Source organism: Henckelia pumila, chromosome 3 (genome assembly GCF_033568475.1).
Source record: "Henckelia pumila isolate YLH828 chromosome 3, ASM3356847v2, whole genome shotgun sequence".
NCBI lineage: Eukaryota > Viridiplantae > Streptophyta > Magnoliopsida > Lamiales > Gesneriaceae > Henckelia > Henckelia pumila.
Window position 1 is genome coordinate 178,211,756 of NC_133122.1, and position 72,089 is coordinate 178,283,844.

Genomic DNA, 72,089 nt, shown 5'->3' on the forward strand with positions numbered 1-72,089 from the left:
AGAGGTACGTACACATTGACTGAGATTGCCAGTGAGTATACATGTTTATATGTTGCATTTATTTGGCATTATTATATGGCATGATATATGATTTACCGCTTTCTATATTCATATGTCATGTGCATATACACGTTGAGCCTATACCTTGTTATACCTGATTATAGAGTCGCTCAGCTCTATACTCGATAGTCTGTCACTGAGAGTACCGCGAAGGTGGGGACATGTATTTCTGACTACTCTGGTGTACTAGACGAGTGTGGTGCACCCAAAGGTTGATCCGTGCGGTGGCAGCACTCATGTGGCGGTGTTACTGAGCATGACTTTTCAGATGACCATTTATCAGTCATCATGTTGCATGCATTATATACATATGTTTACTCATGTTTATGTACTGGGCGTTAGCGCTCACGTCCTAGTTGTTATCTTGGACACCCTATTCCACGGGGCAGGTCGCAGGATGGACGGAGCTGGTAGTTCAAGGCAAGACTAGGGAGCACGAGCCTTGAGGAGTTTATTATACAGCAGGATTCGATATAGCTGTATAATGTTTACTTTTAAGTTTTTCGATATGGTTGTATCACTACAGTATTAAGCCTGAATATATTTTACTAAGCTGATATGTAATTTATGGATTATGTTTCCGCACGTTTTTACTCTGTTTAAGAATTTTGCTGTATTTAGTTTAATGCATGCTATTAGTTGCCAGTTAGTAGATGATTCCATGCAGGGTCACTACATTTTTGGTATCAGAGCATGCATAGATTTTGGGAATTAGTACTTGGGATTTAGTTTAGTCTTGAGTAATTCTTGCGCATTTGGGATTTTAATGTGCAATTCTTTTCAGGATATGGCTGACGAGAGTCACGGTAGTGTTGGCCAGGGAGGTGGTCATCATCGTCATCATCGCCATCGTGATGATCAGTATCGTCCTCATGAGGGTAGACGTCGCTACACTATTAATAAGTTCATGCAAGTAGGACCGAAACCCTTGGTGGGAGGCGAGAATCCTGAACAAGCAAAATGTTGGATGTCCAAACTCGAGAGTGCTTTTCGAGCTTTCGATTGCACTGAGGAGCAGAAATTGGAAGTTCTAGAATTCGTTCTAGAGGATCGAGCACGTTTTTGGTGGGATTCCAAGGCTGCTCAGGCACGTACTGAGAGAGGACAGGTGACTTGGGGAGATTTCTGTCAGCAGTTTCAGAAACTGTATTTTCCTCCAGCTGTTTGTCAGGCACGATCGATGGAGTTGCTTGCTCTGAGGAAAGGATCAATGACTATTGATCAATATCAGCAACGATTTCTTGATCTGCTACCTTTCAGTCCTCATATCAGTGACAGTGATGCGTCCAAGTATGATATCTTTCTGCAAGGCTTGAATCAAGATATCTACTCACAAGTTGTCGTCTGTGATGATCCAACATCTTATGAGACTTTGGTGAACCGTTGCCGTCTTGTGGAGACCAGCAACAGGCGGGCACAGTTGATGATGCCAGGATAGCCTAGTGGATCTTTTGAGCCTAGAGCTCAATCTGTTGTGCAATCTGGACCTATGTCTTCTTCTACTCCTACTACTTCGTCTGGTTCTCGTGGTTCACGAGAAACATTCCGTTTCGGGAAGAAGAAGAAGAAAGAGGAATTTTGCAGCCACTGTGGAGGGAAACATCCTGCAGCTTCATGTCGGAAGGCTACTGGTGCTTGTTATATTTGTGGTGAGCAGGGACATCTGCGGAGAGATTGTTCTCAGCGTATGGGTTCTGCTGGTGGATCGGGATCACAGGTTGGATCTCAGGCTTCTACTTTTCCACGTCAGCAGCCAGCACCACAGAGTTCTTCTGGTTACCGTCCACACACACAAGGGTAGTTGTTTGTTCTGTCTCAAGACCAGGCTACTGAGGGAAGCGATCGCATGTTGGCAGGTACCTTTTTGTTATGTGGTATTCCTGCACTTATTTTAATTGATACTGGAGCATCGCATTTCTTTATTTCTAGCCGTTTTGTTAAGAGACATATATTACCTTATGTATCATTAGATATGGATTTAGTTGTATCTACTCCGCTGGAGTATGAGGTAGTGACTAAGCGTCTAGTGATGGGTTGCCTTCTAGAGTTTGAGGGTCACGTGTTATCGGCTAATCTGATGATATTAGCGATGACAGATTTTGATTGTATTTTGGGAATAGATATGTTGACTTTGTATCACGCTACTGTGGATTGTTATCACCGTTTGGTACAGTTTCATCCTGCTGAGGGTGATAGCTGGTACTTTTATGGAGAGGGTGCGCGACCTCCGATGCCACTTGTTTCGGCTTTGAAGGCATGTCATGTCTTAGAGTTAGGTGGGGAGGGCTACCTCATCTATGCAGTTGATATGTCCACGAGTAGTCCGGGTATCGATCAGTTACCGGTTGTCAGCGAGTTTCTTGATGTATTCCCTGATGAGATTCCTGGTTTTCCTTCAGTTCGAAAGGTTGAATTTGTTATTGATCTAGTACCAGGAACTACGCCTATTTCCCGAGCACCTTATCATCTAGCACCGTCAGAGATGAGGGAATTGAAACAGAAGTTGCAGGATCTACTAGATAAGGGATATATCCGTTCGAGTGTTTCTCTATGGGGAGCACCTGTTTTATTTGTCAAGAAGAATGATGGATCGATGCGATTATGTATTGACTACAGGCAGTTGAATCGTGTCACCATCAAGAATAAGTATCCTTTGCCGCGGATTGATGATCTGTTCGATCAATTACAGGGTACTTCTGTTTACTCCAAGATAGATCTGAGATCGAGATACCACCAGATGCGGGTACGAGACTCAGATATTTCTACGACTGCTTTTAGGACCAGATACGGGCATTATGAATTTCTGGTGATGCCATTCGGTTTGACGAATGCACCGGCAGTCTTTATGAATCTGATGAATCAGGTATTTCGAGAATATCTGGATAGATTTGTCATCGTCTTCATTGATGATATTCTTGTTTATTCTCATGACGAGGATGAGCATGCACAACATCTGAGAATTGTTTTACAGACGTTACGAGATAAGCAGCTGTATGCGAAGTTGAGCAAGTGTGAATTCTGACTTGATCGGGTAGTGTTTCTCGGTCATGTGATTTCTAGTGAAGGAATATCTGTTGATCCAAGTAAGATAGAGGCAGTGCTGAACTGGTCTCGTACGACGACGGTTGCTGAGATTCGTAGTTTCTTGGGTCTAGCGGGTTATTACCGTCGGTTCATCGAGAATTTTTCACGGTTGGCCAGGCCTTTGACACAGCTTACATGGAAAGATGTTACCTTCATTTGGTCCTCGGATTGTGAGGAGTCATTTCACGAGCTGCGTAGACGTCTTACTACTGCACCTGTGTTAGCTCTACCTTCTGGATCAGGAGGTTATGTTGTCTATACCGATGCCTCTGGTCAGGGGTTAGGATGTGTTCTTACACAGCATGGACATGTTATTACCTATGATTCTCGACATTTGAAGATGCATGAGAATAATTATCCAGTACATGATCTCGAGTTAGCCGCCATTGTATTTGCACTCAAGATTTGGAGGCATTATCTTTATGGCGAGAAATTTGAGATATTCACGGATCACAAGTGTTTGAAGTATTTATTCACTCAGGCGGAGTTGAATATGCGACAGAGATGTTGGATGGATCTTCTGAAGGATTATGATTGTGAAATCAAATATCATCCAGGTTCTGCTAATCTTACTGCTGATGCCTTGAGTCGGCAGGTGAGACTGTCTGCACTTCAAACTAATGAAATATCTCATATGATACACGAGTGTTGTTCATTGATTTTTACGCTCAAGCACAGGAAAGGGAGAAATGGGATTCGATTGTAAACTATTCTATCTGAGCCAGCATTGTATTCTCGGATCAGAGATGCTCAGATATCTGATGTTAAGACTCATCTTTTGGCACGTCTAGCCAATGGGGTTAATACATCTGGATTCCATTTTCAGGCAGATGGATTATTGTGCTTATCTAATCGAGTGGTTGTACCTGATGTTGCGGAACTCAGGAACGATATTCTTTCTCAAGCTCACAGTAGTCGATTATCAGTTCATCCTGGAAGCATGAAAATGTATAAGGACTTGCGAAATAGATTCTGGTGGAAAGGGATGAAGAGGAGTGCGTATCAATTTGTTTCGAGATGTTTGGTTTGTCAACATGTCAAGACTGAACATCGATGACCAGGTGGATTACTGCAGAATCTTGAGATTCCCGAATGGAAGTGGGAGCACGTGACTATGGATTTTGTCACCCATTTTCCTATGACTTCACGTCAGTGTGATGCTATCTGGGTCGCTGTTGACCATTTGAAGAAATCAGCACACTTTATTCCTTACAACTGGGAGTATTCTTATGATCGCATGGCACGATTATATATCCAAGAGATAGTGCGATTACATGGGATTTCAGTGAGTGGTTGAGTCGATGCTACCCGCAGGGTAGTGTCATGCGGGTGATGTGGCGGTTCATGATTGGTTAAAATCAGTGGGCCCTACGTGGGACCCTCTAATTTTGACCAATCATGGGATTACACGTCACCCGTAGGGTAGTGCCCTTCGGGCGGCATGTACTAAACCCCAGTGAGCATAGTTAGTGATAGAGATCCGCGATTTACCTCACGTTTTTGGGGTAGTTTTCAGCAGGCATTGGGTACCACTCTGAGTTTGAGCACTGCATATCATCCGGAGACTGACGGGCAGTCAGAGCGAACTATTCGTACGCTGGAGGATATGCTACGTTCTTCTGTCATGGATTTTAGATTATCTTGGCAGGATCAGTTACCTTTGATCGAATTTGCCTACAATAACAGTTATCATCGTAGTATTGATATGACACCTTTCGAGGCATTGTATGGTCGACAGTGTCGTACTCCGTTATTCTGGGATGAAATCGGGGAACGACAAGTCGAGGGTCCTGAATTGGTGCGTCAAATTGTAGACAAGGTAGATTTGATCAAGCGGAGGATCAAAGCTGCTCAAGATCGGCAAGCCAGTTACGCTAATATTCACCGCAGGCCACTTCAGTTTGAGCCTGGTGAATATGTGTTCCTACGAGTGTCACCTTTTAGGAAGGTGATGAGATTCGGTGTGAAAGGTAAGTTGTCACCTCGTTTCATTGGACCTTTCCAGATACTGGAGAAGATTGGAGATGTTGCTTATCGTTTGGCGTTACCGCCATCTCTTTCCAGTATACATAATATTTTTCATGTGTCGTTACTTCGATAGTACATAGCTAATGAATCACATGTAATTCAATCTACTGATGTTCAGCTAAAGTCAGATCTGTCGTATGTTGAACGACCACTCCGTATTTTAGACAAGAAGGAGAAAGTTCTTCAAAACAAGACTATACCACTTGTGATGGTACAGTGGCAGCGCCGAGGCGTTGAAAAGAAACTTGGGAAACCGAGAGCTATATGCGGGCTGAATATCCTGAGTTGTTTGCTTTGTACTTTTGATTACCATGTAAAGATGTAATTACAGTTGTTGTAATAAAACATGGTTTGATGTTTCATATCGTTATCTTGATTTGTCTTTAGATTTTATTTCGCGGACGAAATATCTAAAGGTGGGGAGAATGTAGTAACCCAGATTTTATTTTAAGATAATAATATGTTAAACATGATTAAGGGTTGGTGATTAACCAATTCTGGGGTTTAATCGGACTTCAGAATCAAGAATTAGATTTTCATTTTTCTGAGCCAGTTCGGATGGTCCGAAGAGAACTTCGGACGGCCCGAACTCAGCAACTCGGGGGCTCCAAAGATGGCTTGTTGACTTCGGAGTTAAGCCAAGTTCGGCGATCCGAACTAAGGATCGGACGGCCCGAACTGCATCATGCCATGCAAGCAGGATTACTCAGCCATGGATTTTGACAAGTGTCGTACGTAGAGAAGTTCGGACGATCCGAACCTGAGTTCGGAGGCTCCGAACCCGATGTGGCTTGCATGCATGCATTGAGTTGGATCGGACGATCCGAAACCCCAGTTCGGAGGGCCCGAACTTGTCCGAAAATTTTTCTATAAAAAGGGGCCTTCAGATTCATTTCTGATTACGAATTCCCGAGTTTTCTTATCCAGTTATATAGTGTGATTTATACACTTGAGGGCCCTATCGGTTATAATTGAGGTTCTGGAATAACCAAGGTGTGGTTATAGTCATCCGGGACTAGCGACTCCAAAGGGCTATCTACGAACGAAGGTATGTTCCGGGAATCTATTTATGTTTTGGGAGTACTTATTAGCTTAGTTAAGGCTTATAGAACTTGTGTAGTGATACGGTGAACTTTTGAATATAGGCTTGGAACCTAGGATCTACTATACTTGAACTAGCCTAGAGGTACGTATACATTGACTGAGATTGCCAGTGAGTATACATGTTTATATGTTGTATTTATTTGACATTATTATATGGCATGATATATGATTTACCGTTTTTTATATTCATATGTCATGTGCATATACACGTTGAACCTATACCTTGTTATACCTGATTATAGAGCCGCTCAGCTCTATACTCGATAGTCTGTCACTGAGATTACCGCGACGGCGGGGACATGTATGTCTGACTACTCTGGTGTACTAGACGAGTGTGATTGCACCCAGAGGTTGATCCGTGCGATGGCAGCACTCATGTGGCGCCGTTACTGAGCATGACTTTTCAGATGACCATTTACCAGTTATCATGTTGCATGCATTATATGCATATGTTTACTCATTTTTATGTACTGAGCGTTAGCGCTCACGTCCTAGTTGTTATTTTGGACACCTTATTCCACGGGGCAGGTCGCAGGATAGACGGAGCTGGTAGTTCAAGGCAGGACTAGGGAGCAGGAGCCTTGAGGAGTTTATTATACAGGAGGATTCGATATAGCTGTATAATGTTTACTTTTAAGTTTTTCGATATGGTTGTATCACTACAGTATTAAGCCTGGATATATTTTACTAAGCTGATATGTAATTTATGGATTATGTTTCCGCACGTTTTTACTCTGTTTAAGAATTTTGTTTTATTAAGTTTAATGCATGCTATTAGTTGCCAGTTAGTAGGTGATTCCATGCAGGGTCACTACAATTCTCGAACCATATCTTCGTCCGTCGTTAGCCCGTTGATGTCGATAACCTAGTTTCTACTCGAACTTTGATGTTATTCCAGAAGCACCTCACTATTATCTTCGGGTCCTCTTATTTATAGACTGATCGAGAAGGGAATCAGTGAAACTGTGACTTAAAGTGAAGCCCAAAGCCCCTATTTATAGGCGAAGTTCGGAAGCTCCGAACTTGTAGTGACCCTGCATGGAATCACCTACTAACTGGCAACTACTAGTATGCATTAAACTTAATACAGCAAAATAACTTAACAGAGTAAAATATGCGGAAACAAAACCATAATTTACATATCAGCTTAGTAACATAATCCAGGATTAAATCTGTAGTGATACAACCAAATCGAAAATCTTAAACAGTAAACATTAAATAGCTATATCGAATCCTGTTGTATAATAAAATCCTCAAGGCTCCTGCTCCCTAGTCCTGCCTTGAACTACCAGCTCCGTCCATCCTGCGACCTGCCCCATGGAATAGGGTGTCCAAGATAACAACTAGGACGTGAGCGCTAATGCCCAGTACATAGACATGAGTAAACATATGTATATAATGCATGCAACATGATGACTGGTACAGGGTCATCTGAAAAATCATGCTCAGAACCGGCGCCACATGAGTGCTGCCACCGCACGGATCAACCTCTGGGTGCAACCACACTCGTCTAGTACACCAGAGTAGACAGACATAAATGCCCCCGCCGTCGCGGTACTCTCTGTGACAGACTATCGAGTATAGCGCTGAGCGGCTCTATAGTCAGGTATAACAAGGTATAGGCTCAACGTGTATATGCACATGACATATGAGTATAGAAAGTGATAAATCATACATCATGCCATATAATAATGCCAGATAAATGCAACATATAAACATGTATACTCGCTGGCAATCTCAGTCAATGTGTACGTACCTCTAGGCTAGTTCAAGTAAAGTAGGATCCTAGGTTCCAATCCTATATTCAAAAGTTCACCGTATCACTACATAAATTCTATAAGCCTTAACTAAGCTAATAAGTACTCCCAAAACTTAAATAGATTCCCGGACCATACCTTCGTCCGTCGATAGCCCTTTGAAGTCGTTAGTCCCGGATGACTATAACCACTCCTTGGTTATTCCAGAACCTCTATTATAACCGATAGGGCCCTCAAGTGTATATCTCACACTATATAACTGAAGAAATAAACTCGGGAATTCGTATTTAAAAATGAAATCGAACGAGCCCTATTTATAGGAAAATTTCCAGACGAGTTCGGATCCTCCGAAGCTGAGTTCGGATCGTCCGTTCCAACTCACTGTCTGCATGCGAGACACGTCGAGTTTGGACTGTCCGAATGTCTCTTCGGGTCATCCGAAGTGACCTAAATCCGACACTTGTCAAAACACCATGCTGAGTAATCCTTCTTGCTTGGCTCAAGGGAGTTCGGGCCGTCCGAAGTCCTCTTCGGATCGTCCGAACGTGCCTTTACTCCGAAGTCAACAAGCTCACCTTTGGTGCCCCCGGTGATCAAGTTCGGGCCGTCCAAAGTCCTCTTCGGATCGTCCGAACTGGCTTAGATAATGAAATTTCGTTTCTTGCTTTTGAAGTCCGATTAAATCCCGGAATTGGTTAATTACCAATCCTTAATCATGTTTAACATATTATTATCTTAAAATGAGTTCTGGGTTACTACATTCTCCCCACCTTTAGATATTTCGTCCGCGAAATAACATCTAAAGACAAAATCAAGATAACAATATGAAACATTCAAACCATGTTTTATTACAACAACTGTAATTACATATTACATGGTAAATCAAAAGTACAAAGCAAACAACTCAGGATATTCCGCTTGCATACGACTTTCAGTTTCCCAAGTTGCTTCTTCAACGCCTCGGCGCTGCCATTGTACCATCACAAGTGGTATAGTCTTGTTCCGAAGAACTTTCTCCTTCTTGTCTAGGATACGGATTGGTCGTTCAACAAAAGACAGATCTGGCTCTAGCTGAATATTAGTGTACTGAATCTGAAACGACCCTAACCTCTAAGCTTTAATTAAATAATAAAGAAAGTACTGATTTTTAAAAAAATTTGTCATGACTTGTTTGAAAAGTAAACAAGCCATCCTTTCCCGACCAGCAATTCAAATAAAAGAAAGAAACGACGACTAAAGGTCTCAAATGCGATAATCACAAACATGCAAGCACGAAGTAACCACCTCCGGGTTACAACATAAAGTAAACCAAGAAATAAACTTCAACATAAGCTCAAATGCGCTAATCATAAACATGCAATGACTGAGTAACCACCTCCGGGTTACAACATAAAGTAAACCAAGAAATAAACTTCAACATAAGCTCAAATGCGCTAATCATAAACATGCAATGACTGAGTAACCACCTCCGGGTTACAACATAAAGTAAACCAAGAAATAAACTTCAACATAAGCTCAAATGCGCTAATCATAAACATGCAATGACTGAGTAACCACCTCCGGGTTACAACATAAAGTAAACCAAGAAATAAACTTCAACATAAGCACAGGGAAACACATTCTGGCTAAAGACCTCAAATACTTCAACTTTCAAACACTTTAATACATATCAGAGTTAGTATGCGGAAAACTTAAACATGCAACAGCGACGGTCATTGGGCTTCGCACTACCAGTGGCCTCAACCCAGTGGATCCTGCCCCTCCGTCGCCTCAACATAAAACTCATCACCTGCAATCAAACAAGCGTAGTGAGTCTAAAGACTCAACAAGCATAAACAATTGAATATCAAGGTTTAAAAATACATGATGCTTTACTCAAACTATGATACTTAGTATACTTTGAACTTTAACTGAAAATATGCATGAAACTAGAAGGTATAATAACATGCACTGATAAACTCATGCTATGGGAGACTTTCAACTTTCATAACTTTCAACTGAACCTCATGCATTACTGACTGACTGACATAAACGTAAGACGAGTCAACCGTTACTTTGAAACTTTAACTTTTCTTTTCTTTTCTTTTCCTTTTTCCTCTAGAAATCAGATCCTTGAATTGTGACCCTCTGTTTCGATCATGATCATGGCTGCAGTGCACTATGCCGGCAAGACGACGAGATTTTTCCCGACGAACTTAACCCCTCTATGGCAAGGAAACCGAGATTTCTCCCGATCCCACATTGCCCCTCTGTTGGCAAGAGCATCGAGATTTCTCCCGACCCCACATTGCCCTTCATGGGTAGGGTAAACAAGATGTCTCCTGCTCCCTCCCTAAACCTCTATAACTTTTGGTAAGTAGACCGAGGCATCCCCCGACCTAGCAATACCCCTCTTTGTCACAACCAAATCACCTCTTTCAAAAACATTTTCTTTCCTTTCTTTTCTTTCTTTATGACTCGACTCACACTCTTTAGCATGCAAGATATGAAAAGACTTTCTTTAAACTTTGCTTTACTCAAGAATAAGACATATGCACGCGAATATGCAACTTTAGAGAAATGAGACTCAACTCAATAATAATATGGATGCAAGGTGGGTGAGTGGCTGCCCCTAGGTGCTAACCCAACCTTAACTCAAATCCTCACATTCAAAGTCAAAGCCCGAGCAATTGCACCGAAAATCTCTTAACTCTAGCACCCCTTGACCAAAACCAAATCTGCTCGAACCCACACTCTCCAAAAAAAAAACTACCAACTAACCAATGGACCAATTTGAAACTTCATTTGAAAGCCCAAGCAAAAAGACCAAAAACAAAAATTGGACAGCCCACTTTTGTCCTAAAATTCTGCACCGACACCTTAACTTCAAAAATCCATATCTTATTGAAAAATTAACCGAAACGAGCCCATTTTATACCGACATGACCACAACATCATGAACTTGACCTAGGACAAGCCCTAACCATGCCCAGACCTCGGAAAAATCCTCCCATGCCCCGGAACAGTAACTGCCCTGCTCAAGGAGGTTACTCTAAACTTCACTTCTACCCCAATGTTTCAATCCCAAGCCCTTTTTCCTTTACTCTACCCCATACCAATCCATCAAACACCATTATAGACATGACTTAGGACTTTTCACAACCACCTAGGCAGCCCCTTACCACACTCCAACTCCACAATACAAAAACATCCAATTTATGCACCAAAATGCCTCCAACTTTTGAGCAAACAATGCAACCCTTTGAAAATCAACAAAATGCTTCAACCACACTTCAAATACCACTCTAACCTCATGAAAAATTTGAAAATCAATAGGGCATAACTTCTGAAATTTTTGAAATCAACATATGCCATCAAAACTCCTCATTCCTTCAATCATAAATCATCATGCAACTCTTAAAAATTTATAGCACTACAATTTTCAAAAATTTCACATGAACCCTACTGAAAATGGACATAAATTCGAACCTCACGTGCATCAAATAACAAGCATTTCGAAATTATAAAAGAATTTAGGAGCAAGATCATAAATGAGAGCCCAAAGAAAGCTTATAGTTGCCTTCCACCTAAAATACCAAAAATTTCGAAATCAAAGGGAGGAGTGGGCTGGAACTTCAAGCTAGGACCAAGCAAAGACTCCTAAGATGGTGCTCCGGTGGTGGCGGCGGTCGGAAGTGGCGGCGGCGGCGGCTAGAAGGTGAAGGAGGAGAAACCGATTTTGGGAGGGGAAATGGGAATGAATGAGAGAGTGAAGGGGCGGCTAAGGCTCTCCTTTAGGGGCTAGGGTTTGTGTTATAATTTAAACTTTAATATGTGTATATGTGTGTAGTATGTACATGTGTGTGTATGTATAGGTGTAAGTAATTAAAAGTAGGTGGGAGTGCTTTTAAAAGTACAACTTTAAAGTACTACAACTTTTGTCTACTAACTTATACTAATAAAATTTCTAAGTTTAAAAACCCCTAATCAAAAGTATTAAATTGGGTTTTACTAATCCGGGTTTATGAAAATTCTTACTTTCGAAAAAGTCAAAGAATAAGCCCAATATTGCAATACTAAGGAAAATGATTTCTGATACCCAAAAATTTCTAACTTTTGAATCCCCTCCTAAATTTTTCCTCCTTCCTTTCTACTAAACTTTTTAAAATAAACTCTTGGAATTTACCGCCGAAATCCACCATCGCCGGACACAGGAACCGGAAATCACTGTCTCAAAAATCTCAATAATAAATAACTTAAAATATTTGAGCAACTTGAACTTTAAAGGAAATTTAAACAATTAATTCTAAGCACTTAAAATCATAAATAAATATTTATAAAAAGAATTTTAGGCACTATCTTAGGAATTAAAATCAACACTTTAAATATTCTGATGTCACGGCAATAAATGGAATATTTAAATAATAGCAGAGCGATTAAAATAATTTAAACAAACTAGACGAACGTTTAAAAGTAATTTAAATAAATACACGAGCAGAAATAAAAACCTTAAAATGATTTGGACAGATAAAATATTTTAAATAAAATAAGATAAGCATTAAAATAATTTAAAATAACTAACCACTAAATTTAGGTTATCTAAAATAAATAAATTGGGCAATCAAAAGTATTTAAATAAATAAGCTAAACAGTTAAAATAATTTTACTGAATAAACTAAACAACTAAAATCGTTTAAATATGCAAGCTTAAACCTTTAAAATATTTAAAGCAATTTAAATTTCACAATAAAAATCATTTGGGCACATAAACCTAAACAATTAAAAATATTAATTAAATAGCTAGTAAAATAAAATAATTTGAATAAATAATAAAAATATTTATTAACACATAATTCACATAAAGAATTTAAATCAATTAAACTTAAAAATAATAATTCTAATATTTATTAAATTAATTCATGTGATTTACTAGATTGGATTTTAGGCGTCACAGAATCACATGAGATTCATCAGCTATATATTGTCGAAGTAACGACACATGAAAAACATTATGTATACTGGAAAGATTTGGCCGTAAAGCCAAACGATATGCAACATCTCCAATCTTATCCAGTATCTGGAAAGGCCCAATGAAACGAGTATACAACTTGCCTTTCACACCGAATCTCATCACCTTTCTGAAAGGTGATACCCGTAGAAACACATATTCACCAGGCTCGAATTGTAGTGGCCTGCGGCGAATATTAGCATAACTGTCTTGTCTATCTTGAGCAACTTTGATCCTATGCTTGATCAAATCTACCTTGTCTACAATCTGCTGCACCAACTCAGGACCCTCGACTTGTCGTTCCCCGACTTCATCCCAAAATAATGGAGTACGACACCGTCGACCGTACAATGCCTCGAAAGGTGCCATATCAATACTACGATGATAACTGTTATTGTAGGCAAATTCAATCAAAGGTAATTGATCCTGCCAAGATAAGACAAAATCCATGACAGAAGAACGTAGCATATCCTCCAGCGTACGAATCGTCCGCTCTGATTGCCCGTCAGTCTCCGGATGATATGCAGTCCTCAAACTCAGAGTGGTACCCAACGCCTCCTGAAAACTACCCCAATAACTTGAGGTAAATCGCGGGTCTCTATCACTGACTATGCTCACTGGAATCCCATGTAATCGCACTATCTCCTGGATATATAAGCGTGTCATGCGATCATAAGAATACTCCCGGTTGTAAGGAATAAAGTGTGCTGATTTCGTCAAACGGTCAACAACGACCCAGATAGCATCACACTGACGTAACGTCATAGGCAAGTGGGTAACAAAGTCCATAGTCACGTGCTCCCACTTTCATTCGGGAATCTCAAGATTCTGCAGTAATCCACCTGGTCGTCGATGTTCAACCTTGACCTGTTGACAAACCAAACATCTAGAAACAAACTGATACACACTTCGCTTCATCCCTTTCCACCAGAATCTAGTTCGCAAGTCCTTATACATTTTCATGCTTCCAGGATGAACTGATAAGCGACTCCTGTGAGCTTGAGAAAGAATATTATTCCTGAGCTCCGCATCATTAGGTACAATCACTCGATTAGATAGGCACAATAAACCATCTACCTGAAAATGGAATCCAGATGTATTAACTCCATTGGCTAGACGTGCCAAACGCTGAGTCTTAACATCAGATATCTGAGCATCTCTGATCCGAGAATACAATGCTGGCTCAGATAGAATAGTATAAAATCGAATCCCATTTCTTCCTTTCTTGTGCTTGAGCGTAAAACACAATGAACAGCACTCTTGAATCAAATGAGATACTTCACTAGTCTGAAGTGCAGAAAGTCTCACCTGCCGACTCAAGGCATCAGCAGTATGATTAACAGAACCAGAATGATATTTGATTTCACAATCATAATCCTTCAGAAATCCATCCAGCGTCTCTGTCGCATATTCAACTCCGCCTGAGTGAATAAATACTTCAAACTTTTATGATCCGTGAATATCTCAAATTTCTCGCCATAAAGATAATGCCTCCAAATCTTGAGCGCAAATACAATGGCGGCTAACTCGAGATCATGTACTGGATAGTTACTCTCATGCGTCTTCAACTGTCGAGAAGCATAGGCAATAACATGTCCATGCTGTGTCAGAACACATCCTAAACCCTGACCAGAGGCATCAGTATAAACAACATAACCTCCTGATCCAGAAGGTAGAGCTAGCACAGGTGTAGTAGTAAGACGTCCACGCAGCTCGTGAAATGACTCCTCACAATCCGAGGACCATATGAAGGCAACATATTTCCGAGTAAGATGAGTCAAAGGCCTGGCCAACTGTGAAAAATTCTCGATGAACCGACGGTAATATCCAGCTAGACCCAAGAAACTACGAATCTCAGCAACTGTCGTCGGTCGAGACCAGTTCAGCACTGCCTCTATCTTACTTGGATCAGCAGATATTCCTTCACTAGAAATTACATGACCGAGAAACACTGCCCGATCAAGCCAGAATTCACACTTGCTCAATTTCGCATACAACTGCTTATCACGTAACGTCTGTAAAATAATCCTTAGATGTTGTGCATGCTCATCCTTGTCATGAGAATAGACAAGAATATCATCAATGAAGACGATGACAAATCTATCCAGATATTCTCGAAATATCTGATTCATCAGATTCATGAAGACTGCCGGTGCATTCGTCAAACCGAATGGCATCACCAGAAATTCATAATGCCCGTATCTAGTCCTGAAAGCAGTCGTAGATATATCTGAGTCTCGTACCCGCATCTGATGGTATCCAGATCTCAGATCTATCTTCGAGTAAATAGAAGTACCCTGTAGTTGATCGAACAGATCATCAATCCGCGGCAAAGGATATTTATTCTTGATGGTGACACGATTCAACTGCCTGTAATCAATACACAATCGCATCGATCCATCCTTTTTCTTGAAAAATAAAATAGGTGCTCCCCACGAAGAAACACTCGGACGAATATATCCCTTATCAAGCAGATCCTGTAACTGCTGTTTCAATTCCCTCATCTCTGACGGTGTCAGACGATAAGGTGCTCGGGATATAGGCGTAGTTCTTGGTACTAGATCAATACCAAATTCAACCTCTCGAACCGGAGGAAAACCAGGAATCTCATCAGGAAATACATCAGGAAACTCGCTGACAATCGGTAACTAATAAATACCCGTACTACTCGTGGACATATCAACTGCATAGATGAGGTAGCCCTCCCCACCTGACTCCAAGACATGACATGCCTTCAGAGCCGAAACAAGTGGCATCGGAGGTCGCGCACCCTCACCATAAAAATACCAGCTATCACCCTCAACCGGATGAAACCGTACCAGACGCTGATAACAATCCACAGTAGCGTGATACAAAGTCAGCATATCTATTTCCAAGATACAGTCAAAATCTGTCATCGCTAATATCATCAAATTATTCGATAACATATTACCCTCAAACTCCAGAAGACAACATATCACTAGACGCTTAGTTACTACCTCCTGCTCCAACGGAGTAGATACAACTAAATCCATATCTAATGATACATAAGGTAATCTATGTCTCTTAACAAAGCGACTAGAAATAAAGGAATGCGATGCTCCAGTATCAATTAATACAAGTGCAGGAATACCACATAACAGAAAGGTACCTGCCAACATGCGATCGCTTCCCTCTGTAGCCTGCTCCTGAGACAGAGCAAACACCTGCCCTTGAGTCTGTGGACGATAACCAGAAGAACTCTGTGGTGCTGGCTGCTGACGTGGAAAAGTAGAAGCCTGAGATCCAACCTGTGATCCCGATCCACTAGCAGAACCCATGCGCTGAGGACAATCTCTCCGCAGATGTCCCTGCTGACCGCAAATATAACAAGCACCAGTAGCTCTCCGACATGAAGCTGCAGGATGCTTCCCTCCACAATGGCTACAAAATTCCTCTTTCTTCTTCTTCTTTCCGAAACGGAATGTACCTCGTGAACCACGAGAACCAGAAGAAGTACTAGGAGTAGAAGAAGACGTAGGTCCAGATTGCACAATAGATTGAGCTCGAGGCTCAAAAGATCCACTAGGTTGTGCTGGCATCATCAGCTGTGCACGCCTGTTGCTAGTCTCCACAAGACGGCAACGGTTCACCAAAGTCTCAAAAGATACCGGGTCATCACAGACGACAACCTGAGAGTAGATATCTTGGTTCAAACCTTGTAGAAAGATATCATACTTTGATGCATCACTCTCATTGATATGAGGACTGAAAGGTAGCAGATCAAAAAATCGTTGCTGATATTGATCAATAGTCATTGATCCTTGCCTCAAAGTAAGCAACTCCATCGATCGTGCTTGGCGAACAGCCGGAGGAAAATACAATTTTTGGAACTCCCGACAGAAATCTCCCCAAGTCACCTGTCCTCTCTCAGTACGTGCCTGAGCAGCTTTGGCATCCCACCAAAAACGTGCTCGATCCTCTAGAACAAATTCTAGAACTTCCAGCTTCTGATCCTCAGTACAATCGAAAGCTCAGAAAGTACTCTCGAGTTTAAACATCCAGCTTCTAGCTTGTTCAGGATTCTCGTCTCCCACCAAGGGTTTCGGTCCTACTTGCATGAATTTATTAATAGAGTAGCGACGTCTACCCTCATGATGACGATGTTGATCATCATAATGGCAGTGATGACGATGATGATGACCACCTCCCTGGCCAACACTACCGTGACTCTCGTCAGCCATATCCTGAAAAGAATTGCACATTAAAATTCCAAATGCGCAAGAATTACTCAAGACTAGACTAAATCCCAAGTACTAATCCCAAAATCTATGCATGCTCTGATATCAAAAATGTAGTGACCCTGCATGGAATCACCTACTAACTGGCAACTAATAGCATGCATTAAACTTAATACAGCAAAATAACTTAAAAGAGTAAAATATGCGGAAACAAAACCATAATTTACATATCAGCTTAGTAACATAATCCAGGCTTAAATCTGTAGTGATACAACCAAATCGAAAATCTTAAACAGTAAACATTATACAACTATATCGAATCCTGCTGTATAATAAAATCCTCAAGGCTCCTGCTCCCTAGTCCTGCCTTGAACTACCAGCTCCGTCCATCCTGCGACCTGCCCCATTGAATAGGGTGTCCAAGATAACAACTAGGACGTGAGCGCTAATGCCCAGTACATAGACATGAGTAAACATATGTATATAATGCATGCAACATGATGACTGGTACAGGGTCATCTGAAAAATCATGCTCAGAACCGGCGCCACATGAGTGCTGCCACCGCACGTCTAGTACACCAGAGTAGACAGACATAAATGTCCCCGCCGTCGCGGTACTCTCAGTGACAGACTATCGAGTATAGAGCTGAGCGGCTCTATAGTCAGGTATAACAAGGTATAGGCTCAACGTGTATATGCACATGACATATGAGTATAGAAAGCGATAAATCATACATCATGTCATATAATAATGCCAGATAAATGCAACATATAAACATGTATACTCGCTGGTAATCTCAGTCAATGTGTACGTATCTCTAGGCTAGTTCAAGTAAAGTAGGATCCTAGGTTCCAAGCCTATATTCAAAAGTTCACCGTATCACTACATAAATTCTATAAGCCTTAACTAAGCTAATAAGTACTCCCAAAACTTAAATAGATTTCCGGACCATACCTTCGTTCCTCGATATCCCTTTGAAGTCGTTAGTCCCGGATGACTATAATCACTCCTTGGTTATTCCAGAACCTCTATTATAACCGATAGGGCCCTCAAGTGCATATCTCACACTATATAACTGAAGAAATAAACTCGGGAATTCGTATTTAAAAATGAAATCGAACGAGCCCTATTTATAGGAAAATTTACGGATGAGTTCGAATCCTCCTAAGCTGAGTTCGGATCGTCCGTTCCAACTCACTGTCTGCATGCGAGACACGTCGAGTTCGGACCATCCGAATGTCTCTTCGGGTCGTCCGAAGTGACCTAAATCCGACACTTGTCAAAACACCATGCTGAGTAATCCTGCTTGCTTGGCACAAGGGAGTTTGGGCCGTCCGAAGTCCTCTTCGGATCGTCCGAACGTGCCTTAACTCCGAAGTCAACAAGCTCACCTTCGGTGCCCCCGGTGATCAAGTTCGGGCCGTCCGAAGTCCTCTTCGGATCGTCCGAACTGGCTCAGATAATGAAATTTCGTTTCTTGCTTCTGAAGTCCGATTAAATCCCGGAATTGGTTAATTACCAATCTTTAATCATGTTTAACATATTATTATCTTAAAATGAGTTCTGGGTTACTACAGAACTAGAGTTCGGATGTTCCAAACTCTGCATGCTAGCCACGTATTTGGCTGCTTGAGTTCGGATGTTCCGATCTTGGTATTTGGAGGTTCCAAAATTTCATTCAAATTAACGCGTAAATCTCATTTCTTAGTCATCGGGTCATGTCATCGGACGCTCCGATCGGGTACTTCGGATCACTGGCGGTTCCAGTATAGGGCAAGGGGGCGCAGCTGCCCCCCCTTGATTTTTTTTTTAAAATTATTAAAATACCCTTATATTTTAAAAATTATAATTTATGAACATAAATTAGGAATCAAACACGGAAATACAAAAAAGAGGTCAAAAAATTTAAGTTAATCTACATTGTTTAATCTGTGCAAAGTGATCCAAAAATTTATGTCCCGTAATTTAATAAATTGTAGTCCAATCACTAAGTTTTTAAACTTAAACACAAATGAGTTTTAAGTTTTTTAAAGCTAAAAACAATTTGTTGAAGCAAGAATTGTTAACTTACAAGCTTGTGAGTTTGAATATTATTTTATCAGTTGCAACAACTACAGTGAAGAGAAAATTTTTTTGCTGAAAAGATTATTATGAATATTAATTAATTATACTGAAATATATATATATATATGTATATATATATATATATTAGTTTATCAAATGAAGTTATTATTAATTATATTCATAAAATGGAAAGTCGTAGGGGTAAATTGTAAGTAAAGTTTGAAATCTAAAAATATTATTTAAATGAGAGTACTATATTTAAATTTTGTTATGTGGTGATTATGTATTTATATATATATATATGATCTTTTATTTTGCCCGGTTTCCCCCCCCCCCCCCCCCTTCATAAAATTTCTGGATCCGCCCCTGCTTCGGATGGTTTGATCGTCCACGTGGCATGCATCTGATCGTGCACCCATCGGATGACTTGTTGTCTGGGTGTAGATCAGAAGTTCCAAATTGATCATTGACATCCGAACATGAACCATGCTTTCGGACTGCCCTGTTGGTGCTTCTGAACTATGGTTTGGATTTTCCGAACTTTTCGGGGTTCCGAAGTTTGGAATTCATATTTTAATCTAATTTAATTTTTTTATTTGTTTAATTAGTAACTCTTAATCATATTTAATATTTAATCAACTTAAAACAAAGTACGAGTTACTACACTCTTTTCGTTCTCGAGGTTGTGTTTAAGTTGGTTGAATAAGTGGTCGTTTGTCCACAGGTCAGGAGTTCGATTTCTCCTACTAACACTTCTTGGACTAACCTGTCACATAGCATTTGTTTAGTGCGGTTTATCTTGTTAGCGTGGTTTGCAAGCTATTTCGTTAGTTAGGGGGTTTACTCAGTGCGCACCGAAAAGGTAACGACTGCGGATTTTCATGTAATAAAAAAATAATATACTCTTTTCATCTCAATTACATATATTTGTTTTGTTTAACGCACAAATTAAAGAAAAATTATTTGAAAAGTAAATTTACCAACAAACTTCCTATTTCAACCTTAGTTAATTCATTAAAAAATGATTACACGTGATTCAAGATGTTAATCGTGGTGTATTAAGAATAGAAACAATATTGCTAAATATAGTACAAATATATATTTAATATTTGAGACAAAAAAGAAAAGAAATATAATATCTATACAATCTATACAATATAATAATGAATGAACGCCTTAGGATAACCACTTTGGTCAAATTAATGGATAGACAAAAATGTCTCTCACTACTTATAACTATCATATTTCAAATTTATTTTTTAATTTAAAAATATAAAAAAATGTTCATTATTTTTAGATATAATATAAACTATTTATGCACATGAATTTTCGCGGGCGTTAATTACTAGTATATAATGAAGACGGATAAAGTATATAATTCTCTTCCACACGTATTAATCTCCATTTAGCGTGTTTCCACACATTTGGTTCTAATAATTAGCTCCGTTTAGTTAGGCATAATAATCATAATTAATAAATTATATTTTGTTAATACAATTGTGAAATTCCGTGTTAAGTTGTACTTTGGTGTTTAATTATGTTCAGAATGATCACGGCGAGCCGGATCATCCACTATCTCCAACATTTAAAATAGAAAAGGGCATACAAATAACATGCTTAAAATTTTTCATACTTTATAACAATAAGTGCATTTACGGCTGCGTTTACTTGAGGTGATTATCATGTGATAAGAATATTAATAATAATTCATCATATGTTTACTTAAAAATTAACAAAAAATCATAAACTCAAGGTCCGTTAATAATTAAATTTGAACATGATTTGTAATCCTCAATTTCATTAAAGATAAATAATCTATGACTTGTATAAATGAAAAAAAAAATTAAAAAACTCAAAATATACCCTTATTTATAATCTTTTCTATCATATTTAAAGGACAAAAATTGTGAATTTTTGTTTAATCACAATTCTAATCACAATTGTGTTTACTTAGTGTGATTAATTATATCTAGATAAATAATACTAAGACTATTAAACTAATTTTATAGGATGTTGAATAATGTTGCATAAACAATCACATGTTTACTTTAATAGATCAATTTTGTGATTGATACTATGATTAAATGATGAGTTACAATTTTGTCATTTGTGTATATTATATAATCTTATTTTTAGTTTTTATTTGTAAAACTGGGATTGTGATTTTTATTGAAGAATGTAAATTATAATTAATTAACATGTAAATTATTTTAATTGACCAAAATTATTGAGTATAAATATTTTTTATTTTTTGAAACAAAAAATAGTAATTGACTTAAAAATTTTTCCCATGAATAAGGATAACATCTAATGAAATGTATTAATCATATATAAATTATTAGAACTTTTTTCATGTTTTATAATTTTTAAATGGAACTTTCGTATATTTAAATCAAATGAAATGTATTGATATATTTTAAAGTATTTGAAATTTATATCCATTTTATATAATTTTTTTAAATGAGATTTTCATATATTATTTTGTTGGGAATTAAATTAAGGATATTAGTGTAATTTTTTTTAAATAGAAATATAATGATTATTTATCACATCATTTATTTGTGATAAATCATCAAGGTTTAAAGTTTAAATTAAGTAACTATGGATGAGCTTTATGAGTTAATACGGCCCTAAAAAAAAAAGTAAACATGTGATTGCATAAGATTATTAATATAATTTTATGTTTATCATAGCAAGTAAACGCAATCTTAATTTACTAATCATCTTATAAAATATATCGTGATAAATAATTATATGTTTACTTTGATTGATTATGATTAGGAATGATGTAAGATTAAATTATGATTCCAAATTTATCCATTTGATAATTATAGTTGGAAAATATTATTTTTACATTTTTATATTATATATATATTTTTTTTAAAAAAATTTATGATCAAAATATTTGATAATGTTCCTTAATTTTTTAATAATTTTTTTAATTCAAAATAAATACATATATAATTTTTTAAAAGTGCTTAATGTTTTTTATTATATTATAATATACATTATCACAAATATAAGATCATACATTTTTAGTTAGTAATAATTATTTAAAAGTTTTATATTTAATTGTGTTATTGTTTTATTTTCTTCTAATTGTTATAAAAAATTTCATGTGAATATTTCTTTTCATACTTCAAGAATTATAAATGTAAATATTTTAATGTGGCTAAATGTTAATGTAAGTTATAAATAGGCTTTTAGAAATGATAGGTAAAAATGGTAATTATGGTAGCTTGAGTTAAATTACTTGGATGGATAAACAATCACACCAATTAAAAGGGATTAAAAATCATTCCCTAATAATATTTATAACGGGCTCATGTATTTATTATGATTGGTAAAATTTCTAGTAAACACTTGATATAGTATGATAATCAATCAATCCAACTCTAATCAAGCTAAGTAAACGCATATACTATTTCAAAAAAAAAAACAATAATAATACTAAATTAATCACACTAAGTGTGTTTGAATTTATAAAAATTGAGATTTGGAATTAGATTTGGATTTGGATTTGGATTTGAAATTGGATTTCATGGAATTGAAATTGAATTTTGGTGTTTGGTAAGAATTTAAAATGTAATAGTATCAATTGATAATATAATTTTTTAGATAAATGATATTTTGTAGAAATTTTATTTTTTAAAAAAAACTTGAAATCTATGATTAAGTCATATAAATATAATTTTGAAAAATTTTATTATAATTTTTTAAAACTCAAATCTTATGAAATCTCACGAAATCCGACCAATGTCACAAGAATTTCATTTAGTTAAATGAAATCTCATGAAATCTAATCAAATACCAGTCTTATTTCGAAATACTATTTTACCAATCACTAAAATAGTATTTGTAAATCCTAATCACATTAAATTCCATTGAAATCCTGCGTACTACACACTGTAAAAGTAAAATTAACCCCCAAATTAACATAAAACATTTTAATGACAAGGTTTAACTCGTGAGGCGTTTGATGTGAAGGCGATAAAATAAATATAGCAATATATAAAAAGAGAACACAATGATTTATGTTTTGTAAGCCTTGAGTTAATCGTGGCAAACGACGTCATTAGGGAAGAGGTTACCACCAAAGATGTAAAGAAACAAGGTTATGTTTTAAAATAAAATAATTTGTATAATGACCAAAATATAATATAGATAATTATATGGTCATAAATTGTGTTTGTGTTTGTGTTTTTTAAAGGAGAAAAAGCTGACCAGTTGTTGGGATATATCCCAAACTCAAACTGCAGTTGTGATCAGTTTAATTTACGTGTAAAATGCGAGACCTCTGCAGATTTCTTGGAACTAATCTTCTACTGTTGATTTGCGTGCAGTCTTCTACCGTATTTATACAGCCAGCATTCAACTTTTGACTCTTTTTCAGGTTTTATTTATTGTTTTTTAAATTTAATGTATTTGAATCACCTGGTAATAATTTGCGTGGGGGATTACATCAATTAAACACAATGATATTGATTGAGATAAGTTGATCTTGCAATAAAGGAAAAACCAAAGCGCACGTTTTAAAACACCCGGAAATTAGTGCACACACTGCGAAACTGAAACATGTATTTTACTTGCCCAGAAGTACCGAATCCAACACACCAAATTGCGAAACCCACATATGAACTACATCTGCTCTCAACCATTCCATTTCAAAATTAAAAACCGCAAAATTCATAGCCCATGACACCGGAATCTGCTCGAATTCGTCCGGAAAAGGAAAACAAAACCCAAATTTTGTTACGATTAGATTTCCTGCTCGACCATTCCAAATGAAAAACGATCCGAAATCTTCGTTTTGGGTTGCAATTTGTGTTTAGCTAGTATGGTCCCTAACACGTGTTTTATCTAACTATGATGAAGTAAATTAAGTAAATGGCTTTTTCATTATAGTAAATCGAAATTAATCTGATTTTTTAAAATTATAAATGATTTCAAACAGCTTAGACTGAGTCAGAACGCACGTATTAATTTGTAGTGGCACAAAAAAAATGTTCATTAATTAGTTTACTCAGATCCAGCCACCTTTGGTAACTAAATTGATCAGTTGTCCGCAAATCCATGGAAGCCCTTAATCCACCAATTACTCCGCCGAACACAGTTTCGGACATCAACAGAAATTGTTAATAAAATGATCCGATCAAATCCCATGACGTAAAAATATAGAAGAACGTGAAATAAAAAGACCTCGTGAATTGTGAAAAAAGATAGGATTCTTTGGTATTTAGTTTTGCAGACCACAGAAGTCCATGCCTACAGTTCCCATCTATCTACTTGTCGTAATAAATATAAACAGATAAGCTTTCACCGAGAAATTATTAGGAAATTTCTCATTTTTTGTTTTTTTCTCATCTTTACTGGTAGCACTTCTTATCTCTTTCAAAGCTATAAATTGAGGCGTTCGGTGGGAGGCTTAGTCGTACATTTATAAAGTATAAAAGGAAGTACATTGCAATTGCAATTGTATAGGGAAAAACAGAAGAAAAAAATACAGAAACTTTTGAAAGATCAAAGTTCTATCCATGGCTGCATCTTTTTCGGTGCCTTCAATGGTAAAAAAAAATGTTTCTTGGTTCTTTTGGTTCTTTCGTACTTCTTGCTACGTGATAGAGCGTTTATGTTTTTAGAGAGATTATAACTATAATATGTGTATAAAGATATTTGTAAAAGTTATTAATTTATATAGGACAAATTTTTTATCGACATTTTGACTTGAATGTTGATTATATGAAACAGATTATGGAGGAGGAAAATAGGTTCGAAGCGGAAGTGGCGGAGGTGCAGGCGTGGTGGAACACGGAGAGGTTCAAGCTCACCAGCCGCCCATACTCCGCCAGGGACGTGGTGGCGCTGCGCGGCAGTCTCCAGATAGCTTACCCCTCCAATGAGCTCGCCAAGAAACTGTGGCGAACTCTGAAAACCCACCAAGCAAACGGCACCGCCTCCAGGACTTTCGGCTCCCTGGACCCGGTGCAAGTCACCATGATGGCGAAGCATTTGGACTCCATTTACGTCTCCGGTTGGCAGTGCTCTTCCACTCACACCACCAGCAACGAGCCCGGCCCTGATCTCGCCGACTATCCCTACGACACTGTCCCCAACAAAGTGGAGCACCTCTTTTTCGCGCAGCTGTATCATGACAGGAAGCAGAGGGAGGCGAGGATGAGCATGAGCAGAGAAGAGCGGGCCAGAACCCCTTACATCGATTACCTGAAGCCCATCATCGCCGACGGTGACACGGGCTTCGGCGGCCCCACCTCCACGGTGAAGATGTGCAAGCTGTTCGTCGAGCGCGGTGCGGCCGGAGTCCACATTGAGGATCAATCCTCTGTCACCAAGAAATGCGGCCACATGGCTGGGAAAGTGCTGGTCGCCATAAGCGAGCATATTAACAGGCTCGTTGCGGCCAGGTTGCAGTTCGATGTGATGGGGGTGGAGACCCTTTTGATCGCCCGAACCGACGCGGAAGCAGCGACTTTGATTCAATCCAACGTGGATTCCAGGGATCACCAGTTTATCTTGGGTGTTTCCAACCCGAATTTGAAGGGTAAGGCATTGGCTACATTGCTGGAGGAGGGCATGGCGGTGGGGAAGACGGGGCCGGAGCTCGAGGCCATAGAGGACAACTGGCTCGCCATGGCTCGGTTGAAGACGTTTTCGGATTGCGTGGTTGATGCTATAATGAGCATGAATGCTGGAGAAGGGGAGAAACAGAGGAAGCTGAGTGAATGGAAGAATCACTCTGCTTTCGACAAGTGTATTTCGAATGAGCGAGCGAGAGAGATCGCTGACGGGCTCGGATTAGCCGATCTTTTCTGGGACTGGGACTTGCCTAGAACTAGAGAAGGGTTTTACAGGTAATCAATCAATCGGCATTCAAATAGTTTCGTAAATGCATTGATAATGTGGTAAAACTGATCGTTTGACAAATTTTGACAGGTTCAAGGGGTCTGTGAAAGCATCGATTGTTCGCGGATGGAATTTCGCGCCACACTGCGACGTTATTTGGATGGAGACTGCGAGTCCCGACTTAGCCGAGTGCACCGAATTCGCGCAAGGCCTCAAGTCCAAGTGCCCGGAGACAATGATGGCCTACAACCTGTCTCCGTCGTTTAACTGGGATGCATCGGGAATGAACGACGAAGAGATGATGAATTTCATCCCCAAAATTGCTCAACTTGGTTACTGTTGGCAGTTCATCACCCTGGCTGGCTTCCACGCAAACGCCCTGATCGTCGATACTTTCGCCAAGGACTTTGCGACCCGGGGGATGCTGGCTTATGTGGAGAAGATTCAGAGGGAGGAGAGGGCTCATGGGGTCGATACTTTGGCTCATCAGAAGTGGTCTGGTGCTAATTACTACGACAGAGTCCTTAGGACCGTCCAGGGAGGCATCACGTCCACTGCAGCCATGGGAAAAGGCAAATTATAATCGAAATCTATGTATTTTTTTAAAATTCGTTCCGTAACCATGATGCTAAAATATTTGATGTAAATTTGCAGGGGTCACTGAGGTGCAGTTCCAGGAGACGTGGACTCGGTCCGGCGCCGGAAATGTGGCGACCGATGCGAGTGTTGTGATCGCTAAATCACATTTGTAGAATGGGAATTCACGAATCGGGAACCTTCATTATTTTTCCTCTGGGAGCTGGGAGTTTATTATTATTTTTTTTTTCTCTTTTTCAAAGAAATATTATTATTATTTTTAAATATTTGGAGTCGTGTAAAATAAGTGTCGCTGTATTTTACAATAATAATCGTCGTCATATTGATGCATTCTATGATTGTGGAGAACTATTGTATCGAAGGTTCCATGAGAAAAGAAAACATGTCGATTGCTTTTTTTTTTTTCTTCCCCCTTTGTATTTCCATGTATATCCAATGGTGCAAAATGCAAATGCATTACTTTTTGTGATTTATGGAATACAAGTTATGTAATTACGAACTTTGTTTTTTTAATATATATTCTTGATTGTGGATTCCCACTACGTGATTTCAAATTCAAAATGCCAACTTTCTTTAGCACATTGGACTTAGTTACCGACGATTTTTCAAGTGACCGTGTTGTGTTAATGCTGAGAGGTTAGTGGTTGACTTCTCCCCGAACTTTCCCGTGCGATGAAGTTAATTTGGCCACGATTGAAATGACTATAATAAATGTCTGAGCGATGCAGTATCACATTATTAATTAACAACTTGAATGCTATTTTTAAGGGTAAGACTCTGAAACCAAATAAATTTAATGTTGGTATCACTCCACTTATATAGTCATTATGCTCACGAATTAAAAATTTACATTTCTAGTTTGATATGCGTTTTGATCTTGAAGTAATATAGAGTTATGTATTGGGCAATACTACATTGTCTTGTTCTACTTGTTTTTTTTTAAACACGTTTTTTTTTTCATGTCATGAAATTAAAAGGCAACAATGTCATTTCAACATATTGATGATTAAAGATTATTATGGCAATCAAATATGCCATCAATTCATGCAATTATTTAGTGCATTCAATTTTTATTCTTCAAATCTCAATTCGGGTAGTAATTAATTAATTATTTTTTAAAAAAAAATCTCGTGCAAGTAGATGAAAGAGATGGAAATAATTGATTTAAAAATGTGGGCAGATGAAAGGATGATTAATTAGTCCAACTATATGGTGGGAAAAGTTGTGGCTGCTGGAAATTTGTATATGCCGTGAATGATCAATTATGCAAGAAAAGGCTAATTTTGTGGGTTTCTTTTTTTTTCCTTTTTTAGGAAAAACAATTTACGGAGTTCTAATTATTTGGGGAAAATTGATCTTTTTTGCACGGTTAGTGAAAATAATTCGATATTAGATATAGTAATTCGGAGAGACGATTAATTAGATGTTAATATAAAGATTATATCACCACGTTACATTCAAGGGTCAAATTTTTATTTTGTTCCGTGAAATTTATATATATTTTTATAGATTTCACGTACTCAAATTAATTTTGGATCATTGAATTGAGCCTAAGATAAACTCAACCCGAGAGATTCAGTTAAATTTGGCAACGCATTATTGATTTTCGGTAGGTATTAGGAAGATTCAAATTAACAGGATTTTTAGTCCTCGCACGTTTTAACGATTGATGATTAATAAAATTATTTGAATAATCATGTTTTATTTTAAATGTTAATTATGAGACTCGAAGAACGAGATCAACTATGAAATTATTAGCTGAAAGTGAAATGAGAGTTTGTCTCAAAGTATGAAAATATTACAAAGTGACGTGGATGAGAATATTTGAGTTAATTATATTAATGAACATGGATACAATGATCTTAATTGGATGAATTTATTATAAAGGCAATGCTTGGTCCTATTTTCAAACCAGCAATTTTCATGATTTTTAAAAGTTTTGATATAATTTAATTAGATTCATATATATTAAAAAGTCACTTCATCGCCAATTTTTTTTTTTTTTTTTTTTAAAAAAAGTACACGATTTGACCATTATAATAAATTTTGCTTGTTCCTACGAAAATCTATGCGTACCCAAAGATTTATTTATAAGAATAATTATTTACTCCATTATACCAACTAATTTTGGTGTCATGAATTTTTTTTAAAAAAAATTTAATATCAAATATATCCATATTAGATATCGGGGAAACAAAATTTATCCTAAATTCCCTAAAACACAAAAGTCCATAACTCTTATCCAGATTTTAACAATCGTATCACTTTGTCGTCCAAAGATTATCATAAAATATCATAATTTTTATTTAAAATAACATTTTAAAATTAATCTCGAGACGTAGTCATTTTCAAATACCATGACAGCAATTAGCAAACATTCTGTAAACGAGTATGTTTTTGAAGATCGATTGTAACGCCTGGTAAATTGTTTGTATTGCATTGTTGCAAGAATACTAAAAAAGGTACCCACCGAATTGAAACTTCATTTGTTTTCTCGTCCGACTAATTCGTGGCCGGCCACATTAATGCATTACACAACATATATACATACAAACTAAGATACAATACGAGTTGATACACAAGTAGCAAAAACTGAGACCCATGAACGATCTGTTGACGGTCAGTAATAATCATATTACTGCATAATTACACTTTCTGTTACTCATTTTGCTTCCGATTTTTGTTGGCTTTTGATGATTTCATGTACTATTTGCTAGTGGGACGTATCATGTATTGATGAGGGGGGAGATTTAGTTTCTTGTATGTATAATTGGGAGATTATATTATATTTTTCAAAAGTTATTATATATTTTTGAAGAAACTGAGACTCTATCATTGTTGATGTTAATGAAAACATGAGGAATATATGAAGCCATGAAGGGCAATATTCCAAGATTTTGAGAATTAAATTCAATCATCAAGTTGACTATTTGTTTCCCAACATTTTCACCCGCTTTCATTCACCCACATCAAACTTTCACATGTATTTCATGTCATCGTATCGTTGGAACATTTCCAGGATTCGTTTGTGCGTGATGCCAAGGGTGATACTGATACCCCGTCTAGAGAACATGTTATAGAGATGGGAACGCGGGTTCCTAGGAGTAATTCGGATATGGGGATGGAATCCTTTAACAAACAGGTATGTTGTATTTATTCCTTGATGCTTCATCGATCATCATCTATAACGCAATCATCTGTCGTCGTGTCATCGATATTGTAATGGCTTAGAGACAAGTTTTCTTCTTTCTTCTCAATGCAGATACAAGAGGTTGAAAAGCAGGTGGAGAAACTATCTGAGTTACTAGTGAAACTTAAGGTATGAGTTCCATCCTGTTTTAGACGATTCTTTAAACCCTTTTCGACGAATTACAATGCTGATGATGTCATAGCTTCTTTGAAAGACGTGGAGATTTTGGCTGATCGATCTGTTTACGCGGATATTGTTATAGTTTGTGCGGTGATTTGTTGGACTATTTTGTTTAGGATGCCAATGAGGAGTCTAAAACGGTCATGAAAGCATCTTCTATGAAAGGTGTGATTGTTTTACAATTCTACGTTTGAATTGTAAAGGTTTTGTTATAGTTTTATTGCATGCTCTACTTTGTTTCCAGCCATTAGGAAGAGGATGGAGAAAGATATCAATGAAGTGGGGAAAGTGGCACTCAATGTAAAAGGGAAAATTGAAGCCATAAATAATGAAGTATGTCTCTGTTTCACTAAGTAATACTAATAGCCAGCTCTCTAACACAAAGAACAACTTGTACATACAAGTGATTATGTTCACTGCTTCAGAATTTAACTAACAGGAAGAAGCCCGGTTGCGAAAAAGGTACTGCCGTGGATCGGTCCAGGATGATCATGACAAAGTGAGCGCCAGTTGAACATTTCGTCATTGGCCTCTGTTTTATTTTGATGCACTAATAATCCGATTTTCGACGTCGCAGTGCTTCGACCAAAAAATTTCGAGACCTCATGAATGAATTTCAGGTCTCGTGTTCAACTTATAACATAAATTTCCACGACTAATTGTCCTGTTTCAAGTCCAAATGGTTGATATTAATCTCTTTGTTCCATCAGGCATTGAGGCAGAAGATAGATGACGAATATCGCGAGGTTGTCGAGAGAAGGGTGATAACAGGTCTGTTCAAACTCAGGGTTAATTTTAACAAGTACTTCAACTCGTTTCCTGTCTTGGTTATTTCATTTTATTGAATGATTTGTTCTATAATTTAATGCATCTTCAGTGACTGGAACAAGGCCAGATGAAGAGGTGAGCTTACCTTATGCTTTAAGTAACATTATTTTTTAGTTGTAGCCTGAACTCAATGCAGCTGATTTTTATTCTGAGAACTCAAATGACTAACAGACAATCAACCATCTGATTGAAACTGGAAACAGTGAACAAATATTCCACAAGGCTATCCTCGAAACAGGACGAGGGCAGGTGAATATGATGCATATATACTTTGTTTTGTAAACCCCGAATCGCCATCACATGTCAATTATGTATTTATATGTGTGACTCGTTGTAGGTGCTGAATACTTTGGAAGAAATTCAAGAAAGACATGATGCTGTCATGGAAATTGAGAAGAAGCTTCTGGATTTACACCAGGTATATATCTCGATCTCTCCATTTATAAAAAATTCGCGTACCAAACGATGAATTAATCTTTTATTCTGCACGTCAGATTTACCTTGATATGGCTGTGCTGGTCGAGGCTCAAGGAGAAATATTAGATAACATCGAGAGCCAGGTGCGTTTCGTGCATTTTTCGAAGAAAAAGAAAAATTCGCGCCTAGGTTTTCAAATGTGATGTGTTTTTCGGCCCGCGATTTATAGGTGAGAAACGCAGTGGAGCATGTACATATGGGGGCTGATGCTCTTCAAACCGCGAAATCTTTGCAGAAAAAATCAAGAAAGTGCATGATGATTGGAATCATTTTGGTATTGGTTATAGCTATCATTTTGGTACTCTCCATTCTCAAACCATGGAAAAAGTCGTAAACATCAAAATTATTTTACAATACATGAGATGGAGACTGAATGGGGCATGAAGATCAGCCATATTTGACAAGAGGTTATCCATAATGACTGGTGAATTCATGATAGTTTCATCATATTTAATAAATAACATTATTTTTCTTAGAAACTGTCTGAAAGACAAAAATAATGTTGGAGAATGGAGGTGTGCCAAATTCCAATACACAACTTTATCTCGGTAGAAAATTTCTTCTCCAATAACCAATATGTCGACTTATATAAAAGCGTGACAAACACTTTATATCCTATAATGTAACTATTTCACCTATCACTAAAATTTGAGGAGTTTTCTAATTCTACTTGTATAAGTGGGCTCACCAATTCACGTTAAGCTAAGCAAACAACGTTTTGAATACTTAAAACCCAAAAAGATACCGATTCAAGCTAATGTATTTACTATTTACAATAAATGACTGGATTTATATCGATTTTGTTGAGGCCTACTTCTTTTTGTTTTTCCCTTCAATGAAATTGATTTATTTCTTCAGCCATATATATTTTTTAAAATAATTAAAATTTGAATATAGAACCTATGTCGGTTGCAATAATTGACTCTGCTGGATAGAACGATCGAATCATGACATCTAAGGTGCTGTGCGGTTTAAAATATTTGAAAGCTATCAGTCCTAACAATTGGTGTCAGAGCCAAGGTCACGAGTTCGTTTCTCATGGATTGCAAGGAATGCAATTATTTGGAAGGAGATTGTTGGGGTACAATAATTGTTCCTGCTAGGTAGAGCGATCGAACTATGACGCTTGAGCTGTTGTTCGGTTTAAAAGATTTGAGTTGCACTCTTACCACTGACTATAGCTTTTGATAAAACGACAAACGCTTGGTCCTACGACTTTTGGAATAAAACTAATCGATTTTGGAATATTCATCAGTCTTAAATATAAAAGTAAATAATTTTTTTTTTTTCAGTTGAAATGAACCTGCCCCTATATATATTTATTAGAGAAATGAAAAATTACATTTTTGACATGTAATTTTCACTTTTTATTTTTGGTCTTATTAATTGTGAATTTGCAATTGTAGTCCTTTCACTTTGCATTTTTTTTTTCATTTTTCGTCATGTTAATAGTAAATTTGCAATTTTAATCATGTAAATGACAATTTTTCCCTTTTTTTGCTTTTATTATTATTATTTTTTTAAAAAAACACTAGAGCTCATCCTTACTTGAACCAAATATCAGATACTATATACTAAGGCTCCGCTTGGTACGTGTGAATGTATACTAAGTTGAGTTGATTAAGTGAGAGATATGTAATATGCGTGATAAAAATTATGTGTTTGGTATCATTTTTATTGTTGATGATAAAAAAGTGAGGATGTTAGTGAATGACCATTTTAGTCCTATGTACTGTTGAAGTTGTTTTTTAAATTTCTGAAACACACGATGTCCTCTTCATTCTTTTCTCTTTCGCTGTGCACATCATCGCTGTGCACTTCTTTCCAAGATTACCGTGAAGTTTTTCTATGCCTTCTCCTCCAACATCTACAACGCTGACTGCTAAGGTATGTTATCCTAAACTCATCCTCTCAAAAATATCGATGTGAGGCAACAATTCACCTCTTCATCTGCTTGTGGGGAAATCGCTGCAGATCTGTGAAAAACGCGAAGGATTTTTCGCCATAGCGTATTGTTCGTGGGAGAGATTTTAAATTTGGAGGTTCGTTGGTATTATAATAGGACAAAGGGAGAAATTGGTAATTTACCATAATTCTTCCGTGTACCGTAGAAATCTGGATTCGTAATACTTGCTTGCACTTGGATTTCATTTTCCAACCTTTTCAAGCCCACACAGTTGAATTGTGTCGGGCCTATAATTATCCCAATGTGTGTAAAAATCGTTTCAAACTTTGAATTACGTGATACCCTTACCAAACGCTGCTAATACTCTAAAAAAAATTCATTACACATACAGTTTCCTTCCAAAAAGCAGTGTGAACATACCCGACCGCATAATAGACAAATTATGGTTGAACATGCTAGACTCCCATATAAAAAGAGCAAAATGGAAAAATGCAAATGAACTCGAGTTTTTTTTTAAGGAGATGATCATCTCACTCGATGATCTTATTATCTCATTTGAAAATAAATATGTAAGATGACTTAGTATTTTTGTTAAAAAAATATGAGATGATCAGCTCATGCAAATACATTGAGAGTGTAGCATAAAACCTCCCATAATCCAAATGTTCGAAAGCCGAACTAATCCGGAACTGCAGTCATCGTATGGGTTTCGTAAAAACCAAACTTTTGGAATATATTTCTCAAAAAAAAAAAAAAACTTTTGGAATATAACCTTTTTTTTTTAAAAAAAAAAATATATTTTTGGGATTGGATTTCACACTGTATTTGCTAATTCTTGGGCTGGGTGACTAATCAGCAATACACAGTTTCGAAACACCCAAATTAATGGATGGACGGCGAAAAATTCGTAGCAAGATTCTACACAGGCGGAGATGAAGATAGATCGATAGATATATTTTAGAGGGTCTCCATGGCTACAGGACCAGTGGATCTTGCAAGGTGGAGGTTTTTCAATCACCTTCTTTTGCATTCTTCATGTCTCAGTTTTACTTAATTTGAAGCCAAAGTGTGACCTTTGAGCTTCAACATTTCATGCTTATCATCTTTATTTTGCAAGTGGAAACTATTATATTATGACAAATTTATGGTGTTATTGGATGAAAAGAATGAAGAATAAAGGGCATTTTTGCTTAAGTAGAAATAAGGTCGTTATTTGACCAAGAGATGCAAAATTTTAGGAAAACTGTAAAAAATCAAGTTCTGTTGCAAAGGCATCAAAAGCTCGAACTACCTTAGTTGTCGAGCATTCCCGAAGAAATTTATCAAAGTGCAAGTGAAAAATCTATGCTTTTTTTTTTGTTCATAATGTGATGAAATCTGCATTTTGGTACTATTGGGGCAATTATATCGTACATAAATCAAATTTTATCTCAAAATTAGTATACATAGTTACAATCTAGTCAGAATGTTATTAACTACCCAAATTGTGTAAAAATTTGCCCTCCTTGTGAATGAATGACATCGTCCAAAGTTGCTAATCTGATGTAAGAATTTATCAATTGTTAAGGGTCTTGATTAAAGTTAATGTAAGCTATTTAGCACACAATGAACTAAACCAACCAAATAAAAATGACAAATTTTGTGCTTAAAGAGAAATCCGAGCAAACTTTAACGAAAAACTTGGAAAACACCCATGCAGTCTCAAGTCCACACAAAGTTTATTGTCTATGAAAGAAAAACTCAATCAAACAACGAAGAATAACAAAGACACATGCACCTACACACACTCTCTCAAGTAGAAGCCAATTTTTTTTTTTGTTTCAATAACCATTGTGGCCATCTTTTACATCAGGATAAACGTAACGTGATCACATTTTCTCAGTTGCTTTCCATCTGAATCCTAACACATTGTTTTATTCGAAGGTGTTGGGTTATGTGTGTAAGGAATATGGATTAGAGTATACTAGGATATATAACCTCCTTCGTAGGTCTCGTGCGTCAAGCTGCCGACGTGCACTGTTTGATCTGGTTGGCTAAGTAAGCAGTAAGAGATGGATGTCAGATCTTAATGGTAAAACTGTCTCTATTGAGATACTTACAACAACAATGAAGGGTATGGTTGATCGTGTAGGTGATAAGAGACAACACCAGCAATGAGCATGCCCCTCCCACTAAATACATTTCTCAATCCAAGAATCCGTAACTCCCAACATTTTGGGTCACACATATTATCATCCTCCCACTAAATACAACAGATATTATTCGAAATCTCACATCATTATGAGATATAGATAACAGAACCCATTGGCCCATAGTAGCAAGCATTGCTCTGTTTTGTTGCTGCATCTACCCCCAATTCAAAGTTCTTGAAAACAAAATAATTAGTTCATATATGCTGTCTTTCATTTAATTTTGATTCAATTTTTAAAGCCAAATTGTGTCTTTATTTTGAAACTTTGCAGGTCCATGGTGCTTTATTATGAGATATAGATAACAGAACCCATTGGCCCATAGTAGCAAGCATAATTGCTATGTTTTGTTGCTGCATCTACCCCCAATTCAAAGTTCTTGAAAACAAAATAATTAGTTCATATATGCTGTCTTTCATTTAATTTTGATTCAATTTTTAAAGCCAAATTGTGTCTTTATTTTGAAACTTTGCAGGTCCATGGTGCTTTATTTACTATGCTGTCAGTGGCAACAGGGTTTGCTGCCATCTCACATAAGGTATTACGTCCTACTATCATGTCCAATCTAAGCTACTTAAAGTTGAATATGGTTTTATGTTCATTTTTTCTGCAATAAAATATCTTTGTTATAGTCCAGATTTCTATATGCATATTGTATTCTACTTTATATAATTCATTGTATCTGTATTAAGTACATTGTACATGTGCCTCTAAAACATAATTTAAAGGAGCAAGCTCAAGAAAATAAACAAAATCAATGCCATAGTGGTGGTTTTTAGATTTATTATCAATTTTTTTCCTGTGTGATCATGTTATGCTTTTAGCTTTACAATATTTAAGTTCAAATCGAATTTACTTGCAAACAAGGTTTTTCAGTCAGCTTCTTGTAACAATATGAAAGTTGTATGCCATTTATTTACATGGTTTAATGGGAAAGAACCTCGAGATTTCTGTGGTGATTTAGGTTTTTTTTGGATGAAAGAGTTTGGATTTATAAATTTCAAATGACTACTAGGTTGGATAGGGAGTTTGAAATTGAAGTTAAAAAAATATACTTGGACCATGCAACACAAAGGATTTCAAATCCTTCTTTATAATTTTGAGTCAAATTAATACAATGGATTTGAGAAGTGAATTTGAAAGCAAATTCACTCAAATCCTTAAATCCAAAAATGCAGATTATGCAATTTGATCATCGAATTGTGAGGTTATGTTCATACATAATTTATTAAAAACAAATATTGAGCTGGAAAATATATGTTCTTTGCATTAACTATTACAATACCTAATTCTTTCAAACCGTAATAAAATTATCATTCTTCAACATCTTTTCGAGCAAGAGCAATTGTTTCTCTCAAACAATCCCCTCCTATCATCAATAATCAAATACACAAATTTAATTTACAACTCATGAGTCATGATGATTGAACGTATGATGTTGGTTATTAGTACTGATGGTTCATTTCAAAATTCTCAAACGTCAAGTCTCGATTGTTCTTCTAGAATGGAAATTGTTGGCCGCAATAGATATTTTGTCGTTTTTCTTTTTGTTTGGATGGTGAATTAATTACTAGTAATTGCATTATTGCAAATTCAAATCTTATAATAAATACATTTCCTCGCCCCAAAACTTTTATGCAATTCTTATAATAATCCCACAATTCTATTCTATAAATTTTTGCAATTTCCATTCATTTTTCTTCACCAAATCATTATCTTGTCGCTTACCTTCCCTCATTTCTTCTTCTTCTTCTTCTTTCTCTCTATTTATTGGACTTTGTAGAGCCTTTTATCTCTATCAGTGGTTTCATCTTTTTATTTTGCTCTTTATTCTTCATTGGATTGAAGGATACTAAAGTTGCAAATCTCACCCTAGCTTCCTAAGGTTATAAAACATGCATTTTTCATTTAACATTTTTTGCATCTCTCAATCTGCTCACGCACACCAGATTGAGAACTAATTTATCATCTTATTTTGTGATACCATTTCATTATATTTAACTCCATTATTCATTTATATGATAACTCAAATCATATTTGGAATTGACTTGCAAGTTTCAGATTGTTACAAGGATGATGGCTGATGAATTTCGTCACCAATTTGACCTGAACGTAAATGAAAACGAAGACATTAATTTTGTTGATGACCATCAACCAAACAAAAGGCGACACACGCAACACCAGATCCAAGGGCTAGAAGCGTAAGATGTTTTACAAATTATTTGATTACGCATCAAATTTGGTTGTCAACTAATACATTTTGGACAACGAAGTTTACAAAAAATGTTCCCTTTCCTTTTTCATCTTCCCTTGTATTTTTACGAGCCAGTTTGGATACAGAAGCTGTAAGTTTTAAAAAAAGTGTTTAAAATGATTTCAGCTTTTTAAAGTCTTTTTTCATTAGAAGCAAAAGCCTAGAAGCTAGAAATTATAGCTTATAAAAAAATTATTTTTGAAGTGTTTTTTTAAATGCTTTTATAAGGTGTAACCAAACACTACAATTTTTAAGAAGAAACGTGTTTTTTCCATTTTAGAAAAAAGGAGTTTTTGACCCTCTCGCTTGTCCAACCAAACAGGCTCTAGATCTTTTGATTTTCATGAGCGTGGATATTTTTAGAAACTTTTAATTCAAAATTGTCGAGACAGATCAGTCTCTTCCATGTGTAATGATAAATTGTACTGAATTTTAGGTTTTTCAAAGATTGCCCAATCCCAGACTACAAACAAAGAAGAGCATTGGGGCTCGAATTAGGGTTGGAGCCGCAGCAAGTAAAATTTTGGTTCCAAAATAAGCGTACACAGCTGAAAGTAAGGAGCCATGCATTTAAAAGAAATATATATATATATTGATACTGCACTATTATCTTGGATTCTTTTTCTAATCATATGATGGTTATTTTCTTGATTTCATTTCATCAGACACGACATGACCATCTAAAAAATGCAGAGCTCCGAGCAGAAAACAAAAGACTCAGAGACGAAAACACGACTAACTTGGAACATCTAGAGAGTGTTGCATGCGCTAGTTGTGGCTGCCCTATTTCTATACGAGAAATCTCGGTTGAGGAACATCGTTTGCGTGCAGAAAATGTGCGGTTGAGAGAACAGGTGATTCAATTAGATCACACAAAATCAACTTTGTATTTCCAATATCTTTTTCCCATTGCGTATTTATTATGTCTCAAATCTGATGGATTCGTTTAATGTATTTAGATTCATCGTTTCTCCACGATAGCTGCACAAAACATTGGCAAGCCCGTCGCAGACAATATTCCCGATTCAAAACCCCTGTGATTCATGGATGCTGCTGCTGAAGGATGGGGGTGGTCATCTCATGAGGTGTATATCTCTTTAAAATTTATTGAATGGAATGTTTTTTCTTTTTTCTTTTTCAAATGGAATGTTAGGTCTATTTATTTCTTGGAAAAGTTTATTGTGTTGTTTTACTAGTGTTTACATTAATTTTTATTAATTTTAGAGCGATATATTTTAAATAAATTTTTCACAAAATGCACCAAACTTGCACGGGAGATGCACAAGTTTGAATGATGGGTTTTCAAAGTTTCCTGGAAACATATAATTTAATTTTTATCATAAAACTAGTCTTAAAATTATTATTATAAGAAATGAAAGACAAGGAAAGTATATCGTTTGAATGTCGACGAACGCTATTAATAAATTTCAGAAGCATGTTCTCAAAAAGAGGATTTAATGGTATTTGAATGCTTATCAATGTTCAATTTTATTTTAAAAAATTAAATAATATATGTCGTAATACAAGGCACAAGAAATATCATTGACATCTTGACCATGATCCTCATATGTTGGAAAAACATAGAAGACATACATAGCTGATCTATATAGAAAAACAATTTGTAATTGGTGTGCAAAACCTCAACTCCCACTTAAGGTTAATTCCCAGATATGAAACAAATGAAAGGATATCTGGAGCACCTTTAAATGACAAAAGAAGTCTTATAAAACAAAAACAAGAACATGAATACCGAGCTAGCTAGAGGGTCAGAGACCAATGTTTATAAAAACGCGCTTATAACGTAATTTCCAGGCTAAGCGCTATATAGCGCTCAGTCTTTTGAAGTGTGCTGAAATAGCGCACGATATTGCCAGCGAGACGCCTTAGTGCAAATAGCGTGCGCTATTATGATTTTTAGAGAAAAGCCCACGCTTTTTGGACAAAAGAATAAAAGCCCATAAATTAATTATTTGACCTAAAAGATACAACTTACAAGCCGTTTTCCACGTCCAAGTCCTAGAGGCGATTCAGAATTCCTCAAACGAAGAAAATTTAGAGCCCCAATGAAATTTTTAGAGCTTATTTCAGAGGTGAAGATGAACCCTAGGTCCGATTTCAAGGCATATTTCAGGAGCAAATTTGTGCTTTTTTGGGTGATTTGGGTTTAATTTCTGGGCAGATTTTGTTGGATTTATTGGTTGAATCTTTGGGTCGAATATTGGGCAGATTATTGACTTAAAAGTGGTTGTAAATGTCGGTTTTGTTCATGCTGCCCATGGCGTACTACCCCATGGGCAACGTGGCCCCCTATCATTGGTCAAAATCAATGGACCCACTGATTTGGACCAATCACAACCTGCCACGTTGCCTATGGGGGCTAGTACCCCATGGATAGCATCGACTCAACCGTGAAAATATGAGTATATTTCTTACTTATATTATATTCTCATTTATTTATTTATATAAGTATATTTCTTATTTATATAAATATATATTTTTTCATTTTTTAATTAAAAAATTGATGTGCACGAATAGCTTACGCTATGCACATTTATTTACTATTATTGTAATGTTATAAATCAATTGATTGTTATTTTAGGATGAGATGAATGAATGTTTACTGGAGGCTTCACAACCCGATGTTGATGGTGGGTTGCCACGGATGCCAACTCAAGAATCCATAAATGAAATGTATATACAAGTTGCTGGGGGAGTGAAAAAAGATGTGCTTTTATGGTATTGGATCACAGAAATTCTTACATATTCTGATGCTATATCAGGATATGGACTACGTGCACATACCAGCTCATCTGCAGATGCTGCGACCTCTAGTGTTGAAGCTACTACCGCAAATTCTAAAGTTGAAGAACTTATATATACTGGAGTTGACTAGTTTGCAAGAGCAGTTTTAATATTTGATGGAGCATGCAATCATTGGCCCTCAGTTCCATTCATTTTCAAGTGCTCGCGACACAAGCTCCACCCCCTAATTAGATTCCTGATTTTATGATGGTTCAAGATATTTTTGGCATATATAGAGGTCTAGATACCTGGTTATTGATGGTTCTCGATCATTTTGGCACACAACAATTAAGATTTATATATAAATTTTTATACCTGGAAAAAGCACGTGCTACACACGTGATGTAAGATGGTTTTAGTCAATTCAATCAAACATCACATTAGTACTTATTTGCATTTTAGTATTAACATGCAACGAAATTTACTAATACTCCTCTCAAATATGTATAAAAACTTATATTGATTATTATTGAGTTCTCAGCAATATAATGCGAGAAATATTATTTTATTATAGAGAAAAACTTATAAAACTATACATAATTTATTAATTTTTTTGAAGTTTACATAATTTATAATTAAATCATTATTTCTTAACCAAAATTTATAAATTAATGCCGTATATATATGTAAACTAATGAACACTAAAAAAAAGAGAGAAATCAAACCAAGTGAAACATTTAGTAGTAGAACAATTATATATATTATATTCTTAATCCTATTCACTTTTCAATACCATTTTAATTATTTATAATTAGTTTTATTATATATATATATATATATATATATAATATAATGTATGAGTTAATAATTCATAAAATAAAAAAGCAAATGCTCTCTAAAATTTTATTTATACGTAATAGGGTGAGAAGATATAAGAAAAAATCATTTATACATTCAAATTTCTTTTATCCAATTTAAATCCTAGTAATAATTTCGATCAATTCATGACTAATTAATTATATACATAACATGGTAAGGAAATATAAGGAAAATCATTTTTCCATTAGCCTTTCCATCCAATTTAAATACTAATGATATAAATTTAAAGTTATAGAGTTATAACCAAAGATAGGTATGAGTGATAATCAACTTTTATATTTTAAAAGTGATTACAAGCTATCAATATATATTACATTTGATACGTTTATTTTTTAATTGGTAAAAGAAAACGAAAGCCAACGAAACACTTATTTAAAATGATAAAATTTAGAGTGAAGATATAATAATAATTTATTCTTTAATATAATTAAAGTTAGCATCTTAACAAATACTAAATAAAATGAAATGCACATTTATATACTAAATAAAATGAAATGCACATTTATATACTACTATTGTAATGTTATAAATCAAATGATTGTTATTTTAGAATGAGATGAATAAATTAATGCTTGTCGGAGGCTTCACAACCTGATGTAGATGGTGGGTTGCCACAGATGCCAACTCCATAATCCGTAAATACAAGTTTGTAGAGGAGTGAAAAAGATGTGCGTGTATGGAATGGAATTTTTGACATATTATGATGCTATGTCAGGACATGGACCTAGTGCACGTATACCAACTCATCTAGCAGATTCTGCGATCGCTAGTGCTGAAGCTACTGTTGAAAATTCTAAATTTGATCAAGACCTTATAAGGGAACTGACTAGTAATTTGCAAGAGCGTGTTTGATATTTGATGGAGTGTGCAATCATTGACCCTCAGTCTCATCCATTTTTCAAGTACTCGTGACACAAACTCCATCCCCTCATTAGATTTTTGGTTTGTTGATGGTTCTAGATATTTTTTGCATATATCTAGATACTTGGTTATTGGTGGTTCTCGATCATTTTGTTACATAGAAAGATTTATATATACTTGTGTATACTAGAAAAAAACATGTGTTGACACGTGCTATGCATGTATTATCAGATTATTTTTAGTCAGTTTAATCAAACATCATGTTAGTACTTGATATTCACATTTTAGTTTAAGGAAAATGTTACATGTACACATTGAGTTACATGTAGCATCACTGAAACAACCCTAACTCTATAATTATTAAATAAAAAAATATGCGGAATTTTTTTTTTTTTTGATATACTTACAAAATAAAATATGCACATATATGCCCATACATACATGCACAGAATAAAAATATTTAAATAAATACATAAATAAATAAATAACTTAAATAAAAATTGCATTCTTTAAATAAAATAAATATCTGAGTCAAACATTTAATTAAAAATACTGCATAAGAAAAGTGATGTAAAATTTGCATGCACTGAAAATATTCAAATAAAATATTCAAAACCCCAACCACTGAAAAATAATTAAAAAGTGTAATATGCTGACATAATTAAAACATGCAGTGTGACTCAGACATCTATCACGGTCACGGGGTCACTGCATGTCCGCTCATATGTCCTCGCCGCCGGTAGGAGCTACATCCTCCTCTACGAACTCACCTGCACCATACCAGTGTAGTGAGCCTAGAGGCCCAACATGCTAACATAACAAGAGTTTAAAATAATTTAAAACAATTAAATACTAATGCATACATATACATGAATGAGCATGCTTGAAAATTTCATAACATAACATATCTTAATTTAACTTAAATAACATAATACATAAACATTGTTGAGAAAATTATTTTCTAACATCGCATGGTTGTATCCGTAGTGTAACCTTAAATCATACATTAAATACTGATCAGCGTGGAAACCAACGTACGTGGCGGTGACGAATCACCTCTTAAATTGACAGTAAACTGCCCTTCAATCATATGGGGACGAATCCCCTTTAAATTGTCACACTACTTCAACTTCCAACATAAAATATTTTCTTTTGCTCAACCTTAAACATTAAATCATGCATAAAATATTATTTCATGAATGCATGTACTTAAATAAAAATGTGTGTCCTTCATATATATTTAATTTGATTTCATACTAACATATACATATTAAAATAACTTCAATGCATAAAAATAATTAAATATATAATCAGGACACATGAAATTTCTCATGGATTGTACTGGACTGCTGGCCCTACTCTCAAGCCCAATTACTTAAATCTGGCCCATTAACACTGAGACTGGCCCAATAACATACTTAAGCCCATTAGAATTGTTCTAAGCCCAATTAAAATAATTTAAAGCCCATAAAACCTTCTAGGCCCAATAACAACTCAAACTGGCCCAATGAGCCCAAAAGCCCAAAGACTGACCCAATAACTTTTATGGGCCCTAAAGCCCATAAAATTTAGTGGGCTCACTTAATTAAAATAATTTAACCCCAAATAATTAAATTCAACCCAAAATAATTAAATGGAGCCCAATAATATTTTAAGATTTAATTAGGCCCATTAAACCTTTAATTAAACTTAAAACTTAAAAATAAAAATACCCGAGCCCAACTAACTTAACCCGGACCCGGACCCAACTAACTTGACCCAAGACTTGACTGACCCGACCCGGACCTAACCACCCGACCCGGACCCTTCAAACCCTAAAACCCGAACCCCTCCTTCCCTTGCAACCGCAGCCGCGAGCAGCAGCCCTTCCAGGGCTGCTGCCGCCCTGCTCCGGCCACCCCTGGCCGGAGCCCCGCCGCCCAGACTTAGCCCACGTCTGGGCGGACCCAACCTAGCCCTTGACCCCGGCCCATGCACCCCACAGGACCGAGCCCCATCCCTCTTCCAACAAACCCTACCTGTGCATCCCTTCTCGGCCGACTGAACCAAACGCCCTCCTGGGCTCGTTTGGCTCGAGCCACTCGAGCCATTCGAGCCCAGGCCATCCCCACACCCCTTAGGAAACCCTGACCAGCATCCATACAAGCCATGGAGGAAAAATATGAACATGATGGAAGGAATACAAGAACACAATGCATATCAAAGCGTTTTTCTGAAAAATCTTGAACAATAAACTGATGTTCACACACGCACACATCTAATTACTGTCATGGCACAAAGAAAATAGAAGGAATCATGCCTTTCACCGAAAAACGAAGAGAAAACGAGCGTGAGACGATTCCGGGACGACGGGACGACGACGACAAGCTTTGGACCTTCAAAAGCGTGGCTATGGTGTTCTTCTTGGAGCTTGCTCGGTCGAAGAATATGAAGAATAGTGAGGGTGGCGGCTGATGGAGGTGAGTGATCGGTTGAGAGGGTTTTGGGTAGCTTAGGTTTTGATTTTGTGTTAATTAAAAATATAGGTTAATTAAATATAGATAAAAGGTTTTAAATATAAAATATACAACTTAAACTCCTAATTAAAAGTTAAAATCTGATAACTAAATTTAAAATCTCGAAATTACAATTTAAGGGAATTTTAAAAATACTAAAAAGTCAATATTTTGGCTTATTTTGAATAAAAATGGACTCCTAAAATTATATAAAATTAAATACTAAAAATTTTGAGATAATAAAACTCAAAATAATATTTTAGGGCTCTAAAAAGACTCATGAAATAAATTGGCTAGAAAGTTGTCATCTCGTCCGTCCACGGTCCCGTCTACGCGATAAAATAATTAAAATACTAAAAATCATAAAAATTACTAATTATGGGTTAAATGCTTAAAAATAAATTAAATCATGCACAAATAATTCACATAATTATTTAACCCATAAATCTAAAATTTAAATAATTAAATATCCTAATTATGCATGCGGATTTACGTATTTAAAAATACCGGGTGTTAAAATTCGCCCCCCCCCCCCCCCCCCCCCTTAAATTGAATTTCGTCCTCGAAATTAAAGTAATTATCCGAACAACTCCGGGTAGCGAGTCCTCATGTCTGCCTCGGTCTCCCAAGTAGCTTCCTCCTCTGAGTGATTCAGCCACTGGACTCTGACCATCGGTATGACCCGCGTCCTAAGCCTCCGCTCCTCCCTTGCCAAGATCCGCACTGGCCTCTCCTCATACACTAGATCTGGTGGCAACTGTAAGGGCTCGAAATCCAACACATGCGACGGGTTGGAGACATATCTCCGAAGCATAGACACATGGAAAACGTTGTGCACTGCCGCTAGCCCTGGAGGTAGAGCTAAACGGTAGGCCAACGTGCCAACTCTCTCCAAGATCTCGAATGGCCCTATATACCTCGGATTAAGCTTGCCTCTCCGGCCAAAACGCACTACTCCCTTCATAGGTGACACCTTCAGGAATACGTGATCACCTACAGCGAACTCCAAATCTCGTCGTCTGGCATCTGCATAACTCTTCTGCCGACTCTGAGCAGTCCTCATCCGATCTCGAATCTGAGTCACAATGTCAGCTGTCTGCTGTACAATCTCAGGACCCAGTAAAATCCGCTCACCAACCTCATCCCAATGCACAGGAGATCTGCATCTCCTCCCATACAATGCTGCATAAGGAGCCATACCTATAGACGACTGAAAACTGTTGTTATAGGTAAACTCCACTAATGGCAGTCTAGTCTCCCAAGAGCCCCGAAAATCAATGACACAAGCTCTCAGAAGATCCTCGAGAACCTGGATCACCCTCTCAGACTGGCCATCTGTCTGGGGATGAAATGCTGTACTGAACAAAAGCCTCGTCCCCAAAGCTGTGTGCAGACTCTTCCAAAACGCAGATGTGAATCTCGGATCTCTGTCTGACACAATAGACACTGGTATGCCATGCAGTCTAACAATCTCTCTGATGTAAAGCTCCGCATACTGTGTCAAAGTATAAGTAGTCCTCACCGGCAAGAAATGAGCTGACTTGGTGAGTCTATCCACAATCACCCAAATCGCTGTGCAACCTCTGGCACTCCTCGGTAAGCCAACCACAAAGTTCATCGTAATATTCTCCCATTTCCATTCCGGAATAGGAAGAGGTCTAAGAAGTCCTGCTGAACACTGATGCTCTGCCTTGACTTGCTGACAAGTCAAGCACTCTGACACCACTCTCCCGATGTCACTCTTCATCCCGGGCCACCAATACAATAGCTGCAAATCTTTGTACATCTTCGTACTTCCGGGGTGAATGGAGTACGGAGATGTGTGAGCCTCTGCTAAAATCTCAGCTCTCAACTGATCGACGTTCGGTACCCACATCCTACCACGGTACTGAACGATACCATCCTCCACTGTATACAAGAGATTACCTCTAGCCTCATCTCTCTGTCTCCATCACTGCAACTCCTCATCAGTAGACTGTCTCTCTCTAATCCGATCTCGCAGAACTGGCTGCACCGTCAACACTGACAAGCTCGGTGCACGACCACTCGGATAACACTCCAAGCCAAATCTCTGAATCTCGCTCTGTAGTGGTAACTGTACGGTCAAACATGATACCACTGACGACTTCCGACTCAAAGCATCGGCCACTACATTAGCTTTACCCGGATGGTAGCTAATGTCACAATCATAGTCCTTCACCAACTCCAACCATCTGCGCTGTCTCATGTTCAACTCCTTCTGTGTGAAGAAGTACTTGAGACTCTTGTGGTCTGTGAAAATCTTGCACTTCTCGCCATACAGATAGTGCCTCCAGATTTTCAAAGCGAAAACCACTGCTGCCAACTCCAAGTCATGCGTCGGATAATTTTGCTCATGAATCTTCAGCTGCCTCGACGCATACGCAATAACCTTACCACACTGCATAAGCACTGCGCCTAAACCTAGTTTAGACGCGTCGGTGTACACCACTAACTTCTCATGTGGTACTGTCATCGCTAACACTGGTGCAATAGTGAGTGCTTCCTTCAGCTGATCGAAGCTCCTCTGACAGTCTGAACTCCAGATAAACTTCGCATTCTTCTTGGTCAAGGAAGTCAAGGGTACTGCAATAGAGGAAAAACCCTTGATGAACTTCCTATAATATCCTGCCAAACCCAAGAAACTGCGAATCTCTGAAGCATTCTTCGGAATACTCCAATTCTGCACTGCCTCAACCTTAGACTGATCAACTGCAATCCCATCTCTCGAAATAATGTGGCCAAGAAATGCCACCTGCTCAAGCCAAAACTCGCACTTGCTGAACTTGGCATACAACCGATGCTCCCTCAAAGTCTGCAAGGCTGTCTGAAGATGCTGTCTATGCTCCTCGATGCTCCTAGAATAGATCAAAATATCATCAATAAAGACTATGATGAACTGATCTAGATATGGCTGAAAGACTCGGTTCATGAGATCCATGAAAACCGCTGGAGCATTGGTCATCCCAAATGGCATCACTAAGAACTCTTAATGCCCATATCGTGTCCTGAAAGCAGTCTTGGACACATCTGTATCTCTAACACGCAACTGATGATAACCAGATCGCAGATCGATCTTGGAGAACACTGAAGCTCCCTGCAACTGGTCAAATAAATCCTCTATCCTCGGCAGTGGATACTTGTTCTTCACTGTGACCTTGTTGAGCTCTCGATAATCGATGCACAGTCTCATACTGCCATCCTTCTTCTTCACAAATAACACCGGAGCCCCCCACGGAGAAAAGCTAGGACGAACAAAGCCTTTCTCTAACAACTCCTGAATCTGCTCCTTCAACTCTTTCATCTCGGTAGGAGCAAGTCTGTACGGTGCCTTAGAGATAGGCACGGTATCTGGCACTAAGTCGATGCTGAACTCCACCTCTCTCACTGGTGGAATTCCGGCAACATCCTCCGGAAAGACATCCGAAAAGTCACGAACCACCTCTATCTCTGATAATGATCTGCTAGATGGCTCTGAAGTCGTGACGATACTCGCTAGAAACCCCTGGCCACCCCGTCTCAACAACTTCCTCGCCTGAATATGAGATATCACCTGAGGAATATCACTGCTCTGAGATGCATGAAAAGTGAACGGGTCGCCTACTGTAGTTCTCACTGACACTGATCTCCGACGAAAATCAATCGAAGCTCCATTGACTGTCAACCAGTCCATGCCCAAGATCAAATCAAATCCACTCAAAGAAAACTACTACATCTGCTCGAATGGAGTGTCCCTGCAGCTCCAACTCCAGTCCTGGAATAACCTTCGAGGTAGAAATAATCTGCCCTGACGGCATAGTAACATCATACCCACTGTCACTACTCTCAGGTGTGATGCCTACCCGCCTGATAAACTCCAGGGAGATAAACGAATGCGTAGCCCCTGAATCTAGCAACGCAAACGTGGAGTTGCCTCCAACTAGAATTCTCCCTGCACGCAGAAAATTCCCAACAGTTTCATACCACTACTAAATTTTCCCCAACGTGTCACTACAAATTCTTAATTCTAATCACAAGTAAAACATGCTTCCTATTCTAACATGCAGTTAAATAACCCAAATAACAACAAATTCCATATTAAAGACGAAATTTTTAACCAAAGGAAAATTATTAAAAGTTAGGGGTAAGATATACCGGTGATCAAGGAGGTGTCTGGATCTACCTCCTCGGCCTGCATCACAAACACCCTACCAGCGGTGTTCTTCTTCCTCGGGCAGTTAGCTATCTGATGCCCTGGCTCCCTACAGTGGTAGCAAACTCCTGCTCCCAATAGACAAGGTCCCGAATGCATCTTCTGGCACTTCGGGCAAGTAGGATAAGCTATGGCATTAGGGGCCCCGCCCCTCTGCTGCTGCGGCCTCTGCTGCTGTGGCCTCTGCTGTGGATTCGGGCCCTTAGCCGGCCCTGTAAACTGCTTCTTCGCAGGAGGCTGCGAAGATGGTCGCTGATACCCAGCCTGAAACTGCCTCTTCCCCTGCTGCTCCCTCTGAATCTCTCTCCGACCCTCCTCGGAACGCAGGGCTCTACTGACTGCAGACTCATAAGTAAGGACGTCTGCCATGCGAACATCATGCTTGATATCCGCCTTCAAACCCTCCACAAACTGCCTCAACTTCTCTGGTGGACTATCTGAAATCAGAGGCACAAAGTGACAGCCCCTCTCGAACTGTCTCACATACTCAACCACTGTCTTGTCCCCCTGACGGAGACTCATAAACTCACGGATCATGCGACTGCGCACATCCTCAGTGAAGTACTTGGCGTAGAAGATACGCCTAAACTCTGCCCATGTCAGTGTAGGAAGGTGAACTCCCCTGGCTGCACCCTCCCACCAGAGCGCTGCATCACCCCTCAGCATGTACGTCGCACAGTTCACCCTGTCGGTGTCTGTGATCCCCATATAAGCAAAGATGGACTCCAGAGAGCGAATCCATCCCTCCGCCACCAAAGGATCGGTGGTCCCCACAAACTCCTTGGGTCCCTTCTTCTGGAACCTCTCAGCAACGTCCTCCTCATGGGACAACCTGGGACGAGTAGCCTGCTGCTCTAACAGAGCAGTAATCCCCGCCATCATATTCGCATTGGCCTGCTCCAATGCTGCAATAGGGTTCTGCGGAGGTGGAGGTGGAGGTGGAGGTCCCCCACGCCTGTTAACTGGTCTCGGAGGCATTCTGCACCACCACATATTTCTTTACGTAAATCGCCATGCATAACTAAGTGGTTTAAAAAAAAATTAATGCTAACTTAAATTCTTATAAGTAAATCATGCTGTAAACACTTAAAACTTACAGACCGATAGCGTGGATTTCTGAGCTCGCATAGCAGTAATGACCCCTCCAAGAACCATGCTCTGATACCAACTGAAACGACCCTAACTCTATAATTATTAAATAAATAAATATGCGGAAATTTTTTTTTTTTTTGATATACTTACTAAATAAAATATGCACATATATTCCCATACATACATGCACAGAATAAAAATATTTAAATAAATACATAAATAAATAAATAACTTAAATAAAAATTGCATTCTTTAAATAAAATAAATATCTGAGTCAAACATTTAATTAAAAATACTGCATAAGAAAAGTGATGTAAAATTTGCATGCACTGAAAATATTCAAATAAAATATTCAAAACCCCAACCACTGAAAAATAATTAAAAAGTGTAATATGCTGACATAATTAAAACATGCAGTGTGACTCAGACATCTATCACGGTCACGGGGTCACTGCATGTCCGCTCATATGTCCTCGCCGCCGGTAGGAGCTACATCCTCCTCTACGAACTCACCTGCACCATACCAGTGTAGTGAGCCTAGAGGCCCAACATGCTAACATAACAAGGGTTTAAAATAATTTAAAACAATTAAATACTAATGCATACATATACATGAATGAGCATGCTTGAAAATTTCATAACATAACATAACTTAACTTAACTTAAATAACATAATACATAAACATTGTTGAGAAAATTATTTTCTAACATCGCATGGTTGTATCCGTAGTGTAACCTTAAATCATACATTAAATACTGATCAGCGTGGAAACCAACGTACGTGGCGGTGACGAGTCACCTCTTAAATTGACAGTAAACTGCCCTTCAATCATATGGGGACGAATCCCCCTTAAATTGTCACACTACTTCAACTTCCAACATAAAATATTTTCTTTTGCCCAACCCTAAACATTAAATCATGCATAAAATATTATTTCATGAATGCATGTACTTAAATAAAAATGTGTGTCCTTCATATATATTTAATTTGATTTCATACTAACATATACATATTAAAATAACTTCAATGCATAAAAATAATTAAATATATAATCAGGACACATGAAATTTCTCATGGATTGTACTGAACTGCTGGCCCTACTCTCAAGCCCAATTACTTAAATCTGGCCCATTAACACTGAAACTGGCCCAATAACATACTTAAGCCCATTAGAATTGTTCTAAGCCCAATTAAAATAATTTAAAGCCCATAAAACCTTCTAGGCTCAATAACAACTCAAACTGGCCCAATGGGCCCAAAAGCCCAAATACTGGCCCAATAACTTTTATGGGCCCTAAAGCCCATAAAATTTAGTGGGCTCACTTAATTAAAATAATTTAACCCCAAATAATTAAATTCAACCCAAAATAATTAAATGGAGCCCAATAATATTTTAAGATTTAATTAGGCCCATTAAACATTTAATTAAACTTAAAACTTAAAAATAAAAATACCCGAGCCCAACTAACTTAACCCGGACCCGGACCCGGACCCGGACCCAACTAACTTGACCCAAGACTTGACTGACCCGACCCGGACCTAACCACCCGACCCGGACCCTTCAAACCCTAAAACCCGAACCCCTCCTTCCCTTGCAACCGCAGCCGCGAGCAGCAGCCCTTCCAGGGCTGCTGCCGCCCTGCTCCGGCCACCCCTGGCCGGAGCCCCGCCGCCCAGACTTAGCCCACGTCTGGGCGGACCCAACCTAGCCCCTGACCCCGGCCCATGCACCCCACAGGACCGAGCCCCATCCCTCTTCCAACAAACCCTACCTGCGCATCCCTTCTCGGTCGACTGAACCAAACGCCCTCCTGGGCTCGTTTGGCTCGAGCCACTCGAGCCATTCGAGCCCAGGCCATCCCCACACCCCTTAGGAAACCCTGACCAGCATCCATACAAGCCATGGAGGAAAAATATGAACATGATGGAAGGAATACAAGAACACAATGCATATCAAAGCGTTTTTCTGAAAAATCTTGAACAATAAACTGATGTTCACGCACGCACACATCTAATTACTTTCATGGCACAAAGAAAATAGAAGGAATCATGCCTTTCACCGAAAAACGAAGAGAAAACGAGCGTGAGACGATTCCGGGACGACGGGACGACGACGACAAGCTTTGGACCTTCAAAAGCGTGGCTATGGTGTTCTTCTTGGAGCTTGCTCGGTCGAAGAATATGAAGAATAGTGAGGGTGGCGGCTGATGGAGGTGAGTGATCGGTTGAGAGGGTTTTGGGTAGCTTAGGTTTTGATTTTGTGTTAATTAAAAATATAGGTTAATTAAATATAGATAAAAGGTTTTAAATATAAAATATACAACTTAAACTCCTAATTAAAAGTTAAAATCTGATAACTAAATTTAAAATCTCGAAATTACAATTTAAGGGAATTTTAAAAATACTAAAAAGTCAATATTTTGGCTTATTTTGAATAAAAATGGACTCCTAAAATTATATAAAATTAAATACTAAAAATTTTGAGATAATAAAACTCAAAATAATATTTTAGGGCTCTAAAAAGACTCATGAAATAAATTGGCTAGAAAGTTGTCATCTCGTCCGTCCACGGTCCCGTCTACGCGATAAAATAATTAAAATACTAAAAATCATAAAAATCACTAATTATGGGTTAAATGCTTAAAAATAAATTAAATCATGCACAAATAATTCACATAATTATTTAACCCATAAATCTAAAATTTAAATAATTAAATATCCTAATTATGCATGCGGATTTACGTATTTAAAAATACCGGGTGTTACAATCACCCAACGTGTAACTCTCCGTGTACATGTAGCACACTCTTAATATTAATATGCAACAAAATTTACTTATATTCTCGTCAAATATGAATAGAAAGTTAGATTTTTAGTATTGAGTTATCTACAATATAATGTAATGAAATAATATTTTTATAGAGAAAATTATATAACTATAAATAATTTATAATTAAATCGTTAATTTTAACCAAAATTTAGTAAATTAATGCGGTATATTTGTAAACAAATGAACAATAAAAAAATAAATAGTAAATTAAATCAAGAGAAACATTTAGTAGTAGAACAACTATATATATATATATATATATATATATATATATATATATATAATCATATTCACTTTTCAATACCATTTTAATCTAAATAATTAGTTATTATTATTATTATTATTATTTCATATATATAATATAACGTATGAGTGAATAAATCATAAAATCAAAAAACAAATGTTTTCTAAAAGTTAATTTATATGTAATATGGTGAGGAGATATAAGGAAAATCATTTATAAGGAAATTAACGAAAATTAAATGCAAGTCAACAATCGAATTGTCAACTTATGCACAATTGTAATATAGGAAATTAAAACAAAGGTGCAATACTGGGATAGTATTTGAATGCTTATTAATGTTAAACTTTATTTTAAAAAAACATTAAATAATATATGTTATACAAGGTAGAAGAAGTATATATCAATGACAATATGACATCTTGACTATGCGTGATCCTCATATTAGAAAAATCTTGATGACACACATAGGTGATTTATATAGAAAAACAATTTGTAATTGACGTGTAAAACCTCAACACCCCTTTTGGGATTAATCCCCAGATATGGAATAAATAGAATGATATCTGGAACATCTCTAAATGACAAAAGAAGACTAATAAAGCAAACAAAAAGAATATGAATATCGAGCTAGAGAAGTCAGAGACACATAGCGGGGGTTTCCGCTGCTTTGTGGAACATTATATTAAAATGCTAAGCATAAATTTATTATTATATTTCAAAGAATAGTATTACATGAATTTTTAACCATCGTTATTTTTTAAGCATGAGGAGTTAACCGAGATACAATGAGTTATAACCTATTTGTAAAATTGGAAAAAATACGTGGGTTAGTGCTAGGTCCAATAATATTGATGTAAATTTCACAAATACTAAAGAAAATGAAATGCACATTATCTACTACTACTATATATTGTAATTTTATAAATCAATTGATTGTTATTTTAGGATGAGATGAATGAATTAATGCTTACTGGAGGCTTCACAACCTGATGTTGATAGTGGGTTGCGTTGCCACGAATGCCAACTCCAGAATCCATAAATGAAATGTATAAACAAGTTGCTGGAGGAGTGAAAATGATGTTCTTGTATGGTATTGGATCGCATGAATTTTTTTGACATATTCTATGCTATGTCAGGACATGGACTACATGCACGTATACCAGCTCATCTGCAGATGCTGCGACCGCTAGTGTTGAAGCTACTGCCGCAAATTATAAAGTTGAAGGACTTATATATACGGGAGTACTTGACTAGTTTTCAAGAGCAGGTTTAATATTTTATGGAGCATGCAATCATTGACCCTCAGTCCCATCCATTTTCAAGTGCTCGCGAGACAAGCTCCATCCCCTAATTAGATTCCTAGTTTTATGATGTTTCAAGATATTTTTGACATATATAGAGATCTAGATATTTGGTTATTGATGGTTCTCGATCATTTTGGTACGCAACAATTAAGATTTATATATATTTTTTTACACTAGAAAAAAGCATGTGCTATATACGCAAGTGATATAAGATGATTTAATTAGTCTATTCAATCAAACATCATGTTAGTACTTGAATATTCATATTTTAATATTAATTAAAATGAAACGAAATTTAATTATACTCAGGTCAAATATTAATAAAAAGTTATATTGGTTAGTATGAGGTTATCTACTATAATGTGATGAAATAATTTTTTATTATAGATAAAAATTATATAACTATACATAATTTATAATGAAATAGTTCTTTTTTAAACAAAATTTATTAAATTAATGCAGTATATTTGAATACAAATTAAAACTAAAAAATTAAATAATAAATTAAACCAAGTGAAACATTTAGTAGTAGAACAATTATACCAATTTAATCTAAATAATTAGTTTTATTATATATATATATATATATATATATATATAATATAACGTATGAGTGAATTAATAAATCATAAAATAAAAAACAAATGCTCTCTAAATGTTATATATCTAATATGGTGAGGAGATATAAGGAAAAACATTTATATATACATTCAATTTTCTTTTATCCAATTTAAATCCTAGTAATAATTTCGATCAATTGACCAGTCAATTGACCAATTAATTATATACATAACATGGTAAGGAGATATGAGAAAAATCATTTTTTCATTAACCTTTCCATCCAATTTAAAACTAACGATGATTCAAAGTTATAGAATTATAACCATAGAGAGGTGTTCGTAATAATGAAAATTTATAATTTAAAAGTAATTACAAGCTATCAGTATTATATTTGATACATTTTTTTAATGATTTTTAAAAGAAAACGAAAGCCAACGAAACACTTATTTAAAATGATAAAATTTAGAATGAGGATATAATAAGAATTTAATATGTTAATAATATAATTAAAGTTAGCATCTACTATTACTAATAATTTATAATCAAATCGTTATTCTTTAACCAAACTTTATTAAATTAATGTAATATATTTTTAAACAAATGAATACTAAAAAATAAATAATAAATTAAACCAGTTGAAACATTTAAAAATAAAAAAATTATATGCATTATACATTTAAACATATTTATTTTTTTCAATACCATTTTAATCTACGTTATTGGTTTTATTATATATAATATAATGAATTGGTTTGCAAATTTTGACTGAATTGGTCCCAAAATAAGTCTACTTGTTGTATCTCCTAAAAATAGATAACTTTGATCAACATTAGTTATCACAATCTTATACTTAATTTCCTGCTTAATATTTCCATAAAATGGAATCATAAAAAAAATCCCTAATTGACAAAATTGAAAGCTTATTCTAAAATCTCAATGACACGTTTAAAAAAAAAACATAATCAAGATTATGAAATCTGACCAATTAACAAAACATATCCAAAAAAATTGATTTTTTGTTTGATTTTTTTTTAAACGAAAAAAACCCTAAATCTAATGTTTTACAAAAAGATAGGAATCCGAGAAGAAGAAAATGTGGTTATTGTGCGCAAGAGGAAGCCAGAGTTACCTGGTAGATAATTGTGTGCTGCAACATCGATTTCATTATCAAGGTTGATTCAAATTTTTGTGCGTGATAAAAACGAGAAGCAAAAACTTTGTCTCTACTCGGATAGAATTGGAAATTAGCACATCCGATTTGGAATTTAGGGATTTTAGGTCTGTCACATATCATGTTTGCGGTTTTTAACTATTAAATTTGACATAAAGACCAACTCGATCAAAATTTATAAATTTTTATGACTAAATGGGAACACCAAAACATTTGTGACCAAACTAGGAAAGTGAGGCATGTCATCTAGGACTAAACTAGGTATTTCCCCGTCACATATTATGTTTATTGTTAGTTTTAACCATTGATTTGATAAAAAAAAACCAACCCGGCCAAAATTTTTAAACGTTTAAGACTAAGCCGGGAACATCGAAATTTTGGGAACCAAACCGAGAAAAGGGTCAAAGATGGGACTAAACCGAGTTTTTTTTTTCTAATGCATGGGGTGAATAAATCATAAAACCAAAAGACCAATTTTCTCTAAAAATAAATATATACTTAATATGGTGAGCAGATATAAGGAAAATCATTTAATTTATACATTTAATTTTTTTTATCCAAATTAAATACTAATAATAATAATTGTACTGGCATCAAACAATTCAACTAGTCACCAGCGGATGTGTATATCTCTTTAATTTATTGAATAGAATGTTTAGGTCTATTTATTTATTATAAAGTAGTTGTTTTACTAATATCACGTGTTTACATTAATTTTTATTAATTTTAGAGCGATATTAAATATCTTTTTCACAATATGCACCAAATTTGCACGAGAAATGCACAGGTTTGAACGATGGGTTTTTAAAGTTTTCTGGAAACATAAAATTTAATTTTTAACATAAATTAATCCGAAAGAAATTATTAAAGATATAACAAATGAAAGACAAGGAAAGATAAAACGTTTGAATGTCGACCATGCAACGTCGCTATTAAAAAATTTCAAAAGCATGTCCTCAAAAAGAGGATTTATTTTTTTCTGTCATTTGAACAACAAAATTTGGCGATTTGAATATCAATTTAATCAAGTCAAAACCCTGGAGGAATGAAAAGTAATTCACAAAGATAGAATGCAGAACAAGAAACAAGGAAATTAATGAAATTAAATGCAAGTTAACAACCAATTGTCAACTTGTGCATATTTGAAATAATGTAGGAAAAACAGAGGTGCGCTATCGGGAGAGTATTTGAATGATTAATGTTAAATAATATTTAAAAAAATTAAATAATATATGTTGTAATACAAGGCACAAGAAGTATCATTGACATCTTGACCATGATCCTCATATTAGAAAAACCTGGAAGACACACGTAGCCAAGGGCGGAGGTATGTAGGGGCAATGGTGGGTTCTTGCCCAGTAGAATTTTTTGGCTCAAATTTTTTATTACTTAAGCTCTAATTATATTAAAATATTTGTCTAATAAATCAACTTAATCCCTTGATTTATTTTTATATACATATATGAAAGTTTTTTTAAAAAAAAAAATACATAAATGAAAGTTGCTCGGCTCTCTAACCCAACAACTCTTTCTTCCCAATTTTATTGTATTTATTTCGATTTAACAACTATTTGTTGCTTTTGTTTTAATATACACAAATAAAAATTGTCACGTTGCATTTTGTGATATAAATTTTAAGTTAATTTGTCAAACGATGAACCAATTTTTGAGTTGTGGTTGTTTTGAATAAATTAAATTGGTATCTTATTTCATATCCGAAATCAATTGATCATATTTTATTTTTAAATATTATTTATTTAAATTATAAATTTTAAAATTTATAAGTGTTAAAATGGGTTTGGAGTTATTTACCTGGCAAAAATATATTTAATATAAAATGTAATAAGCTCAAATCTCATATGCATAAAAAATCTTTATATTTTATTGAGATTGTGCTATTTAGTATATTTAATATTTATTAACCATAATCAAATATAATGTGTTGCATTTTAAAAAAATTTGCCTACCAGATTAAAATTTTCTGGCTACGCCCCTGCACGTAGCTGATCTATATGGAAAAACAATTTGTAATTGGCGTGCAAAACCTGAACCCCTACCTGGGGTTAATCCCCAGATATGGAACAAATGGAAGGATATCTGGAGCATCTTTAAATAGCAAGAGAAGTTTGATAAAGCAAAAAACGAATGTGAATACTGAGCTAGAGGGGCCAGAGACAGGGGTAGTCAAACATACCGGCGGTTCTTCGCTGCTTTGTGGGGCATTCTATTAAAATTCTAAGCTTAAATTTATTTTTTATATTTCAAAGAATAATATTACATAAATTTCATGACCATCAATATTTTTTAAGTATGAGGAGTTAAACTGTAATAGAATATCTTATAAGCTATTCAAAAAACTACTTAAAAAATACGATGGCACATGGGTTGATGCTAGGTCCAAGGTTGTTGATGTAAGTTTCACAAATACTAAAGAAAATGAAATTCACATTTATCTGCTACTATGGTAACGTCATAAATAAAATGATTTAAATTTTAGGATGAGATGAATGAATGATTATTAGAGGCTTCACAACTTGATGTTGATGGTGGGTTGCCACGCGCATGCTAACTCCAGAATCCATAAATGAAATGCATATACAAGTTGCTGGAGGTGAAAAAGAAGCACCTATATGGTAGTGGATATCAGATATTTTTGACATATTCTGATGCTATGTCTTGACATGGACCACGTGCATGTACCAGCTTATCTGCAGATGTTGCGACTGCTAGAGCTGAGGCTATTGCTGCAAATTCTAAAGTTGAAGAACTTATATGGGAGTTGACTAATTTGGAAGAGCAGGTTAGATATTTGATGGAGTATGCAATCATTGACCCTCAAACCCATCTCTTTTCAAGTGCTTGTGATGATGACAACACACAAGCTCCATCCCCTAAGGCTGCGTTTACTTGCCTTGATAAATGAAAGATTACATAATTAATACCGACTAATCCTATGTTTACTTGTAAAATTGAAAATGGGTATACATTTTTCGGCCCGTTAATGATAAGATTCACAGATGATATTTAGTTCTAAATTTTTCATGGGGCTATAAATCTTTACAAGGTGAGAGAGTGAAATTTTTTTTAATCCATCCAACTAAAAATATTATTATTTATCCATAACCACTCTATATCCTATCAAATTATCTTAATAATCATATTTTAATCTATCATTGCTCAATCCCATCATTTAAAGTAAACACAGTCTAATTGGATTATTGGTTTTATGATGGTTCTAGATAGTTTTGGCATATATCAAGGTCTAGATACTTGGTTATTGATGGTTCTCAACCATTTTGGTAAATATCAAGATTTAGATATACTTACTAGCAAAAAACACGTGTTATGCACGTGCTATGCACGTGTTATATATGCTCGTGATATCCGATTGTTTTTAGTCAGTTCAATCAAAAATCGTGTTAATGCATGAATATTTGCATTTCAGTATTAATATGCAATGAAATTTACTTATATCCCAGTTAAATATGAATAGAAATTTATATTGGTTAATATTAGGTTTTTTGCAATATAATACAATGTGATGAAATAATATTTTATTATAGAGAAAACTTATACAACTATACATAATTTATAATTAAATCGTTATTTTTAACCAAAAATTATTAAATTAATGTTGTAGATATGTAAACAGATGAACACTAAAAAAATAATAAGAAATTAAACCAAGTGAAACATTTAGTAGTTTCACCAATTTTATTATTATTATTATTATTATTATTATTATTATTATTATTATTATTATTATTATAATATAACATATGAGTGAATAAATAATAAAACAAAAAAAAATGCTCTCTAACAGTTAATTGATACGTAATATGGTTAGGAGATATAAGAAAAAAAATTTATAAATTCAAATTTATTTTATCCAATTTAAATATTGTTAATAATTTCAATTAATTGACCAATTAATTATATACATAACATGGTAAGGAGATCTAAAGAAAATAGTTTTTTCGATAAATTAGATCTTATATGTACAGACACTGCACCAAAGAACATCTAAAGTTTGAGATTTATCAATACATGTGGGGTCTACTATTTTTTCAGTGGAGCCCCATATTTATTGATAAATTTTCATCCTTAGATGCACTATTAAGGCAATGCCTATACAAGTAGGGTGAAATTGATCACTAATATGTTTGACCCTTTTCTCGGTTCGATCCCAAATATTTTGGTTTTTCCGGTTTAGTCTTAAAAGTTTCAAAAATTAGCCCGAGATCCTTGCATCAATTTAATAGTTAAAATTAATATAGAAAAGATCTAGTTCAGTCCCAGATGATTAACATTTTTCTCGATTTCTTCTCAAATATTTTGGAGTTCTCGATTTAGTCGTGAATGTTTACAAATTTTGGTCGAATTGGTTCCAAAACGATTGTATTTGTTATTGTATCCCCTAAAAATGGATAAATTTAATCAACATTAGCTACCACAAACTTTAAAACAAACTGTTATTTAATTTACTGCTTAATTTTTTCATAAATTGAAATTAAAAAAAACTCCTAATTGACAAATTTGAAACTTTATTCTAAAAAATCTTAATGACACGTTAAAAAACAAAATCAATAATAAAGAATACGAAATCGAACCAAATAACAACACATATCCCAAAAATTTGATTTTTTGCTTTAATTTTTTTTAAAAAAACAAACCCTAAATCTAAAGTTTTACACAAATGTCGAATCCGAGAAGAAGAAAATGTGGTTATCGTGTGCGAGAGGAAGCTAGAGTTGCATGGCATATATTAGTTGTTTGCAGTAGCTAACGTCGATTTCATTCTCAAGGTTGATCCAATTTATGAGTGTGATAACAACAAGAAGCAAAAAAATTGTCCCTGCTCAAACTGGATTGAAAATTAGCGCATCTGATTTGGGTTTTGGGGATTTTAGGAGTGCGACTATCGCATGTCATGTTTGCAGTTAGTTTTAACCATTAAATTTGACAGAAGGACCAAATCGATCAAAATTTATAAATGTTAATTATGACTAAATCGGAAACACCGAAACATTTGTGACCAAACTGGGAAATGGGAAAAATTCAAAACATATATGATTGAACTGGGTTTTTTCTCGTCACATATTTTGCCTACCGGTTAGTTTTAACCATTTTGATGGAAGGATCAACTCGGTCAAAATTTGTAAACTTTTAGGAGTACTAAACTGGGAACGTCGAGACATTTGGGACCAAACCGAGAAAAATGTCAAACATCTGGGACTAAACCAGGTTTTTCCCCAACGAATGCGTGAATAAATCATAAAAACAAAAGAACAGTTCTCTCTAAAATTTATGCGTAATATAGTGAGGAGATATAAGGAAAATCATTTAAGCATTTAATTTTTTTATCCAACTTAAATTCTAACAATAATTTTAATCAATTGTACTGGTGTAAAACAATTCAACTTCACACGATGTTAGATACAGTAAAATCTCTATAAATTAATAATGTTGACCTTAAAATTTATTAATTTGTATAGGTATTAACTAATCGATAAACTAATAATTTATTATTTTAAAGAGTGAATTTTCAATCTTACTAGTACATAGTAATTAATTTGATGTAGCACTAGAAGTATCCGTATTATTTATTAAAAAAATGTTTTCATATTATCCTGATGAACATTGATGTGTTGACAAGTGAAAATCTTAGAAGAAATTACGATTAGTCCAATTGAAAATTTTATTGATGATGAAGCTGAGGATGATACAATATTATATTTGGAACTAGTTACGCGAAAGGAATCGTTCATAAAGAGAGAAAAAAACTCTTCGCAATTTTTTGTTACAGTTTGAGAATGCAACACCAGAGTTTTTGGATGCAATGCGAAAAGCTAGAGATAAAATTCAATCATAATCACATTTCAAGAGAAAACAAATAACAATAAAATCACAATTTACTAACTAATGATAATTATATTTTACAATTTTAGAGGATTATTAATTTATATATTGTCAGGACCGTATATATATATTTATATAAGTGTCTTCCGAATTGTTCAAAAAAAGGGTCTTTCGAAAATTTATTACCTTCTTAATTTATTAAAATTATTGATTTAATAAATTGGTCTGAGACTGAAAAAAAAATATTATTTTAGAGATGTTATTATAAAATATTCTCTTCAAAAAAAATTAATTATCAAATATTAATTTTGAGATGTACGTTTTAGTGTAGTAGTGATGCTGACGCCTGACAACTCAAACATCCACAAGTCATTCATTAAGTTAACGGCAATTATTGTTTTCAAAAAAGATTAATTGCATTAAGCACCCATGTGACCATGTAGAGAGTTTTCTTTCTTGGTTTATTGACCATGTAATTTCGGACATTTTGAGTGATTAATATTATCTCTTATTTCAAAAAAAAAAAAAAAATAGATTAATATGTGCTCCTTTTTTTAAAAAATAAGAATAAAGCACATTTATCGTTTTCTTTTTATTATGATGTCGAATTATTACTGATTGCGATTATGTAAATACAAAATCTAAAAATAAATTATTTTTTGTCACATTCAATATTTTTATTTTCAGATATTACAGTAATATCACAAATTATTTCTATAAATTTGCTATCTTTGTCGCTTATCTTTCTCTGTTTCCTCTTCTTCTTTTCTGTATTTATCAAACCTTGTATAATCTTTCTTTCTCGGGCATTTCATTTTTTCTTGTGGTTCTCATTCATTCTTTCGGTGGATTAAAAGGTACTCACTCGATCAGGTTACAAATCTGACCGTAACTTCGCAACTTCAAAAAAATCTTTCATTTAATTGTTTGTATCTCGCACGACCGAGGCATCATTATTGCACATATCGAATAAGAAACTTTCAAAAGATTGGAAGTTTTTTGTATGTTTGTTCATGAAAAAATATTAATTTGTATCTTTGAAATTTCAGTTATTTATGTTATCAAATTTCGATTTTAATCCGCTATTTTTTTGTATTTTTTTATCTTTTTCAAAATGGTGGTGATATGGCGATGAGTTGACACTGATATGACATCACAACAATAATTTTTATGGAAAATTATTAGAATTGTTAAAAATTGAAAGACATAGAACTAATACTCAATTTTTAACAACATAAGCAACCAAAATTGCAAAAGAAGAAACTACCCGATAAATTTTTGTGGTAATTGCATACACTAACCTTGTGAAATATCGGGATTGCTAAAAACCCCCTATAAAAAAAATGATCTAAGCTTCCTGTGTTTTTTAATCTTGAGCACATACCTACCTATGTTTTCAAATTTTGAGCACAAAACACCCCTTGTTCATACATGTTTTCAGGGGTATTTGTGCTAAAAATTACATAAGGCCGGGGTTAATAATAATAGGGGGTTTTCAACAATCTCATAATTTTACAGGGGTAGTATATGCAATTATCCCTAATTTTTTTTTACCAAGTTTTCGATTCACTTACGTGTGCAATTTCAAATCAATATATTTTAGCTCCCCCACTCACTCATTAAATTCCTGAATATATATCTGTTTATCATTAGTGAGGATTCTAGTCGAAGGGAGAGTGTTGTTATTTCAACATGCTAACTTATATACGAGCTATTGTGCAAATTTTGTGCTTATGATCTAATTATCATCTTGCCCTATTCAGTATAACTAGATCTATGAACTAAATTATTCTTTAAAAAAAATATCTATGAACTAAATCTTTAATTATTATTATTTTTGTTAAAAATAGATCTATAAATATAATTAGTACTATTTCATTTATTTTATTTTTTGACAATAAATTTTATTTAACTCCTTTAAATTTTTAGACTTAAAGGAGTTAACAAAGAAGGGGACTTTGAAGGCGAGGATTTGACGCAAAAAGTACACAAGATTGCAAGCAAATTCACAGTGCATAAAACTCAACAATTTTATTGAAATGACAACTTTATTAGTAATTATTGTTTTTAATGTGCATGAAAGGATGATTATATACAACAAAAATGGGAGGGTGTGCTGAAAATTGAAGGAACAAAAGAGGATATACTTACAAAAGTACTTGAAACTGTAGAATATGCTGGGCGTGTAAAGGGTATTGGAGGTCATGTCACTCCAACATTATATTTCAATGTTGGTAGAACATGGAAGAGTGCTGGAGTTGCCACAAATGTAATCATTGAGCATAAAAGGGAGCTGATGGAAGTAAATAAAAAAAAATTCATAACAAGAAGAACGTATACAAAAACTTGAAACAATGATGTATACCATGAGTGCATGCGACATTTCGATAGATGACAAAGGCAGTTGCTCAGTGAAGTTAAATCACATGAAGCAAGACGACATGAAAATTGATGATGATGAAGACCTGCAGATTTTGAGCGAAGCTGATGCTTTACAGGTATGAAAGTAGTTGAGGTTATATTAATTAAATGTTATAGAGTTAGTAAAATTTATTGACATTCCTATTTGTATTTTATGGTAAACCAGTTGCATTAACATTGGAATCTAGAATAAATATTGTTGCATATGGTATAATTGTTTGTGTCAATGGGCCTGATAAATTGCTTAATGGTGTTCCATTACCAAAGAATTGCATGTGAGTCTCCCTTGATGTAGCAGTAGAGAAATCAGTGCCTTTGCCATATCCAATTTTAGGTGAATGGTGAAGCAAGATAAGGTATATGTGATATTGTCACTTTTTTTTTTTTTTTTATTACTATCATTGAACCTATCTAACTTGTATACATTTACAATTAATAGAAGCCTCGAAGGAAGGATTTTAAACAACCAAAAAAGAAACATACTTTGTCAGTAAGTGTCCCAAGATCATTACATATGTTGTATTGTTATAGTAAGCGTGCTCTGGATGAAGGCAGATTTATATGATCACTGTGTTTAGATCATGTTGTGTTTGACGATGATAAGCAAGTTCTTCTGCACCTTGAGGACATCACTTCTTTGTATCATTTGGAGTTCATTTCAGGCAATTGTATAGTTGACTATATATGGTAAGTTATTTGATTTAAGCAATTCAGCAACTTCTTCTGCTAAGTTGACAGGCATATTTAATTTTATTATATTTTCAACGACCGACATCTTTACAAAAAGATATTTTTGAAAGGAACAAGAAAGAGATATTCAGATTTGTGGATCCACAAAAAAACTCACAAAATGGGAGAAACTACACGCGACAAAATAGGTAAGATTGAAAGGTTGAACCAAAGGGCAAGTCTTTTAGCAGATAGACTAAGCGGTGCATCAGTAGATCAACTAGTTTTGGTGCCATGTAATATCGGGTAAGTAAAAATTAAAACATCACTTCAGTTGCTTCATTTTGATAATTATTTAATTATATGCACTAATTATGTGTTTGTGCGTAGTGTCCATTGGATTCTCACTTTCATTGAATCTTACAAGGATGTTATTTATTTGTTGGATTCCCTAAGTCACCGCATTCGTGATGAGGATTGGAAATATGTAGTGAAAATTTGAGTTCATATTTATTTTTTATTAAAAATTTATTTTACTCAATAAAAAACTCATATATAAAATATTATTTACATATGAAGGGCCTTAAGATTGTTTAATTCAAACAAGGGAAGGAACGGTAGAAAAAATGCTATGTGGGTAATAGTACAAGTATTTGTAATTATGTTTCACATATATTTTAATGTGTAAATTTGTCATTAACACTTTGTCTCTAATATACCATAGGGACCTCGGCAACCAGATGCCAACAATGTGGTTATTATGTGATGAGATTTATGAGACAAATTATTCAAGAAGTTGAAACTATCGAGAGCGTTTCACTACGATCAATAGTAATATTATCTTTGATTAATTAACTCAAATAATTTGCAATGAATTATTTACAATTTTCAAAGTCAGTGTTGATTATTTTCTCATTAACATAATCTATGTGTGTTCACAGTTCACAAAAGCAGAGTACTCCCCGGAAGAAATTGATGAGGTGTGTTCCGAGTTGGCAGAATTGATACAAGATCATATTTATGAGTAGGTATGGAATGTTGGTCGCCATAATTCTATTTAGATTCAAGTTTATGTATGAGCAAACTGAAAATAGTTTTGTAACCATCTTTTTCCATTTATTTAATGTTATATAGATGTTGACTTGGAGAATTCCATTTATTTGGTTGGGAATGTTTGTGGCGGTCATGGTCGGACATGTCGGAATGACTTTATAAGTTTTATGAGATTATATGATAGATGATTTAAAATTTTTAGGTTTTATCGTATTTGCAAAATGAGAGCTGATGGTAAGAGGTTGCTATTGAAATACATAGTAATTACTCGTGCAGTATACAGAGTTTTGTTTTTTAACCGCGTACGAGGTGACAGTCTATATAATTAAGAGTGTTATCGGTATATATATATAAAATACCCCATTACCTCAGTCGGTTTTGAAAGAAATCTACACATTACCTTATAGCAGCATGGAGCAAGGTACTATCTATTGTTCAAACTTATTCACTAACCAAAGCCACCAATAATACAAGATCCGAGAGCTAATAAAACCAAAGCAACAATAATCTGTAGAAGCCGAGAGAAAAGATGAACGACACGCAAGAGCCGAGACAGTACGGAAACAAAATGCAACGAAGGCAAGAAGCAACGATCAGAAGGAAAACCGAGGCCTGTACGACGTACAGTTTCCTTAAAACAAATTCGTCCACTCCCGGTTGTGCTCGGAGTATGACACCGGACGTTTGTTTCCCAGTATAAAATGGGTAGTATGGTGTGGCACCTAGCACGAGAGCACCACAGCAGCGAGCTGAAGTTGTATCTGAACGTTATCGTGAGGAAGTTCGAAGATGAGGGGCAGCATGCAGAGGCAGTATGAGCTTAGTATTTGAGGGAGGAAGAAGAAGGCAGCACATGCAAAGAAATTCGTGTAGGAGAGTTTTTTTGTTTCTGCCTTGGACTGAATGCATTTGCCTTAACATATAGGCATTCGGGCAATCACGGGCAGCTCAACCGACACTTTTGGGCAGCCAGCAGATGGTTAGTCACATCAGCAGTTAAGAAGATGGGAGGTGATGCCAGTGGTTGCAAAGGCAGTCTGCAGCAGCTGGGTCACTTCGAAATAATTCAACAATGAATTATTACAAAATATTAGCAAAACGGAGCCAACACTGGCAAGCAACTTTTGCCTTGATCAGTCCGACATTCGACGCACCCGGGTCGCGCTCGTACGCAAGTCAAGACATTTTCAGTTCAAATCGGACCCAAGATTTGCACCCCCCCTGCGCAGGCGTGCATGGGGGCACGCGCGAAAGAGAGCCTCTTGACCAATTATTCTTACACATTCTCAAAGTGTAACCCAATCTAAAATCTCCCATTCCAACTTATTTTTCCAATGTGGGACAACATCAATATTCCCACTTAACCATCCACCCATTTAACTTTACAAGCCCAATTTTCATACACAATGGAAAAGCCCATTCATTCCAATAATCCAATAATTTTTCAACAATCCCTCACATGAATGGAAATTGAAAGATAAACAAAAATACGTGATAACGTTCAACAGTTGAATCCTTCATAGGATAGGTAGGTGTTACCCTTTGAACCTTCCCTTGTGAAAGCATAGTAATTCACTGGTTGACAGTAGACGCGATGTCTTTGAATTGTACATCCGTTCATGTAAATTAAGATATACTTCACACAGAAATCTTCTTGATACAATCCAGTTCTCATGATTGTGTTCGTTTTTGGCCATGAACACCCGGCTGGTTCTGTAAGAGGATCTATAATTGTTTCTAACAATTCCTTCGAAGCGTCCTCACTTCTCTCTCACATAGGTGATTCTATGTTTACTCCATCAGAATCATTAAAAACCATAAGCTTATCCTCAATACTCACTGTTTTATAATAGGAATAGACTAGGGATTACCCCTACAGTGATCGACCAAACTATTGCGGTTAGGTTGTCCCATTGAACCTAGTTCTTGGGATCTCCAGTCATCATAGGTTGGGTTTTCCTTCGCACCAATTTATTCCATAGGCTTCAGTCCCATTCCTTTTGTCGATTTTTCAACTAACTCTCTGTTTAACCCTTTGGTTAACAGATCCGCTATATTATCCTTTGACATGACATAGTCAATAGAGATAACTCCAGTTGAGAGTAGTTGTCTAATGGTATTGTTTCTACGACGTATATGTCTAGACTTACAATTATACATATTGCTTTGTGCCCTTCCTATTGCAGATTGACTATCACAATGTATGCAAATAGATGGCATAGGTTTTACCCACCCAGGAACATCTTCTAAGAATAAACGCAACCATTCAGCCTCTTCAGCACACTTATCAAGGGCTATGAATTCAGATTCCATCGTGGATCTGGCTATAACTGTTTGTTTAGAAGATTTCCACGATATTGCTGCACCTCCTAAAGTGAATACAAATCCACTTGTAGATTTTGAATCTTTCATATCAGATATCCAGTTAGAATCACTGTATCCTTCAATTACAGCGGGATATCTGGTATAGTGCAGCCCATGATCACGAGTATACCTTAAGTACTTTAGCAATCTGACAATTGCGTTCTAGTGTTCAACTTCTGGATTACTCGTGAATCTGCTCAATTTGCTTACTGCATAGGCTATGTCTGGTCGTGTACAACTCATTAAGTACATTAGACTTCCTATTACTCGAGAGTATTCTAATTGGGAGATACTCTCACCCCGATTTTTTGATAAATATTGACTTGTATCTATCGGGGTTCTAGCCAATGCAGATTCATCCTTACTGAATTTCTCAAGTATTTTGTTCACATAATGTGACTGACTTAGAACTATACCTTCCGATGTTCTATGTATTTTAATTCCAAGGATGACTTCAGCTAATCCCAAATCTTTCATGCCGAATTTTGAGTTCAAAATTTTTTTAGTGGATTGAATCATCTTATCATTACTCCCGATGATAAGCATGTCATCTACGTAAAGACATAAAATGACATATCCATTTTCAGTGTCCTTAACGTATACACATTTGTCACATTCATTGATTTTAAATCCACTTTCTAGCATGACTTTATCAAATTTTTCGTGCCATTGTTTTGGTGCTTGCTTTAAGCCATATAAAGACTTCACCAATTTACAAACCTTATTTTCTTTCCCACGTGCAGAAAATCCCTCAGGTTATTCCATGTAAATTTCTTCTTCTAAATCTCCATTTAGAAAAAGCAGTCTTTACATCCATTTGGTGTACTTAAGATTTCGCAAAGCGGCAATTGCAAGTATCACCCGGATTGAAGTTATTCTCGTTACTGGAGAATAAGTGTCAAAGTAATCAAGCCCTTCACGTTGACGGTAACCCTTGATTACCAATCTAGCTTTATACTTATCTATTGTTCCATCTGATTTCATCTTCCTTTTGAAAATCCATTTTGAACCTAGAGGTTTACTTCTTGGAGGAAGGTCTACTAGTTCCCACGTATGATTTTGCAAAATAGATTCTATTTCAGAATTTATAGCCTCTTTCCATTGAGGTCCTTCAGATGAATTCACAGCTTCATTGAAGCTTTGAGGTTCACTTTCCATCATGAAAGTGATGAAATCCGGACCAAATGATTTCTCAATTCTAGCTCTCTTGCTACGTCTAGGTTCAACCTCATGGTTAACTTTTTGTTTCATAATCTCGTGAGATCTTTTGGAAGAACATGGTTCTTCTTTAGATTTTCAAGGAAACACATTTTCAAAAAATGATGCATTTCTTGATTCCATTATTGTATTCTTATGAATGTCAGAAATTTGAAATTCATATACAATAAATCGATAAGCGCTACTGTTGTGTGCATATCCAATGAAAATGCAATCAACAGTTTTAGGTCCAATCTTGACCTTTTTCGGAGTAGGTACAACTACTTTAGCAAGACACCCCCACACTCGCAAATATTGATAGGAAGGTGTTTTTCCTTTTCATAATTCATATGAACTTTTATCTTGCTTCTTTCGGGGTACCTTATTTAAAATATAATTATCTATTAGAACAGCTTCTTCCCACATGTTCTGTGATAAACCAGAACTCAATAACAGTGCATTCATCATTTCTTTCAAAGTGCGATTTTTTCTCTCTGCAACCCCATTTTGCTGAGGAGAGTAAGGTGCAGTTCTTTCGTATCTAATACCATGTTAAGCACAAAAATAAGCAAATGGTGATTCATACTCACCTCCACGATCACTTCTTAGTACCTTAATTTTCTTGTCAAGTTGGTTTTCAACTTCATTTTTATAGTGGACAAATTTTTCAATAGCTTCATCTTTACTTTTAAGAAGATACACATAACAATATTTTATGCTATCATCAACAAAAGTAATTAAGTATTTATTTCCGCCACGTGTTTGCACTTCTTTTAAATCACATTCTTTCAATGGATTTGAAAGATGATCTTGTTAGTTTTTCCTCAACACACGTTTCACATTTTTGTTGTGTATTGATTTGGAATGTTGGAATTCTTTTTAAGTTAATTAATCTACGAATCGTATCATCATTAACATGTCCTAGTCTACCATGCCACAAATTGGAAGACTCAAGCAAGTAAGCAGAAGATTTCATTTTATTAATAACGGGCTTAATAGCCATTACATTAAGCTTGAACAAACCATTGCTTACATAACCTTTGCCAACAAACATTCCATTTTTAGACAAAACAACCTTATCGAACTCGAAGACAATGCGAAAACCATGCTTGCTTAAAAGCAATCCGGAAACCAGATTCTTTCCAACCTCCGGCACGTACAACACATTGTTGAGAGTCAATTCTTTCCCAGAAGTCATTTTCAAGATCACTTTTCCTTGTCCCTTGATATCAGAGGTAGCAGAATTCCCCATAAATAGCTTATCACCATTCTCGGATTCAGCTAGAGTTGCAAACATTTCTTTGTCGTAGCAAACATGACAGGTGGCACCAGTGTCAATCCACCATTATCTTGGATTTGATCCAACCATATTCACTTCATAAATGACAACACAGAGGTCCATGTTTGAAACCTCTTTAGATATGTCCTCTCGGGCCGTCTTTTTCTCACTATACACATTGTACAGTGAATCAACCAAACCATTCATTATATAATGTCTACACAAGAAATCTGAATGGTGCCATGCATCAACAACACTAGTAGTCTGTACATCTCCCTCAACAGATTTGGGAGCATCCTCAGAGAGGAACTTCGCTAGATTCAAAGTCGTTAGGTAGAACAACATCTTTTGTTGCCACCTTTTGAAATTCAAGCCTTCGAATTTCTCCGGCCTGTCAGCATGGCTTAGAGTCATCGTAGCAGTAGGAGCAGCGACCTTTGAAACATTTGAGTGAGTGGAATAAGCATCCATAACGGGCGTAACCGAGCGACGAAGGTAAACACGAAATTTGTTTTAAGATTGTTGTTCAAACTTATTCACGAACCAAAGCCACCAATAATACAAGATCCGAGAGCTAATAAAACCAAAGCAACAATAATCTGTAGAAGCCGAGAGAAAAGATGAACGACACGCAAGAGCCGAGACAGTACAGAAACAAAATGCAATGAAGGCAAGAAGCAACGATCAGAAGGAAAACCGAGGCCTGTACGACGTACAGTTTCCTTAAAACAAATTCGTCCACTCCCGGTTGTGCTCGAAGTATGACACCAGACGTTTGTTTTCCAGGATACAACGGGTAGTATGGTGTGGCACCTAGCACGAGAGTGAAAGAGTGGGTGCCCGGTTAGCAAACTTGTGGCTAAGGGATTTTGTGACTCTATGTATAAACAATCTTTTGTTTAATATAATTTACACTTTTATAATGGCATTGACTTTATCTTTCTTCATAATGTTATATTATGATATACTATTGTTGTTTTGATAAAGACCTTGAATATACTATAGTGTATGTAAGATGTGGTAGCACATGGGGATGGCTATCATGAAACACATCTTATAGTCACTGTATATTTTAAACAGTTTCTAGTCAA

The 72,089-nt window shown here is 35.8% G+C and overlaps 3 protein-coding genes and 1 long non-coding RNA gene across 11 annotated transcripts; 3 read left to right on the top strand and 1 right to left on the bottom strand.

Annotated features, from left to right (window-relative positions):
- Positions 1 to 9,519: 9,519 nt before the first annotated feature.
- On the bottom strand, positions 9,520 to 11,804 carry LOC140893507 (uncharacterized). The gene is made up of 2 exons (XR_012153170.1): positions 11,593 to 11,804; positions 9,520 to 9,822 (listed from the first exon to the last, which is right to left on the bottom strand). It is a non-coding gene; the product is annotated as an uncharacterized lncRNA (long non-coding RNA).
- A 12,885-nt stretch (positions 11,805 to 24,689) lies between these two features.
- Positions 24,690 to 27,278, top strand: LOC140887848 (isocitrate lyase). The gene is made up of 4 exons (XM_073295379.1): positions 24,690 to 24,848; positions 25,033 to 26,153; positions 26,236 to 26,717; positions 26,800 to 27,278. Exons 1-4 carry the CDS (start codon positions 24,819 to 24,821, stop codon positions 26,895 to 26,897), a joined length of 1,731 nt encoding a protein of 576 aa, XP_073151480.1. The 5' UTR covers positions 24,690 to 24,818; the 3' UTR covers positions 26,898 to 27,278.
- A 1,825-nt stretch (positions 27,279 to 29,103) lies between these two features.
- On the top strand, positions 29,104 to 31,789 carry LOC140892101 (syntaxin-132-like). 2 transcript variants are annotated; one of them, XM_073300848.1, is made up of 13 exons: positions 29,104 to 29,204; positions 29,762 to 29,884; positions 30,005 to 30,061; positions 30,229 to 30,277; positions 30,357 to 30,445; positions 30,538 to 30,611; positions 30,690 to 30,732; positions 30,823 to 30,883; positions 30,990 to 31,015; positions 31,112 to 31,189; positions 31,278 to 31,358; positions 31,435 to 31,500; positions 31,587 to 31,789. In XM_073300848.1, exons 2-13 carry the CDS (start codon positions 29,825 to 29,827, stop codon positions 31,749 to 31,751), a joined length of 849 nt encoding a protein of 282 aa, XP_073156949.1. In that variant the 5' UTR covers positions 29,104 to 29,204; positions 29,762 to 29,824; the 3' UTR covers positions 31,752 to 31,789. The 2 variants fall into 2 exon arrangements, with proteins under 2 accessions (XP_073156949.1, XP_073156950.1); XM_073300849.1 differs by lacking the exon at positions 29,104 to 29,204 and having other exon boundaries at positions 29,829 to 29,884; positions 30,147 to 30,277.
- A 1,438-nt stretch (positions 31,790 to 33,227) lies between these two features.
- LOC140891581 (homeobox-leucine zipper protein ROC2-like) lies at positions 33,228 to 40,871 on the top strand. 7 transcript variants are annotated; one of them, XM_073300153.1, is made up of 8 exons: positions 33,228 to 33,304; positions 33,392 to 33,459; positions 34,180 to 34,322; positions 35,988 to 36,050; positions 37,568 to 37,713; positions 38,203 to 38,320; positions 38,432 to 38,620; positions 38,726 to 38,989. In XM_073300153.1, the coding sequence occupies exons 4-8, from the start codon at positions 36,009 to 36,011 to the stop codon at positions 38,804 to 38,806; spliced, it is 576 nt and encodes a 191-aa protein (XP_073156254.1). In that variant the 5' UTR covers positions 33,228 to 33,304; positions 33,392 to 33,459; positions 34,180 to 34,322; positions 35,988 to 36,008; the 3' UTR covers positions 38,807 to 38,989. The 7 variants fall into 7 exon arrangements, with proteins under 7 accessions (XP_073156254.1, XP_073156255.1, XP_073156252.1 ...); XM_073300151.1 differs by having other exon boundaries at positions 33,233 to 33,304; positions 33,392 to 33,496; XM_073300154.1 differs by lacking the exon at positions 33,392 to 33,459 and having other exon boundaries at positions 33,232 to 33,304.
- Positions 40,872 to 72,089: the final 31,218 nt, after the last annotated feature.

What these genes read in the sequence shown, in the direction of transcription:
- LOC140887848 (XM_073295379.1), top strand. Translation starts at nt 24,819, where the DNA reads ATGGCTGCATCTTTTTCGGTGCCTTCAATG. An exon ending in CTTTTTCGGTGCCTTCAATG is followed by an intron (nt 24,849 to 25,032) that starts GTAAAAAAAAAT and finishes TATATGAAACAG; the next exon opens with ATTATGGAGGAGGAAAATAG. An exon ending in ACTAGAGAAGGGTTTTACAG is followed by an intron (nt 26,154 to 26,235) that starts GTAATCAATCAA and finishes AAATTTTGACAG; the next exon opens with GTTCAAGGGGTCTGTGAAAG.
- LOC140892101 (XM_073300848.1), top strand. Translation starts at nt 29,825, where the DNA reads ATGGGAACGCGGGTTCCTAGGAGTAATTCGGATATGGGGATGGAATCC. An exon ending in AGTTACTAGTGAAACTTAAG is followed by an intron (nt 30,062 to 30,228) that starts GTATGAGTTCCA and finishes TATTTTGTTTAG; the next exon opens with GATGCCAATGAGGAGTCTAA. An exon ending in GAACAAGGCCAGATGAAGAG is followed by an intron (nt 31,016 to 31,111) that starts GTGAGCTTACCT and finishes AATGACTAACAG; the next exon opens with ACAATCAACCATCTGATTGA.
- LOC140891581 (XM_073300153.1), top strand. Translation starts at nt 36,009, where the DNA reads ATGCTGTCAGTGGCAACAGGGTTTGCTGCCATCTCACATAAG. An exon ending in TTGCTGCCATCTCACATAAG is followed by an intron (nt 36,051 to 37,567) that starts GTATTACGTCCT and finishes TTGACTTGCAAG; the next exon opens with TTTCAGATTGTTACAAGGAT. An exon ending in ATGTGCGGTTGAGAGAACAG is followed by an intron (nt 38,621 to 38,725) that starts GTGATTCAATTA and finishes TAATGTATTTAG; the next exon opens with ATTCATCGTTTCTCCACGAT.